The sequence below is a fragment of the Macaca thibetana genome, chromosome 17 (genome assembly GCF_024542745.1).
Source record: "Macaca thibetana thibetana isolate TM-01 chromosome 17, ASM2454274v1, whole genome shotgun sequence".
In the NCBI taxonomy this organism is placed as follows: Eukaryota; Metazoa; Chordata; class Mammalia; order Primates; family Cercopithecidae; genus Macaca; species Macaca thibetana.
The window spans coordinates 83498355-83570443 of NC_065594.1; positions in this window are offsets into that span (position 1 = coordinate 83498355).

The following is a 72089-nucleotide window of genomic DNA, read 5'->3' on the forward strand; positions in this document are numbered from 1 at the left end:
AGAAGATATGCTATTTGAATGAGTTGAATAAGTGTTAAAATAATTATATAATGAGATATTAATTTTATTTCAACATAAATGTTGAACCTTATCATTAATCTTACATTAACAGTGTTTGCATTGCAAGATCACAATGCTGTTTATTATGAGTTTTTGAGTTGCTGTACTGCATTATATTGAATTTTAAAATATTTCAATAAAACAGAAGTACCTATTCAAAATACCAGGTGTCTTTGCTGATAGTTTATATTAAGAGGAACATTTAGCTATCACAGTAATGACATAATAAGTTATCCTCATGGTGGTACTTAGCCAATTGAAAATTGTCAAAGAAGACATTCAGACTACCAAGTTAATGTCATTGAATTAGAGCTATAATCAGTATATTTTAAATATATTGGTTCACCTAATGAAATTAATATGATATTGTAGAGCCTCAATAAATATTAAACAATGGACAGCATTGATACTGCTGTTGACAACTGCTGATTCAGTTAGCTGAAACCGTTTTCACTCTTAGTGTATGGTCTGAGGGAAAGTTTAAACTACTACTCTTTGAATTCCATTTTCCATTTCATATAATTCCTCTATAATAAATGCAAAAAGCATTCTAGAGTCTGAAGTGATAAAAATAAGTTAAAAAAGCATATTGGATTTAAAAATAATTTCTTTGACCATAAGAGTCATTATGCTATAATAGTATTCTCTAAGTACTAGAAGTGACAGCAATGTGAAAATGGCCACATTTACTATAGAAAAGATGCTAGAATGCATTTCATAAACAAAATATATTTCCATTATCTATACTGTATTCTTGAAAAATTCTAAGAAAGTGGATGTTAAGCAGTCTCACCACAAAAATAAAAACTCTGTGAGGTAATGTATATGTGAATTAGCTAGACTTAACCATTTCACAATGTATATATACTTCAAAACATCATTTACACAATACATACGTACAATTATATCTCACAATAAAAAAGTAAAATTAAAAACATAAAATTTCAAGTCTTCTATGTGTTAAGGAAAGAGTTAAGTTGCTATTCAATTATGTCCAATAAATAGCCATTATATTTCAAAAATATATATATATATATTTCTTTTGTCTAAATCACACAATCTATGTTTAGTGAAGTATTTCTCACATTTTTACAATAATGTACCTTTCGAAAATTGTTTTAGAATAGAGTGCATGAGGAGTCATTTCTCTGAGTTGATGTTGGCTTTATTCCTGGTGGGTGATATGGCCAGCAGGGCGGTAGTACACCTAGAACTGTTTATTATAATAGAACAACCCTGCTTCATACAGTCGTTAATTGAACATCAGGGCCATTGACCATGAGTTCATAGTCCAGTCCTAAGCATCTGAGTTCTAGGAATGGTATTTAGCCAGCTAATTCAAGGAGGGATTATATTGAAGTAACCAATTAAATCACATCTAATATAAATAGATTAATTGATAAAATAAATGCTAAAGTATTTACTAACCAATGGAGATCTTACCTTTTAACATACCCAATAATGCTCATTTACATGGTGCAGCCATTTTAAAGGAGCAAAGTTACTTAGGATAAAACTACAGATCAAAATGTATTTGGAGAATTCATAGTTGGAGCAAAGCATGTACGGCCAGTTTATAAAGACAGATTTATCTAGTCTAGTGATATATTTTTGTTTATATAAAGGCTATCACTCACTAGAAGTAGGATTTCACTGAGCTGGCATACAGATTCTTATTCTTTGTTCTTTTTCTGAAGCCCGTCTTCTACAATGTATACAATGTCTCCATTATCTCGCAAAATTAATATAATTTTGATTAAAACATTTTGACATTAATTCCATTTTATCCTATCTGATGAATATATATTGATATTAATTAAAGATCTAAAAGTTATGAATGACAAATTTTAAAATTATGACTGAAAGTAACATAAAAACTGTATCCTTATATGAAACGTATATCCAGCCATGCAGGAAATAAACATGACTGTAGATAAAATTATTATTTTTCTCTCATCTTCTTTCCTAGTCCCTCCCTTGACTACTTCTTTCTCTCTTTATTTAATTTAAACTAAATGCTACAGATTTAGATTTTTAAGAAAATATGTCTAAGAACTTGCCATGTGTCAAATCTTGCTCCTCTTTGTGATACGGTAATAATGAAGACTCTAGCTGCCAAATAAATATAATTATTTTAGCTAGTGCAATTAAATTTTACTTAGGAGATTTCATTCAGAATTTTGAAATGACTAGCTTCATAATATTCATGAGACCTGATTTTTTAAATGATTGTTTTAGAAGTTTGGTGGTTTGCAGAGTTTTAAAAAAACGTATTTACTTGCTGTAGGACTCTAACACTAATGTTATCTATGATTTTGTGTTGTGTTTAATTTGTGAACAATCTTATTGCTAATATACAAATGGAAGGGAAATTAATTCCTCCTACGTGTATTAGGAAACTGCATTTGCGTTAATATCACCAAGAGAGTGTAGCCACAAAACACAAGTAAGTAAATGCCTCTTTTTTACATTAAAAATTCCTTTTAATGCCAGTTTACCATTAAGTTATATACCTTCATTCCCTTGTTCTAGCAAGCAAGATTTTTCATTTGTGAAAATAGTATTTCAGATGTTGCTTGTTTGCTAATCTTGATATATTAAAATGGAACAAAATGTTTTCTCCAGAGCATTCTAAATGGTCTTTCTCTTCTCCTGCCCCTAATAGCACTTAATGCAAGAGTCCTTTTTATTCCCAGTGAATTTAATAAATTAAAATTGCATTTTAGAATTCCACATAGTATTATTATTGTCTGTGCACCAGAAATATTCTTTGGCCTAACCAATCTTGGTTGGACATGTTTTTGGCTTAGGAGAGGTGATGTCATAAGAAGCAAAGACACTTACAATAACAAGAAAGATTATATGGAGGAAATTTAAGCTAATGTTATGGGATATACATTAGGAAAGACACCATGCGCCCCACCCCCCACCCCAGCCACACAAACACACACACACACACACAAACACACACAAACACACAAACACACACACACACACACACACACTCTCTCTCTCAAATAATTTAGACCTGGTTAATATAAACATATTTGTAAGAAAATTAAGACCAACCAAAACACACACACACACACACACACACACACAGAATCTTAATTTTTATCCTTTTCATTGGAAATCCTTGTGCTTTACTGAGAACTCAGTGATTCAGTTGGGAGAATTGCTTTAGTTGGAGCCTTTAATTATCGTACATACCCACCCTCCTGTGAGAGCTGAAGAGACACTTACCTGGCCTGACTGAAGGTGAGGAACACATTGTCAAGGTTATTGGGCATTGCCATTGCTACAAGGGGAAGCGTCATCATATTCTCATTTTATTCCTATGGAAGCACAGGCAATGGTGATCATTTGTTTGAAACTCGTGAGCTTTGAAGCCCAACACACCTGAATATACATCATTTCTCTTTCACTCACTAGCTAATCTACCTTTAACAAGTTACTAAAGTCACATATACATCAATTTTCTTTATATAAAAAATTATATTTTTCCCTGCTTCATATAGTTGTTAATTGAACATCTACTATAAAACTGCCTGTTAATATTATCCCTCCTATATAATACAGTAAATCTTGACTCCAATTATGATTTTGCCTTTTGGTTTTGACATTATAGATGAATTGTCTTGCCTCAAATCAAGCAAATCTCGTTTCTCATTTTATTAATGCTCATAATTACCTATGTCCTAAATAAAAGACATTGGTTCTGTTTGGTCATTATCTTACATGTCTTTTCAAAAGAATTTAATTGGCTCCTTTCACTTCCTTTTGTATATCACTTTTCAGTTTCCTAGTGGAGGTTTAGGCTCTGTTGCAGGCACAATGTGTGTTTGTGAACATTTGTGTATGTACGTTTGTGCATGTGTACTTGTGTGTGTTTATGTCTAGTTTAGGCCTCAAACAGACAAATTTAAAGTTGTTAGAAGAAAATCTTACTGGGGCCAAGCCTCCTTTGATCACTCTGCAAACAAGCAGTCCTACAACGTGAGCTGAATTTATCCTGTATTTACAAGTCCTGCCCCTTTTCTACCATCCTTTGTGGCTACTGTTTTAATTTTTGTTGAATATTCTGCAGGTTTTCACCAGTAAAAAATGAGTTTTTCAGTACTCTGCTATAAGTTTTATTTTACTTCTCAATTAATATTGTTTTCTTGAATGATTGCATTCATCTTCATGGTTTCAAGGGCTCTCAAAGTGTATTTTTAATACAAATCTCTCGAAAGATCTTCCTGTACACATGTTTAAATATTCATTTGGCAGCTATACTTCTCTGACTCTCAGGCATATCGAAGAGCCAACACTGAAATCATAATCTTTGTCCTAAACATGTCTCTGGCACAGTGTTTACATAAAATGTGCTTGTTTTGCCTAGAGTATCATATTTTTTACATAATTCCACGCTTTTCTACAGCTTACTGGACTCAGCCTATAGCTCTTCAAGAAATATCGTAGCAGCAATTATAAATTACATAAAACACTTTTGCTATAATAACTAATCTATGGTTTAAAAAAGTAAATTATTTTAATAACAATTAGCTATTAGTGTCTGCAATTTGCATAATTCATTTTTATATTTGGAATTCATTTAGTGAACCACATCATTCATTCAATATCATTCAGGCAAAGAACAGATATACCACAATAGCAAATCTTTTTTTGTTTGTTTGTTTTTGTTTTGTTTTGTTTTTGAGATGAGTTCTTGCTCTTGTCGCCCAGGCGGGAGTGTAGTAGCACACTCTCAGCTCACTGCAACCTCCGTCTCCCGAGTTCAAGCGATTCTCCTGTCTCAGCCTCCCGAGTAGCTGGGATTACAGGCACCCGCCAACACACCCAGCTAATTTTTGTATTTTTATCAGAGACGGGGCTTCACCATGTTGGCTAGGCTGGTCTTGAACTCCCAACCTCAAGTGATCTACCTGCCTCAGCCTCCCAAAGTGCTGGGATTACAGGCGTGAGCCGCCGCACCCGGCTGCAAATGCTTTAATTGATGTCTATCTAATTAGTTACCCACCTGGACAATGACTATACATGCAGATCAGATACAGTGTGTATTAGGCAGGGTTCTCTTAGAGGGACAGAACTAATAGGATATATGTGTGTGTGTGTATATATATAATATATGTATGAGTATATACATAAATATATACTATTAGAATATGTATCTTATAAATATAATATTATAATCATAAATTATACTACTATATATAATTATAAATTATACTATTATATATAGTATATAAAAATATATACTATTAGGATATATGCATGCTGTTAGAAATAGTATAATTATAAATTATAAATAGTATAAATACATATATATACTATTAGGACATATATATATCCTATTAGTTCTGTCTATATATATCCTACATATATTAGGATATATACATATATATCCTATGTTGATATATATGTTGATAGTGTTGATATATATAGATATAGATATAGATATGTGGTAGTTTATTATGTATTAACTTACACAATCACAAGGTCCCACAATAGGCTGCCTGCAAGCTGAGGAGGAAGGAAGCCAGTCTGAGTCCCAAAACTGAAGAACTTGGAGTTCAATGTTTGAGGGCAGGAAGCATCCAGCACTGGAGAAAGATGTAGGTTGAGAGGCTAGGCCAGTGTCTCCTTTTCACATTTTTCTGCCTGCTTTATATTCACTGGAAGCTGATAGATTGTGCCCACCAGATTAAGAGTGGTCTGCCTTCCCCAGCCCACTGACTCAAATGTTAATCTCTTTTGGCAACACCCACACAGATAACACACAGGATTAATCCACTGTATCCTTCAATCCAATCAAGTTGACATTCAGTATTAACTATCACAAAGTGGAAAATTGGTTCAATTTTATACATTAATAGAATAAAAGTATGTGCTGTAATTACATGATTAGCACACCACTGTCCAGTGTAATCTCTAAAGAATGAAGTCCACACGAATAGGGCTTTTTGACATATTGAGTATATACTTCATGTATTAGTCTGTCCTCATGCTGCTAATAAAGACATACCCAAGAGTGGGTAATTTATAAAGGAAGGAAGTTTAATTGACTCACAGTTCAGCATGACTGGGGAGGCCTCAGGAAACTTAACAATCATGGCAGAAGGGAAGCAAACACATCCTTCTTTACACAACAGCAGCAAGAAGTGCGGAGCAAAGAGGGGGAAAAGCCACTTATAAATCAAACAGATTTTGTGAGAATTCACTCACTATCCAAGAACAGCATGGAGGTAACTGCCCCCATGATTCAATTACTTCTCTCTGGGTCCCTCCCACAGCATGTGGGGATTATGGGAACTAAAGTTCAAGATGAGACTTGGGTGGGGACACAGCAAAACCATATCATTCCACCCCTGGACCCTCCCAAATCTCATGTCCTTATATTTCTAAACACAATCATACCTTCCCAACGGTCCCCCAAAGTCCTAACTCATTCCAGAATTAACCAAAAAGTCCAAGTCTAAAGTCTCATTTGAGACGAGGCAATTCTCTTCTGTCTATGAGCTGGTAAAATTAAAAGCAAGTTAGTTACTTCCTAGATACAATGCGGGTACAGGCATTGGGTAAATACACCTGTTCCAAATGGGAGAAATTGGCCAAAACAAAGTGGTTAATGGCCCCATGCAAGTCCAAAATCCAGTAGGGCAGTCATTAAACGTTAATGTTCCAAAATGATCTCCTTTGACTCCATATCTCACATTCAGGTCACACTGATGCAAGAGGTGGTCTCCAATGACTTTGGACAGCTCCACTGCCATTCCTTTGCAGGGCACAATTCCTGTCCCACCTGCATTCATAGGCTGGTGTTGAGTGTCTGCAGCTTTTCCAGGCACACAGTGCAAGCTGTCAGTGGATCTACCATTCTGCAGGACCATGGCCCTCTTCTCACAACTCAACTAGGCAGTACCCCAGTGGACATTCTGTGTGGGGTCTGTGACCACATATTTCCCTTCTGAACTGCCCTAGCAGAGGTTCTCTATGAGGACTCCACTGCTGCACCAAACTTCTGCCTGGATATACAGGCATTTCCATAAATCCTCCAAAATCTAAGTGGAGATTCCCAGATCACAATTATTGTCTTCTGTGAACCTGCAGGCCCAACAGCATGTAAAATCTGCCAAGGCTTGGGGCTTGCACCCTCTGAAGCCATGGCCTGAGCTGTACCTTGGCCCCTTTTAGTTATGGTTATATCAGCTGGGACCCAGGGCACCAAATCCCGAGGCTCACAGAGCAGGTGAGCCCTGGACCCAGTCCAGGAAACCATTTTTTCCTCCTAGGCCTCTGGAATTGTGATTGGAGCAGCTGCCATGATGGTCTCTGACATGCCCTGGAGACATTTTCCCCATTTTCTTGGTGATTAACATTTGTCTCCTCATTATTTATATAATTTTCTGCATCCTGCTTGAATTTCTCCCCAGGAAACTAGGTTTTATTTTTTATTGCATAGGCAGGCAGCAAAGTTTTTGAACTTCTGTGCCTTGCTTCCTCTTGAATACATTGCCACTTAGAAATTTCTTCTGTCAGATACCCTAAATCATCTCTCTCAAGTTCAAAGTTCCATAGATCTCTATGGCAGAGGCAAAATGCTGCCAGTCTCTTTGCATAGCAAGAGTGACCTTTAATCTAGTTTCCAACAAGTTTCTCATCTCTATCTGAGACCACCTCAGCCTGTACTTAATTGTCCATGTCACCATCAGCATCTTGGTCAAAGTCATTCAATGAGTCTCTAGGAAGTTCCAAACTTTTCCACATCTTCCTGTCTTCTGAGCCCTCCAAGCTGTTCTAACCTGTGCCTGTTACCCGGTTCCAAACTCACTTCCACATCTTGGGGTATCTTTATGGCAGCACCCCAGTCTACTGGTACCAATTTACTATATTAGTTGTTTGTTCTCACACTGCTAATAAAGATGCACTGGAGACTGGGTAATTTATAAAGGTTTAATTGACTCATAGTTCAGTATGGCTGGGGAGGCATCAGGAAACTTACAATCCTGGTGGAAGGAAAAGCAAACATGTCCCTCTTCACATGGCAGCAGCAAGGAGAAGTGCAGAACAAAGAGAGGGAACAGCCTCTTATAAAACCATCAGATCTTGTGAAAACTCACTCACTAACACGAGAATGGCATGGAAGTAACCATCCCCATGATTCAATTATCTCCCATGGGGTCCCTCCCATGACACATGGGGATTATGGGAACTGCAGTTCAAGATGAGATTTGGGTGGGGACACAGCCAAACCATATCACTTCACAAGTCTATTATACTGAAGTCTATACATGGTATATCACAGTGTTTATGCTTTGCCTAACTTTGTGGTATGCTCAGCCTCCACTCTGAGATTACAGTCAGAAATTTTTTAAAAAAGGTAAATGTGCTTAGTTCCACCCAGTCAAATAATTTAATTACAAATTCACTTTTTAAATAAGGCACCCCTGGTGTATGGCCCTGATGAATTTTGGCACGAACTCATGTTTTGTTTGGCAATCCTTAACCTATATTATGTAGAAACTTGAGTTTGGGACTATGTTTTGACCAGCTTCCTGGATTAATTCAACCCAAATAGATCTATTTTCCTTTTCTGTTTATAAGCTGCTAAGTCCTGCCGTGGAAAATGGCAAACGTGTATTAAAGACCCTGCCACAGAAGTATGACTTCTTATGCTGCTCAACAACACATCTCTCACTAGACTCAGCCTCTTCTTCTCATTCCCCAAGTTTTTGTCCTCTGCTTTAGCATTTCCTTCCAGTGGATGTGTGATAGCTGGTATCCATTCCCAAATCAGATTCTTTCAGAGCCTTCAAATAGTGGTGGCAGTTTCTACCTTGGCCAAAATCACTTATCTCCTTTTTGCCTCATTTTCCTCATCTGTTAAATGGGATAAAAGTAGTATTCATATCATAGTGTTGCTTTGGATGAAGATTAAATGATTTATTTAAGAATATAGTGCATATAACATTATGTAGCACATGGTAAGTACTATATAGTAAGTACTACCTGTTGTTCTTCTTATCACTGTCATCATCATCAGTAGGAATAGTAACATTGGTGTTAGGACTGATGACCCTAAACCTTAACTGAGAATATTTACCTTACATTACTTGGAATTTGTTTCCTTGTGTGATGAAGTTCGTATGTATGCTCTTATTTCTAATTGCAAAATAAAATCTCCTAACATCATTACCAAAAATGGAGTTAGAGACAGCTGGAAAGATTCAATGTGCTCTAGGGAGAGAAACATGACCTCTCAAAACTTTAGAAATAGTTCAGACTCCTTGCCCAAGTCCCTGAATAACTTAGGTGTAATATAAAGATAACTGCCTTCAAAAAGCAAACACAGACTTTTTTTTTTTACTCTCTTGGCTACAGGTAAGATACTGGGTGATTCTGAGGTCCTTTCCCAATTGACGTAAGGGAAAGTCCCTTGTGAAATGTTCTAGGGCCACAGACCAGGAACATTCAGGTTACACATAATAGGTATTTTTTTATTATTATTAACAGGTTGTTGCAAAGGACAGATAATATGTGAGATCTTTAACTTTCTTTTATAATTAAACCTAGTAAAACTTGAGGATAGAAGACCAAAATTATCAAAGACTGAATGGAAATGTGATACCACGAATGGTAATTCTGAAAGGAAGGGATGGGGTGAACAAAGAGCTGTATCTTACTGGATGGACAGCCCAGTTTATGTAGACAGTAATGTAGACAGTCTAGGTTATGTAGAAGATGATAGAAAATAAACAGAAGATGTATTTTTCTTCTCTAACAAATACAAGCTTTAAAAGATATTTCCTTAAGGGAGAGTCAATTGCATTAAATGGCAAAGCACCTACCTTGTAATCTAAAACTGCTTCTTGCACTGTTACTTCTTCTGATAGGAATATTATGTAAGACAATGCCTTTACATTTTATTATTTATCATTCTATATTTTAAGAAATGTTATAGTAGCATGTATCAATTTATAATTAAATATATTAATAATATTAATTTTAAAATATATTCAATAAAACATTTAAATATTTAAAACCTGAAATCAAGGTTTTCAAATGTTGAATATTAGAATTTGATTAACTCTGTTACTTTCATTTTCTTTTTATACTTTGCTGTCCAAAAAATGTCCTCAGTTTCCACATATAACTCTCTCTCCCTCTTTCTTTGTCTTTCTATTGCTGCTCTGTCTAGGTAGATACACACACATGCAACACACACACATGCACAAATACACGATTCTTAATCATGTTAAAATGTTGTCAAGAACCTGCACAGTTTGCAGAAAAGGTATTCTATGTCCTAGCTTTCATTTTTAAACATAAAGTATCTAATATACTGTTGCCTGTACATAAATATTTCTAAATAACAAATATAATAGTCTCTTTTCCATACTTCCTATCATGTTTGACCATGGAAACAATACCATTTACCCAAGGAGATTCTCTAGGTGCTGATTTCACACATGTCCTGGGTCCACTCAGTACAAATGAGAATGTGTGCGAATGAAGATAAGGCTGAGCTGCTATAACAAACACGGTTCCAAACGCAGTACTTCAAACAAAATCTAAGGTCATTTTTTCCTAGAGTTGTAATCTAGGCTGGTTGGGGGCCTATTCACAGATGTATTCCAGGAAACTGGACTAATAGGCAGCTCCATGTTCTTCAACATGTAGCTTCTGAGATTACTCCAGTCATCACTATTCACACTCCAGTGGTGAGAACACACAGAACATAGAGTGGCATCCAAATCTAAAAGCAAAGGAGGCTGAGAAACGCAGTTTCTAGCTGGGCATGCAGCTGTTTTTGAGGAAGGCAAAAATGAGTTTGGGGAACAACCTTCGGTCTCTAAAACACACCATGATTAAGTCTTGCAGATGCTTTGGTTTACAAGTCATGCAAATATAGCTGTGTTTATTGCAGATCCCAGAGCATCATGCTCTACCCGGATAAGGGTTTAGAGAGAAGCTGAAAGATAGGCAAAATAAAAAGGGCATGATCTTGGAAATGTTGCTGTAAAAACAAAGCAAAAGAACAAATAGAAACAGGGAGATGAAATGTACTTTTTATCTGCTTGATCATCTTATAACATGTATTGCCTATGTTTGTAATGATTATGTAAAAGATGATAGAAAATAAATAGAAGATATATTTATCTCCTCTAACAAATTCAATGGTCACATTTTGAGAAAACAATGGAACAAGCAGGCCTGCAATAACTAACATCAATATAGGCAGCATCAGTACTTTCTGAAACCACTCGATGATTCACAAACCATCGAGATGTTGATGTCCATCTCGAGTTTGATGGTGGAAATAACAGCAGATTAAGTCCACCGCGTGGTGGTGGAACTGAAGATGGTAGGAGAAAGCGGAAGTCAGGGTACGCCTGTGACCCAGCCATAGTATTTGATGAATCAATGGATAGTGTCAGGATATTTGTTCACCTAATCAGTTTTTCCAAAGACAAAGACTAGATGTTTTTTTATTGTTGTTACTATTTGTGTTCCTTGGATATTATTGTCTTATTTTTTTTTTTGACATTATTGTCTGTCTTTTATTCTTGTGGCCTGTAAAGGAGGGGATAAGAGGTTTTGCACTCACATATTTTTGAGTATTCAAAAGGAAGAAACAGTATGAAAATTCACCATAGAAAACTGTCGGAATTCTGAGCATTAAGTCCTCTCTAGAGTGAGATAAACTTTCAAGAACTTTCCCGTTAGAGATAGACAACTCTTCATTGAGATGATGAACGAAGCACTTCCTGCAAGAGGATAGATAAGAGGGTCTCCAAGTACAAACTCCATTTTGGAATCTAAAATTCACAGTCAGGTTCCTAAAAAATTATGAGCTAGTGATCACAGGCACGGGATGAGAAGGCAACAATTAATCAAGGCTGGTTCATTAGCGCTGTGGGAAAGGCCAGTCACACAATGTGTTCTTCCGATGCTGGAGCAGAGTGGCATTTCTGCTTTTAATTGACCGCATGTCCTTTCTGTGTTCCCTGACAGAACGTTTTCCTTACTGGCTCAACTAATTTTTACTTTTTGTTGTTCTGTAGCTCTATGCCTTTACCTCTGATATTAGAAAGTTTATAATTATTTCACAATTTACATTTTCTAGTGGTGTTAACATCGATATTGACATGTTCCTCCCACTCCCCTTACCCAACCCCTGCCCCATTATTTGCTCTGGACAGACAAACCCATGCTGTAAAAAGACTAACTCCTTCCCCAACATAGTCAATTATGAAGAAAGTGCTTGATGTTAAATATCTCTAACCCCAACTGAAACAGGCAAGAGCCATAAGCACTTTCACCTCCAGACAGCTGCTGTTTTGGCCTTTGGGCTTTGTTTTGGGCCTTGAAGCACAAGGGTGTACAAGCTTTCTAAAATGTCTTAAACATAAACTACTGATGCCATGATTTTTTTTAAGTATCAAAGGCACAGCTGCATCACATCTTTTTGCTTAAAGCATCCTGGGACGTTTCAGTTTTCAATCTGGAATTTCAAGCAAGAGGGACATGACCATAACTCCTCAAGGAGTATGCAGTGTGACCTCTTCATTCCAATGTATTAACACGTGGAATTGATTTGAGAATTAAAATGACATGTGAACAAGGAGCATTGAAATATATAAAAAAATATTTAAATCACAGGATTTCGCATGATTATGCTGAATGACAAGATTTATTATAAAGCCCTTGATTCTCCCCTTTGAGCCCAGGATTCTAGTTGTGTGTCATTTTGGGAATTAAAGGGGAATGTCCTGTGTTTTGATATTCTCCTCATTAACTAGAACTTTAATAATAATAGTAAGTCTATTTCCCTCCCTACTAGAAGTTACAACTTAGTTCAGTTCATTTCACTACCAGTGAGAGTACCTGGCACATGTATGTAGCACAATCCATATTTGTTCAATGAATACATGAATTTGTGGACTCAAGTAATGACTATGGGCATTACAGAATGCACACAAGAATAAAGAGTAACTACTGCTCTCAAATTTCTCCTGTTATCTGTGGGAAAGGCAGGTATTTGCTCAATAAGATGGACAAAGACAAATGCCACGAACAAGTACAAATTGTTGTAAGAGATTGTAGGAACCGGTAACTAGTTGTAAGTGGGGTGAATGTGTTTCACTGAAGTCACCTAGGGAAGGTAACATTGGATTTAGACCTAACTGATGGAGGTTTCTGCAAAGACAAAAAAGGGGGTAGAAAAAGTTGATGAAGAAAAGGTAGTATCAACTTTAAAAGATGATAGTTTTGAGAAGGTAGCTGTTGAGGATATGAGAATGCTTTGCTCCACAATTCAGGACTTTCTATTTGTTTTGTAAAGATTCGGAACGTAGTAAGGAACAAAGCCGTAAGGTGTTGAGTATTGCAGCTTTGCTCATTCAAAGGGATGGGACTTTTCTCTCTCACAGGTAAGTTCCCACTTGTCTGTGAGACGAGCAAGCTGAAGAGGTCTGACTAGGGGATTTGCTGAACAGCTGATAGATCCTGACAGTCTGGTGAAGTGTAAGGTCCCTGAGAGGAGGTTAGTGAAGACTCGGGAGTCTGCAGGTGGACCAGATGTCCAAGTACAGCCACAGAGTTCAAAAGAGTAGTGCTGAGAGAAAGGAGAGAGGTCTTGCAGTTTCTCACTAGGTAAGCCAGGCTGAAGCCTGAGATGCTGAATGTGTGACTCCTATACATCCCTGGAGAATCATTTTATTAGGCTGTTTTCTCTGCGACTTTTTCCCTAAATATGTACATGCCATGTGTCTCACCTGCTGAGTTGGATCGTCTGTTTTCTCTTCTCCCTCAGGTATTTAAAAATGTATTCCATTTCACTAGGGTTATTTAACCTGTCATTTTCTTCCATCAAACCACACATCTTCGAGAGTATTTGCCATGCTTTATTCATCATTGCCTTAAGTCACAAGAAGTTTACAAATACAAAGCAACTAATGGATTCTTAGGAAATGTCTAAATGACAGATTGGAAGAATTCAAGCAGATCCTGGAGCCAGTCTCTAGTATGACTTTGATTTGTGAACCACACTAAGGTCAACATTTAGCTAGACCCGAGGCCATGTTTGAGGTCAATTAAGACCTAAGTGGAGGAGAGGAATGCAGGAGAAAACTGTTGGGTATTCCCTGACTGTGTCCTTGTCGAATGCTTTAATACACACTTGCAGTATATTGAATCCAGGTTTACAATATTAATTAATTATTGAAGCAGTGCTAATACATTATTTAAATAAATTATAGAGAATTTTAGCCTAGCTAGCCATAGTTTAAATTGTGCAATAAGCACTTCCTAGGGTTAGTGTCAATGACAATATAATATTAATTCATATGACATTTCAGAAACACTGTTATTTTTCAACGTAGCTAAACTTAAATGTTTAAATTCAGAGAAAAGTTCTTAACTCTATCTTAACTAGGTTTAACAAATAATTATTATGAATTGAAATGCTGATAACCATTGAAACACTAAAATCTAAAATAGAATAACATATCACATAAACATTACCAAAATTGTGGATTAAATTTCTTAAAATTTGTTTTCGAGTTTGTATTTTACATTAAAATTGACTACATTATAGCAAACATCTCACTCTAATTTATGCTTTTTCTATTTGAATAAAGACATACATTAGTACTTTCCAAAAGACACATTTTAAATAAAGAATATCTATTTTATTTGGGAACAATTATATTTTATTTATGTGTTTTCAAAGTACAGCCTCTAGAAAAGTGTAGAACCAGGATAGAAGATTAACATAGAAACTGTACTTTGAATAAATTGGGAACTTATTTTTTTTAACTGAGGTAAAATTTGTATAACATAAAATTAACTATTTTAAAATGTAAGTACAGTGGCATCAAATATGCTTCAGAATATTGTGTAGAAATCATCTCTATCTAGCTCCAAGGCATTTTCATCACCATAAAATAAAACCTTGTACCCATTAAGCAGTTACTTCCCATTTCCCTTTCCCAGTCCCTGACAACTGCTAGTCAGCTTTCTGTCTTATGGATTGGCCTGTTCTGGAATAATAGAATCATTCAGTGTGTATCCCTTGTGTCTGGCTTCTTTCACTTAGTATAATGCCTTCTAGGTTCCTCCAGATAGTAGCACGTATCACAACTTCACTTCTTTTTTGGTTAGACTGTATTCCGTTGTATGAATATACCACTCTTTATCCGTTCATCCATTGATGGACATTTGGGTTATTTTCAGCTTTTGGCTAGTGTGAATACTTTTCCTACATTTATTTGTGTACAAATGTTTGTTAGAATGCCTGGTTTTAATTATTTCGGATATATTCCTATAAGCGGACTTGCTGCATCATGTAACAATGAAATTACAAAGCTGCTTTCTGTAAAGGCCGCACCATTTTACATTTCACCAACCATATGGGGGTTCTTATTTCTACACATCATCACCAATGCTTGCTCTTTTGTGCTTTTTGCTGTTGTTGTTGTTTAATAAATCACCTTAGTTGGTTCAATTGTTATCTCATTATGGCTTCGATTTGCATTTCCCTAATGACTAATAATGTTGAGTATCTTTTCTTGTATTTGTTGGCAATTTGTATATCTTCTTCAGAGAAAGGTCTATTCAAGACCTTGGCCCATTTTTAACTTAGGTTGTTTAATATTTGTTTTTTGAGCTGAGAGACTTATTTATATGTATTTTAGATACTACATTTTATCAGATAATATGATTTGAAAACATTTCGTCTCATTCTGTAGGTTGTCTTTTCACTGTCTTAATAGTTATCTTGGTTGCAAAAAAAGTTTTTATTTAATTGTAATGAGTCCAATTTATCTATTTTTAATGTGTTTTTCTTACAGTTTTGTGATTTTGTTTTGCTTAATCCAAGAGTTCATTACCAAATCCAAGGTTATACACCTTTGATTGCTTTGAAGTTGTTATATATTTTTAGCTATTTCATTTAGGTCTTTGATCCATTTTAAGTTAATTTATGTATATACTGTCCATTAGGGGTCCAACTTCATTCCCATTATCCCAGCACCAGCTGTAGAAGAGATTATTCTTTCTCCCATCGAATGGTCTTGGCACCCTTGTGAAAAATCAACTGACCGTAGCTGTATGGGTTTATTTCCAGACTCTTTGGTATTTTCTTTGTAAAAGCATTTGAGAAACCCCAAGAACAGCCTGGAAATATTAAACAATATAATTTGAGAAGTACAAATTTTTTTAACGGAAGGTAATTATACAACACTTTCTCCAAGTCAATTCATTGCCTATAATAACATCTTTGACCTATAGTCATAGAGCCTCACCATAAATACCTCTGATAAATGGCAGCCCACCCATTTGTTGTAAGACACCTAATTACATTAATTCATAAATCTAATTTTTAGATAGTTTTATGTATGTGTATAACTTCATATAACTATATATATGACTTTCTAAAAATCACATCTAATTCTGTATGTATATAAAGTTATATCTACATATGTAACATTTTAAAAATTACATCTAATTCTTTTTTTTTTTTTTTTACATTCTAATTAGAAAACTCATGTCTAGGGTTAAAGTCATATCACCCTAGAAAGAGTAGATAATCTATTTAGAGATATAAGCACTGCCTTCAGTAAGAGAGGTAGCTACTGAAAGACATTTTCTCCTTTTATGCTGTATGCAAAGATATTATAGATTCAGTTTCAGATCCACACAATGAAGTCAATAATGCAATAAAGTGAGTCACACATTTTTTTGTTTCCTAGTATATATAATAGTTATGTTAACACTGTACTATAGTCTTTAAGTATGAAACAGCATTATATCTAAAAATATGCATATTTTAATTTAAAAATAACTTATGGCTAAAAAATACTAACAATCATCTGATCCTTCAATGAGTCCTAATCTTTTTGCTGGGGAGGGGCTTACCTGGATGTTCATGGGTGCTAAATGATCAGGGTGGTGGTCACTGAAAGTTGGGATGACTGTGGAAATTTCTTAAAATAAGAAAAAGATGAAATTTTCTCCATCAATGGACTCTTTCTTTCATGAAAGATTTCTCTGTAGCATGTGATGCTGTTTGATAGCGTTTTGCTTACAGTAGAACTTATTTCAAAATTGGAGTCAATCCACTCAAACCTCGCCACTGCTTTACCAACTAAGTTTATGGAATATTCCAAATCCTTTGTTATCATTTCAATAATGTCCGCAGCCTCTCAACAGAGAAGTAGATTCCATCTCACAAAACCATTTTATATTTTTTTCATCCATATGAAGCAATTTCTCTTTCATTAAAGGTTTATCATGAAATTGCGGCAATTCAGTAACATCTTCAGGATTCACTTCTAATTCTAGTTCTTATATTCACCCCATCAGCAGTTACTTCCAAAAGTCTCCTCAAAGTCATACATGATAGTTTGAATCAACTTCTTCCAAACTCCTGCTGATGATATTTTGACCTTCCCCCTTGAATTGTGAATGCTCTTAATGGTTTCTAGAATGGTGAATTATTTCCAGAAGGTTTTCTATTTGCTTTGCTCAGATGCATCAGAGGAATCATTATCTATGGCAGCTATAGCCTTATGAAATGTATTTCTTATACAATAAGACTTGAAAGTCAAAATTACTTTTTTGATCCATGAGCTGCAGAGTGAGTGTTAGGTTAGTAGGCATAGAGGATAACACTAATTTTCCTTTACAGCTCCATCAGATTTCTTGGGTGACTAAGTTCATTGTCAATGAGCAGATATTTTGAAAGGAATATTTTTTTTTTTCTGAGCAGTAGGTCTTAACAGTGGGCTTAAAATATTTATGAACCAACCACTGACAGCTTCACATATTTTTTTTGCAACCTCCTCACCTCTCTCTGCTTTTATAGGATGCACAAGAGTTAGGATCTTGATCTAGATTGCACTTTGGCTTAAGAGAATATTTTTTCTGATTTGATATTCCATCCAAACCACAGAAATTTGCATCAGCAATAAGCCTGTTTTGCTCATCATTTAAACTTAACCATATCTAACTTTTGTTTTAAAGTGAGTGATATTAGACTCTTCCTTTTACTTAAACACTTAGAAGCCACTGTAGGTTATTAATTGGCCTAATTTCAACATTGTACCTTGGGGAATAAGGAGGTCTGAGGAGAGGGAGAAAGACTGGGGACAATAGCTGGTTCATAGAGTAGCCATGGAGTAGAATACACATGTCATTTATTGATTGAGTTTACTGTCTTATATGAGCGTGGTTCATGGCACCAAAACAATTACAGTAGGATCACTGATCACAGACCACCATAACATCAAGGATCACTGATCACAGACCACCAAAATAGGTATAATAATAATGAAAAAGTTTGAAATATTGTGAGAATTAGCAAAATGTAACAGAGAGACATGAAATGAGCACATGGTATTGGAAAAATAGTGCCAGTAGACTTGCTCAATGCAGGGTTACCATAAATCTCCATTTTTAAAAAGCATAATATTTGCCAAGCATGAGAAAGCAAAACAGGATAAAACAAGGTATGCTTATATGTGTTGTGGCATACATTTTACAAATTCTTCTTTCTATAACACGTAAGAGTCTTTTCCTAAACACTGGTAGCATCTCTGTATGATATTTATTAAACTCAATTTGACTAATACTAAATAAAATGTTCGTTATAGCTCTAAAATCATGTGAGTTGTATTATGGTTATTTTATATACATTATTCAACTTTTACTGAGATTATGTCAATGCCAAAGCATTCACTGATTGTGTGCTAGTATTGTCATACATATTTTCTTGAACTTTATACATATATGTTCTTCTGTATTACTCTTTGGTATAAATGAGTGGGTATTGTAACTTGATTTAAAAAGTCACCCTAAATGTGGAAACTGAGCGAAGAGTTTAGCACAAAAGTCATCACCGGCACAGTCATTTCAAAAGTGTGCAATTCTGCCTCATGCTGTGCACCTTATTTCCAACCTCAAACTAAATTTATTTTTTCCTTCATATCTATTTAAACTCTTGTGGTCTGCTTCTCAGTTAATTTAAGTATCACCAACATACTCACCCAAGATATTATTCTCCATAGTATTATCTTGTTATTCTCACCTATTCCCTCTTCTAAATTTTTATGCCTTCAAATATGTCCCCATATGATCACCATATGCTCACCAGTGACCAAGTCATTTCTTCTATACTTTTTATATTTGCTCCTTCATCTCTTTGTCTACTATTTATTGCCTCAGTTCTAATCTGTTTCTACTACTCATGACATATTTCCAGTCTGTATCAACTTACTCTTTGAAAAATTTTGAAATAACTGTTTATACTGAATAAAATTGCATATGAGGATGGTAGTGCCAATGAATAAATGAGAAGAGAGTTTATAGGCAGAAGATGCAAACAGGACATATAATCTATGTGCCAGAAATAGTTATTTTATCTTCCATTTACACTTCAAATTTCAAGAACAGCTGTGAGTGTGTTCTGCAATGGTTTAATATAGAAGTCATAAACATTATACTTTGTTAAGCAACAAGGTCATGGAAGATTTACCTAGTTTGAATTAAATCAATATTATTTTGTTATTCTTTATCCTAAGCCCAAAATACCATATAAAATCAACAAGATATTGATGTAACTAAATCTTCTTCAGTAAGATTTATGAGACACTGATACGAGAATAACGGTTGACGAAGCAGTAACCAGAGATATGAAATCTTCATTTGAGTTTTCAAAGCAGCATTATTTATATGTGTTTTTTTAATTAAACTCAGACACTTGCACCAAAACTATGTAGTATTATTTAATATTATATAGTAAATCATAAATATCTGTATAAAATAAAATTTGCAGTAATTATATATATATCACATATTTGATACTATAACTATAGGTAACATTTTGTCTTTCACTGTAAGCTAAAGTTAATTTTATAGACAAAGAAAAATGCATATATGTAAGATGACTGAGTATACATAAAGCAAAAATGTGAACTTGCATTATTGGAAAATCAATAAAGACAATAAATGGACTAAAGGAGACACTTAGTTGATGAGTATTATTAAAGTTTTACCGTCATAATTTATGTTTGGCACTCCTTTGAACTATAAGGTATACATTAAATATGTGTTTTATATATAATACCATACAGATTTGTTTAGAGTTATGTATTATTTTGTTAGCTGAATTTCCTTTTATTTTCTTTTTTCAGTTTACTTTAATCATTTAATGGAGTTGCAGAATAAAAATAGAAATTATTAATCATCTTAAGGATGTTTAAGGCAGTGCTTTAATATTACCTTTTGTTAATCAAAGTGCATTTTGTTGTTGTTGTTGTTCCAAGACTTTACCATTTGCCTCCAATTAGCAGGAACTGGCTTTATTATTTGATGTTTGTTTATTTTGGTATTTATTTATTTTGAACAAGATTAGGGAGCCCAATAACTACCATCTCATCAATCTTGAGTTGACTATCCTTTGAAAAGTCTTGTGGTAAACATTAGGCGGGAGCCCCAAATTTGATGCAGGGGAGTAATTATACTATAATCATCACTTAACACACTGCAGGCAAAAGGCTAAGTGACAAGGAAAGACGTGATTGTTGCCTAGGATTCCATGTTTTTGGGTAATTTTATTAAATGCAAATTCAGAGATTTGTACATATGTCTCTTTCAGTAGTTATGCCATTAATTCGTTTTCAGTTTCGGCTTGAGCCAAAAAGCACTTTATGTTTCAACCATAACCCTGTTGTATTGGTTATAAGAAGAATGAACACATAATTTAACTTCAAACAGGGACATTTGTGAAAGTGAAAATAGTTGATAATAGTAAATTGGTGGAACCTGTAATTCTAAACCAGGGCTTTCCCAAGCTGACCAGAACATACGATCATTCTAGTTGTAAGATATACTTCAGAAAAGAAGCAAAATTGTTGATAACTGTGCTAGTCTCCAGGGTTCTATTTTTTTTATCCACCTTTTTCTTTTTGTAAGATGTGTTACAAAACCTTTTTTCTAGATTTGATCTCCCTGTCAGTACATATTGTTTTAGTTCTCAAAAAAAGATAAATAATCACGTGCTCCCCGGCTCCTTTTAATTTCTAGTTTTGCAAAAACAGCTCCAACATGTTGCAAAATGATTCAAATATTTTGGAAATCTTGTAAGATATCTTTATATCTTTATTTGGCTGTAGAATGCATTACTATTTTCCTTCTTTAAAGCAAATACTAATAAATAATAAGTTATTATCCCTAGATGGAAATCAAACATGTAGAGCTTCAAGCTACTTTAATACTTCAAAGACATGATTAAAGGAAGGTTTAAATTATACCAGTCATATTCTAATTTCTTCATGTCTATGGAAACTAACAATATATTTAATATTATTTAAACATATAAACTATGTTCTATGTTATGGGTTCAGGTGCAAATTTATGCACTAATATTATGAATAGTCATGGCATCCTAGAGTATTCGATAAGTAATTGTGGAATAAATAAATAATTGAATTTGCAAGATATATTTATATAACTTAAACTCCTAAGTTTAAACATTATTTTAATCTAAATGTAACACTAAGTTATTTTATTATTACCCATGAGCTAAAACATAATTTGTTGCAACACCAAAATGCTGAGATGGGTTCTTGCTGAGCTACAGATAGATGCTTGTACATTTAAAAAAAAAAAAAAAAAAAAAAAAAAGGCTGTCTCTAAAAATGTCAGTTGTACCCTATGAATAAGAATATATTACTCAGACATAATTTATATAGTAGTGTTTATAGATTTGTATTAATCCATTTTCATGCTGCTGATAAAGACATATCTGAGATTGGGCAGTTTACAAAAGAAAGAGGTTTAATTGGACCTAGAGTTCCATGTGATTGGGGAAACCTTACAATCATGGTGAAAGGCAAGGAGGAGCAAGTCATGTCTTACATGGATAGCAGCAGGCAAAAGAGAGCTTGCACAGGAAAACTCCTTTTGTTTTTAACCATCAGATCTGATGAGACTTATTCACTCTCATGAGACTACCATGAGAAAGACCTGCCCCCACGATTCATTTACCTCCCACTGGGTCCCTTCCACAACACATGAGAATTGTGGGAGATACAATTCAAGTTGAGATTTGGCTGAGGACACAGCCAAATCATATCAAGGTTATTTTCATATTTATTGTAAATATCTACATATATCTCACAATTAAGAAAAAAGATAGAAATGTATAATTTTATCTGCATTGAATATGATACAAAAGAGGTTTCATCAAAAGAACACAAAATTTTGTTTCTTTAGAAGTGGAAGTATGATGTGAAAACAATCCAAAAATTAGAAAATAAAACCATTAACAAATATGAAAATACATTATTGGAAATGGATCTTAGAACAATGGTTACATCAATTTTAAAATATATGTGTAAGAGATAAAACCCACTGCTCACAAAGCTCTAAGATATGTTACTACAGTTAGTTTGGGCTATCTCATGAGAAAAAGACCCAGATAAATGCATATATATATATATTTTTTCAAAAGATATAATGCACCCACAATTTTATGCTTTGTAATGTATTGGTCAATAACTTTTGTACACAAAGATATTCATTGCAGCATTAATTATGTAAGGCAATGCTCATAAACATAAATGTAAAACATTAGATACACGGTTAAATAAAAAACTATAGGTCGTTATTTATTTGAATATATGTATATTTGTACCAACCACCCAAAATCAATAGATTACATTATCATTGTCAATAATACTGTAGGGAATGGCATTTTTCAAATAGCTATGATGATTTCTTCTGAGAATAAAGCCTAAAAAATATTCTTTGATAATGAAAAATCATGCTCTACAGCAGTTCTGCAAGATCACAGTACTGCCTTAACAGAGTGGGAATAAATCAACACAGAGGGAAACTAGAAAACAGTTCAGGCTTACTATTTATCTCAGAGTTTTATTTATTTGAAGAAATCCCTGTAGTTCTGCTTCATACATTTTGCCAGGCAAAGTTACCAAAGGCAGGATACAGATCTTTCCCCCACCCACTGTGGCTCTATTCCCTGTGGTACACTCACTCCTTTGGTGGTTTTACCTACTCTCTTAGCTTTATATACCACTGATACGCTGATGACTCCCACACTTATAACTTCAGAATAGACTCACTATTGAACTATGCACTCACATAGCAATTATATGAAAATATATTTTGGATGTCTATGTAAGGACCTAAAGCTCAAATGCCCAGAATGAATTCAACTTATTTCCCCTAATATCATATTCACCAGCAACACTGTACATTCAATGAAAGGATTTTATTCCAGTTATTGAGAAGTCAAACCTTGGATTAACTGGCTAGATAATTTGTGGCACTCAGTGTAGAGTGAAAATGCAGAAAAGGGCCCTTGTTCACAAATTATTAACAATTCCAAGATGGTGACAACAGAGCATTGAGCCACATGCTGGACGCTTCTGCACACAGGGTGCCTTGTGAAGGCACAGGTAACACACCCCAGATACAGGAAAGATTAATCCTTGGCTTTTTTGCCCATTACATAGATCATATATATAGCCACTTGGAGACAAACAAGCAAACAATAACCAAAAAAACCCACACACAATAAACAATGTGTGATGGCTCAGTGTGACTATTGATCCAGAACTTGCCACTTACCACAACAGTCACAGAAGACATCTGGTGCTAATCATCATCAGCTTTCATCTCGGTTAAGACTATGGCTTCCTACGTGGTCTTTGGTTTTTGACCCTTTCTTGGGTGACCCTTTGGAATTAGATCTCATCACTTCACTCTGCTCAAAGTCTCCCAATATCTTTCTAGTTCTTTTGGAGAAACAGCTGAAGACCTGTGCAGACCGTCATGTCATGTTCTCTCTCTGCTCTCCCTTGCCTCATAACTCAAGAGACTTCATCTTCCACCACTGCCTCCTGCTCCTCCCACCGCGCTGACTGCGGGTCTCATAAATCAGCACATGGGACTCACTCCTGGCTCCCAGGATTTGGTTGGCTGCACTCTCTACTCAGCATGCTCTGCCTTAACGTCCCCATGGTGACCCTCTGTATTAGTCCATTCTCACACTGCTATGAAGAAACACCCAAGACTGGATAATTTATAAAGAAAAGAGTTTTCATTGACTCACATATCCGCATGGCTGGGAAAGCCTCAGATACTTACAATCATGATGGAAAGCATCTCTTCACAGGGTGGCAGGAGAGAGAAGAATGAGAGTTGAGTGAAGGGGGAAGCCCCATATAAAACCACCAGATCTCATGAGAACTTATTAACTATCACAAGAATAGCATGGGGAAAACTGTCCCCATGATTCATTTACCTCCCACCAGGTCCCTCTCACCACACATGAGGTTTATGGAAACTATAATTCAAAATGAGATTTGGGTGGGGATACAGCCGAGCTATATCATTCTTTCCCCCAACCCCCAATATCATATCCTTACATACATTTCAAAACACAATTATGCCTTCACAGCAGTCCCACAAAGTCTTAGCTCATTTCAGCATTAGTTCAAAAGTTGAAGTCCAAAGTCTCATCTGAGACAAGGTAATTTCTTTCTGCCTGTGAGCCTGTAAAATCAAAAGCAAGTTAGTTACTTCCTAGGTACAATGAAGGTACAGACATTGTGTAAATACACTCATTCCAAGTGGGACAAATTAGCCAAAACAAAGGGGCTACAGGCCCCACACACGTCCGAAATCCGATGAGGAAGTAATTAAATCTTAAAGCTCTGAAATATTCTCCTTTGACTCCATGTCTCACACTGAGGTCATGCTGATCCAAAAGCTGAGCTCCCACGGCCTTGGGCAGCCCTGTCCCTGTGGCTTTGTGGGATACAGCCCCTCACCAGGCTGCTTTAATTGGTTGACGTTGAGTGCCTCTGGCTTTTCCAGGCTCATAGGTGCAAGCTGTTGGTGGATTTGCCATTCTGGGGTCTGGAGGCTGGTGACCATCTTCTCACAGCTCCACTAGTCAGTGCCCCAGTGTGGACTCTGTGTGGGTGCACCGAGCCCACATTTCCCTTCTGCACTGCCCTAACAGAGGTTCTCCATGAGGGTTGGTTACATTCCTGCAGCAAATTTCTGCCTGGACATTCAGCCATTTCCATACATCGTCTGAACTCTAGGCAAGGGTTCCCAAACCTCAGTTCTTGACTTCTGTGCACCTGCAGGCTCAACACCATGTGGAAGCTGCCGCAAGCTGCACCATGGCCCACTTTAGCCATGGCTAGAGGGACTGGGATGCAGGGCACCAAGTCCCTAGGCTGCACACAACAGGGGAGCCCTGGAAAACATTTTTTTTCCTCATAGGCCTCCAGGCCTGTGGTGGGAAGAGCTTCTGTGAAGGTCTCTGACATGCCCTGGAGACATTTTCAATTCTTGTCTTCTGTGCACCAATAGGCCCAACACCACATGTAATCCCCCAAGGGTTGGGGCTTGCACCCTCTGAAGCAACAGCCTGAGCTGTACGTTGGCCCTGTTTAGCCATGCCTGGAATGGTTGAGATGCAGGGTATCAACTTCCAAGGCTGCACAGAGCAGCAAGGCCCTGAGCCTGACTCATGAAACCATTTTTTCCTCCTAGACCTCCCAGCTTGTGATGGGAGGGTCTGCTGTGAAGACCTCTGATATGCCCTGGAGACATTTTCCCCATCGTCATGATGAATAACATTTGTCTCCTTGTTACTTATGAAAATTTCTGTAGCAGGCTTTAACTTCTCCCCAGAAAATGGGTTTTTCTTTTCTATTGCATTGTCGGGATGCAAATTTTCCAAACTTTTATGCTCTGCTTCCTCCTGAATGCTTTGCTGTTTAGAAATTTCTTCCTCAAGATACCCTAAATCATCACCCTCAAGTTCAAAGTTCCACAGATATCCAGGGCAGGGGCAAAATACCGCTGGTCACTTTGCTAAAGCATAACAAGGGTCATCTTTGCTCCAGTTCCCAACAAGTTCCTCATCTCCATCTGAGACCACCTCAGCTTGGACTTCATGGTCCATATCACTATTGGCACGTTGGCCAAAGCCATTCAACAAGTCTCTAGTAAGTCCCAAACTTTCCCACATCTTTCTGTCTTCTGAGCTCTCCAAACTGTTCCATCCTCTGTTACTGAGTTCCAACGTTGCTTCTACATTTTCAGGTATCCTTATAATAGCACTCCACACTACAGGTACCAATTTTCTGTATTAGTCAGTTCTCATGCTGCTACGAAGAAATACCCAAGACTGGGTAATTTATAAAGAAAAGAGGTTTAATTGACTCACAGTTCCAGATGGCTGGGGCAGCCTCAGGAAACTTACAATCATGGCAGAAGACAGCACTTCACAGGTCAGCAGGAGAGGGAAGAATTAGAGACAAGCGAAGGGAGAAGCCTTTTATAAAACCACCAAATTTCATGAGAACTCAAATCACGAGAATAGCAAGGGGGAAACCATACCCATGATCCAATTTCTTCCTACCAGGCCTCTTCCAAGACATGTGGGAATTATGGGAACTGCAATTCAAGATGAAATTTTGATATGGACAAAGTCAAACCATATCATCCCCTGATCTCCAAGTTTGAAGGCAGTGTTTTACTTCCGAATGAATTCATCCCAAAACCCTATTTAATATTTGAATCACCCTCCTCACCCTTTTTGTGGCTTTATCTCATTCTGGCTTTTCTTCTCCTGATTACTGGCCTGTGTTTGTGGATCAGTCCTTCTGTGTCCCCTGAGCAAGGTGCCTCAGACTCAGCACTGACAGCTTTGCAAAACTTCAATGTCAAACTGGCATGCTGCTCCATGACCCACTACTCCACAGCGCCACCAGGTGGCCTCTGGGGCTTCTTCATGGAAGTTGTGAATAAAACTATTTACTTCATCTGGCAAATAGTTTGGCTATTATACCAAAATAGAGGATTTATTGCGGCTTACATAACTCGTGTCTTATTTCATGCTGTTCTGTCAAACACACAGAGAAGTCACACTTCCCAGTGGCAGTGTAGCAACCTCAGGCTGATTGTTGAAAACTGTGGAAGAGGCCCCCTAGTGAGATGGCAGAGATGCATAATCTAAATTACCTGGGCTTTTCAGTCTCTACCTAAAGGCTGATGTCTTGGAGAATATCCAAATCCACAGCTGATTTTTCATGATCAAGGATGTGAGCTTGCTGTGATAAGCCACTGAGATATTTGTGTTTCTCACCTCAGCATAGCCTTTTCTGCCTAATACAGTGATACATAGTTAACATTTTACATGATATTCTGATCAATAATTAACATGAATGTTATGTAATTTAATTATATATCATTATATACAGCATATAAAAATCTGTATCTTATCTGTCTATCTATCTCTGTCTATACCCATCAACTTTAGTATAGCTATGTTCCTTTAGCACTTTTCTTTTAAAAAATAGAAAAAAGATATAAAGATAAAAGCTTCTAAGTAAAAATGGAATTGCCATTATTGTTTCAGTGGACACTTCGAGACTTTTAAGTGACCATTTTCCACATAATTTTTAAATTTTAATTTTAAATGCAGTGAATATTAAAATAATACAATTTTTATTTAAACTCAAATATGTTCAAAAACAGTTGTAATTGTTTACATTTATTTTTGCAGACATTTAAAAATTTTATTTCTCTATTGAAGCACCTTCTAAAATGTTTGTCTTAATGTCTGTGGTATCAGAAAGCATTTTCTATATCTCTCACTTTCCTCTGTCACTTTATTCCTTTCTCTGTTACACATTCACTTTTCCCAAATGAAAAAAATAGCTGAGAGTGAAAGTTTTTGGTAACGTCCATTTAGGGATTAATTGAAAAGACTGAAATGATTGAGGGGTGTTCAGGTGGTCAGAAGAGGCAGAATAAAGTCAATTTTCTTATGAAGTGAAGGAAAAGGACAAGAGAAAAGGAGGGAGAGGGTAAGAAGGGTGAAGCCCTGCAGTACCTGTCCTTGGTCATCCACTGAACACCAGGCAAGAGTAAGAGGAGAAGACTTCATGAAGCAGACAGCCATGATTCCATTTGTTGCAGAAGGCAGCCAGCCCTCTACAAAAATAAGACTCTCTACTTAGCAGAGCAGCACGGGTTCTATTCCCAGAAAACTATCATACATTGATGAGGATGTTGATTCCTGAGGTGTAGATTTTAGTTTTGATTTTTATCTCTTCAGTATTGTAAAATTATTTTTATTAATGAAATACCTTAGCATTAGTCCTTTTAACCTTTATTCTGGATTTTTTATAATGTAAAGCTCCAAAATTTTTGTAGATGGCAGTTGTATAGTCATTCTGTGTTTCCTCTGTGAATTATGGTTAATTCACCATATCTCAGCAAAGAATCAAAACACATTCATCAACATAATTATGTGAGTCAATAAATATAGATCTGGAGGGACTAAATAATCTACCCAAAGTCACCCAGCAGCTATCGATGTCAGAGGCTGGAGGTCAGCTAAGAACACTGACACCAGACAGTTGTTAGTTTCCCTGCTGTGTGACCCGTCCACCTCTTTATTCTTAGCTGATTTGAGAAATACTGTTGATCACACTAAATATTTTATCTGGCGAGAAGCAGCATGACATATCAAGCTCATCCTATTTCCTCTTGTAGATATCCATTTTTCTATTATCAGTCCATCAGAAAACAACCTGTTTTATATCTGTCATTTTTAATATTCCGATGACTTTTCACTTGAGTGTATTCTATGCTATTTCTCAGCCTAGGACTGGGTTTTTATTAGACTTTAATAAAGTTATATTTAGCGTGAACTCAAGAGATTTTAAGTTAATGCAATGTTTCCATCAATAAGAAAAAATAATAGGGTTCTAAATAATATGTAGCCCACATTTCCCACTCTGGGAAATTTACAGTAATACTCATTTAGAAGTCTACATTATACAAGTCTAAATCAGTTTATGGAATCAGCAAGAGTCTAGGGAGAGTCCCTAGCATAAACGTTTTGTATAAAATCTCAGGGGAGTGCAGGTGGTCCACAGGGTGACCCAACACGGAGTGGCTGTGGCCCAGATTGCATGTTTATAAATAGTGTGTAGATTGTTGATTAGAATTCTCAGCATTTACAGTGAAATTCAGAAGGGAGAAATTCAGTAATTCAACTTCATAGAAGATGAGAAGAATAAAATCATTTCACACATTTTAGATGAATTTATAGAGACTATAACAGTGATAACATAAAATTCCTATACAAAATTAGGCAATTGTTCAGGAAAAAGTTTTCTTTTTGCCATCTGTGACTCTTATGGTATAAATTCCAAGAAAACATACATATAATATTATGAAAATATAAATAAGTTATAATATGTAAATATAAATAGCATATATTTTTATATAAGATATCTCACAAATTTTTAGTTATTGAATTTACTATTTTGTGTATTTGCAGAAATATCTCCTTTTATTATGATAAAGGTAAGTCTACCTTTATCATATTATATGTAAAGCCTTCTTCATTTTTACCTTCCCAACAGTAATAAGGCCAAATGCTTTAAAATATTGATTTTAGATAAATATATTAATATTTAATGAATCATTAAATTTTACATAGCTAGGGACCAAAGTTTCAATGCAGGTTACCTAAGTTAACACTGACAGAAAGTTGTGAGGATGTTTTTAAGGTAACAAAAGTTTCCAAAAAATGAACAAATCTTGTATTTTTATGGAGGAAAATAAAATATCTTACTTTTCAAATGCACACATTTGTAATGTAAATGATTCAATCTGGACATTTTTTGAGCCACAGAGATACCAAGAATGTATGTCACCATGTAGCTGCTTGTTAGTGATTGTGGTTATAGGATAATGATTATTTCTAATTGAAAAAGAAGATATAGGTATATTGGTCTGTTTTCACACTACTGATAAAGACATAATCAAGACCGGGAAAAAAAAAAAGGTTTAATTGGACTTACAGTTCCACATGGCTGAGGAGACCTCAGAATCATGGCAGGAAGTAAAAGGCACTTCTTACCTGATGGCAGCAAGAGAAAATGAGAAAGAAATAAAAGCAGAAACCCCTGATAAACCCATCACATCTCGTGAGACTTAGTCACTACCACGAGAATAGGACAGGAAAGACTGGCCCCATGATTCAATGATCTCCCCGTGGGTCTCTCTCACAATACATGGGAATTCTGAGAGATACAATTCAAGTTGAGATTTGGATGGGGCACAGCAAAATCTATCTTTCTGCCCTTACACCTCCAAGTGTCATGTCCTCACATTTCAAAACCAATTATGCCTTCCCGACAGTCCCCCAAAGTCTTAACTAATTTCAGCATTAACCCAAAAGTTCATAGTCAAAAATCTCATCTGAAACAAGACAAGTCCCTTCTACCTCTGAGCCAGTAAAATCAAAAGCAAGTTAGTTACTTCCTAGATACAATGGGGGTACAGGTATTCCATAAATACAGCTGTTCCAAATAAGAGGAATTGGCCAAAACAAAGGGGCTACGAGGGCCCATGCAGGTCCAAATCCAGTGGGGCAGTCAAATTTTAAAGTTCCAAAATGATATCCTTTTATTCCGGGTCGCATACCCAGGTCATGCTGATGCAAGAGGTGGGTTCCCAAGGTCATGTTGATGCAAAAGATGGGTTCCCATGGTCTTGGGCAGCTCTGCCCCTGGGGCTTTGCAAGGGAGAGCCTCCCTCCCAGCTGCTTTCACGGCTGGCATTGAGTGTCTGTGGCTTTTCCAGGTGTGCAGTGCAAGCTGTCAGTCAGAATGGATCTACCATTCTAGGGTGGAGGGTGGTGGCCCTCTTCCCACAGTTCCACTAGGCAGTACCCCAGTAGGGACTCGCTATGGGGTGTCTGACTCTACATTTCCCTTCTGCACTGCCCTAGCAGAGATTCTCCATGAGGGACCTCTCTTGCAGAAAACTTTTGCCAGAGGCATGCAGGTGTTTGCATACATCTTCTGAAATCTAGGCAGAGGTTGCCAACCTCAGTTCTTGACTTTTGTACACCCGCAGGCTCAACACCATGTGGAAGCTACCAAGGCTTGAGTCTTCTAACCTCTGAAGTCACAGCCTCAGCTGTGGCCCCTTTCAGCCACAGCTGGAGCAGCTAGGACACAGGGCACCAAGTCCCTAGGCTGCACACAGCACAGAGACCCTGGGCCTAGCCCACTAAACCACTTTTTCCTCCTGGGCCTCCAGGCCTGTGATTGGAGTGACTGCCATGAAGGTCTCTGACATGGCCTGGAGACATTTTCCCCATGGTCTTGGGGAATAACATTAGGCTCCTTGCTATTTATGCAGATTTCTAAAGCTGGCTTGAATTTCTCTCCAGAAAATGGATTTTTCTTTTCTATCACATAGTCAGATTACAAATTTTCCAAACTTTTGTGCTCTACTTCTCTTATAAAACTGAATGTCTTTAACAGTACCCAAGTCACCTCTTGAATGCTTTGCAGCTTAGAAATTTCTTCCACTAGATAACCTAAATAGACTGTCTCAAGTTCAAAGTTCCATAATCTCTATCACAATCACAAAATGCCACCAGTATCTTTGCTAAAACAAGAGTCACCTTTGCTCCAGTTTCCCACAAGTTCCACTTCTCCATCTGAGACCATGTTAGCTTGGACCTTATTGTCAGTATTGCTATCAGCATTTTGGGCAAAGCCCTTCAACGAGTCTTTAGGAAGTTCCAAACATTCCCACATTTTGCTGTCATCTTCTGAGCCCTTCACACTGTTCCAATCCCTGTCTGTTACCCAGTTCCAAAGTTGCTTCCACATTTTCAGGTTTCTTATCAGCAATGCCACACTCTACTGGTACCAATTTACTATATTTGTCCATTTTCATGCTGCTGATAAGGACATACCCAAGACTGAGAAGAAAAAGAGGTTTATTTGGACTTACAGTTCCACATGGCTTGGGGAGGCCTCAGAATCATGGCAGGAGGTGAAAGGCACTTCTTACATGGCAGCAGCAAGAAAAAAATGAGAGCATGAAATAAATGAGAAGATCTAAAGATAAATTTCAAAGATCACAAAAGGGAAACCCCTGGTAAACCCATCAGATCCCCTGAGACTTTTTCCCTACCATGAGAATAGGACAGGAAAGACCAGCCCCCTTGATTCAATTACCTACCCCTGGGTCCCTCCCAAAACGTGGTAATTCTGGGAGCTACAATTCAAGTTGAGCTTTGGGTGGGGACACAGCAAAACCCTGTCAATAGGTTTTAGTATTTACTCCCTAGTGCTATTCTGCAGTTCCTGCTCCCCTCCCCAGAAATGCCAAGGTCAAGGAGCAGTTGGGAATTATTTTATTATTTTACTTACACATGACTTTCACTCAAAACAGCAAGACAAATAACATTTCTTACTATGTCAATGAGAAACAACACTGTGTTTGCTGACGGTAGTCTGCCTCCAAGTTTCTTGCAAGGTGAACTGAGACAGGCAGCATCATGATCAAGCTCTGAGATTTAATTCAGGGCATCTGTTGACATTACGAACAACAAAAACACATTAAGACTAGTGTATGGGCCAGAGGTAATCATTGGGTTTGAATTACAGCAACATCACTCTTATATTATAGAACATGGTTTGTCAGTTTCAACACAGCTAAGTTGATTGTTACATGAAACCTTATCAGTATGCTTTGAGAGTGTAAAACCATTTACTCTACAGAGTAGGAGATATTTATAGCACATGAAAGGCGATGGCAGAAAGGAAATGAGATGGAATGCATGTCTATACGATGGAGAGCCACTTCAACTATTTTTCTTAGTACAGCAGAAGTTATCTTTAACCACATTGAAATCACGGCATTGTGGTGCATAGAATGGGAGGAAAGACAATTGTGGGCTAAATTAACAACAGTTGAATTTGGCTACCATGAATGAGCTGGCATACAGTCAAGATCCTTGAAAAGCCACTTTGGAAACTGCACCACGCATCTTGTTGTTATCAACAAGATATTGATGTGAATGAAGTGGACAAAAGACTTGGCTTGCTGCAAGATTCAGTTCTCCCCATGCCTTGCTCCTGCCCTGCTCCATCTGTTAGAAGCAGGGATGTTCATTTGCTCACACAAATATTTCATCTCCTGAAAAAACACATGCCTCAGATGCATTTAGTAAAGATAGGAAGAGATGTAGCCTAAATAATTTTAGCTTATGCAAAGTTAACACTAAGCCCGATGACAAATGGGCTAAGGGTCATTTTTGTATATCAGTTATGATCACATCCACCACCAGTGAGAGAAATCCTGACTTGCAGTAGGTTAAACTACATGTGATTATTTTCATGCCTAGGCCTGGATGAAGCAGTCCAACAAATGTTCGGCTGATGAGGGATAACATCCAGAAGCCAGAGTGCTGCTCTCTTCCTGTTCTTTGTGCTTCCTGACAAAATTCCAGGGTCATCTCTGAGTTCCTGACAGAGAGGGTTTGGATGGCTTGGAAGTCCTGCCCTCCACTGAACTTTCTATTTGGAAAGGGACACTCCTCTCAGAAAACTTGCATTAATAAATTACTGGATGAAATTTAATCAAATGGCCCTCCATGCCTAGAGAGTGGCTAGAAGTCCTGTGTATTTAGCTTTCTAGATGTTAAGTAGGGAAAGGTAAGAAATAATGCATTTGAGAACAGATATTGTGTAAGGAAAATTGCAGTATTTGCCACTCTGAATATGATTTTAAAAGCTAGACAAAATTAATAACTTTTTGAAAACTATTTTGGGATGCTATCCATTAATTCAAAATATAAGCCAAAGGGTAAAAAAGTTAGCTATGAGATAAATAAGTTCTGGAGAACAAATATACAGCCTGATGACTATAGTAAAAATAATGTATTGTATACTTGAAATTTCAGAGAGCAGATCTGTGTTCTTCCCACACACAAGAACATAGTAGCTATGTGAGATGATGGATATGTTGATTAGTGTGATTATAATAATCACTTCACAATCTATACACACATCAAAAATATCACGTTGTACACCATAAATATATGCAATTATAGGCGTTTTTTTTTTCAGAAGATATTATGGTAAAAATATACTAATGCATGTTAAAATCCTTGATTTCAAAGTTATTTTTTGGATCTTTTGAAAGCTGTGTTTCAAACTGTCTTTCTATGTGACCTCTCTCGCAATAGCAGAGGTTACTTATATAGTTGGTCCACATAAATTAGAAAAAAAATTTGACATGGAAATAATAAATGAAAAAATAATGGTGGATTTGGACTTGGAAAGCAAAAGTTGTAGTGCAGATTAGCAAAGAAATGATAAGAATAAAGAGTAGCAATTTATATTCTTAAATGTGATTAGTTGTAAAATGTAGCTGTTACCCAAACCCAAACTGATTAAAAGTCTTTAGGTTTTAGAACAAGTATGCATTAACAGTCTATTCAGCCAAGTAAATGCATAAATGTAATGTATCTATCACAAAAATTATATATATAAGATATAAAAAAAATCTCATATCCATCTATGTATCTATGTATCTATCTATGTATCTATGTGTGTATGTATGTATGTATGTATGTATCTATCTATCTATCTATCTACCTGTCTATAAATCTGTAATAGTGGTTCCATAGAAATGTTTAAATATGTTTGCTGTAAATTGAATTATTTATTAGCACTAAGAGAATAAACAGAGCCTCACAGATTTGCCATGACTGGCAAGATGGTCAGGTCCCTTGGTCAGTGCTCTTTTTTCCCTTCAGTTGTTTATAGAGCTCACATAGAGATTAGAAACAGATGTTCCATCCAGCTGTGATCTGCAGAGGTTATCATTGCTTTTGGACTCTATGATCACAAGCTCAGATAAGGCAGACATACATGGGCAGTGCCAAGTCCTGGTCTGACGACCCAGCTCTTCTTAACAGAGTATAAGTCATGAACAATACACCAATATTCATCCATTTTATTAGAAAAAGATGTTTAGACTAAGATATTCATCTGTTGGTTTGAAGGTATGTCATAGCTGGAATGCCTGCATCACCAGCTGAGAGTTATGGAGTAAAGTTCTAGTTCTTGATTATTAAATTTGATACTGTTTTCAGTTTTTTTATGCCAAGCTGGTCCGTTATTTCCTGGGCCTCTTAATGGATGTCTTTTTTATGCATGTCCAAAGTCATCTAGAATCGCTTACAGATTCAAAGGGTTAAAGCACACTATTGATATCAGACAACTTGTTAATCCACCACAGAGCTCTTTTCTCCACCAGGCAGTCTGGACAGTTCCTGCTCACTACTGATATTGCTGAACAGAGCATTACCTAAGGCTACTAAATGAAGGCATTTCCTACCATTGTCCATTCATCATGGTCCCCCAAACTTCCTGCTCTACCATCTGACTCCAAGCAGGAACATAGCCCTTTTCATTATCTACTCCAAAGCTTGACTGAGATATATTTTAGCACCAAAAAAAGAAAATACCTTTAATATCTTTCTATTCCATCCAAAAGCCTCAGTGAAAAACACATGAGTCTAGGATAAATTTCTCTTTTTGAAATCATTTACCTTTCTTCAAAAACAAAACCAAGGCTTGGTGTGCTGGCTCACATCTGTAATCTCAGCAATTTGGAAGGCTGGGGACTCGAGGAGGATCCTTTGATCCCAGGAATTTGAGACCAGCCTGGGCAACATTGTGAGACCCCGTCTCTACAAAAAATACACAAATAAAGAAAAGCTGGGTGTGGTAGCCTGCACGCTACTTGAGAGGCGGAGGTGGGAGTATTGCTTGAGCCGGGGAGATTGACACTGCAGTGAGCCATGTCGGAGCCACTGCACTCCAGCCTGGGCAGCAAAACTAGGCACTGCATCAAACAAACAAAACAAAAACAAAAACAAGTTAAATGCATACCACTTTCTATTACTAAACAGAACACTTAATATTTTTGTATAACTACCTCTTATTATAATAATCTTCAAAAACAGTGTGTACCTGCCTTATACTTAAGATAAGAGCATATCTTTAATACATTCACGCGCACCCAGAGAGAGGCATACACACATATAATTTATACTTCACTGATAAAAATTTTACTGCCAGAAAGTACTATGTATGACCGTTCACTGTGAAATACCCAAACATGGCTCTCTGTATACCAGCTGATCTGCCCCCAGCACTCTGACCTCGCCTGTGAGTACTGTTCAGGCAGCCTCCCTGCCATGCAGTGAACAGGCCAGACACACCCCGGTTAATGCCTTTGTAGGCCCGGTCTCTGACTAGAATGCAATCCTTGAGATTCCTGTGTGACTCCGTTCCTCAGCTCCACGGCTTTGCCTGTTGCCCCTATCCCCATAGACCACCTGGTGACCTTATTTAATACTGCAGCTCATGCCCTCTCATTGCACTCCTGAGGCCACCATCTTACCCTCCTCTAACTTTCCATAGCACTCATCGTCTTATCAATGAATACATAATTGATTGATTAGGCTTATTATTTCTCATTTGCCTTTCATCTCACCTGAACATAAGCTATTCTCTTTGTTTTGTCCTCTGATGTACCACAGTGCCCTAAATAGTGACTGGCCTATCGTTAAGTCTTTATCAAATACTCGTAATGAATGAATGAAAGAAAAAAAGTCCTCACAGTCCGTTTTCACTGTAGTCTATTTCAGAAGTTTTCATCAAGATCATTCACTACAAAAACAAGAAGCCCATCATTGCATTGCATGTGTTTTCATCTGCTGATGCTGTGCGTGACGGTGATGAGGTTTATCTGATGTAGGTGACTTAGTGTAGGTCAGGTCCTAGAACAATTTGCCTGGTATTAGACCTATCCAAGGAAGGTTACTGGGCTCACCAGCTTTCAAACTAGCCATGGAATAAGGTATAAAATCCAACCGACTCACCTTCCAAGCAATGCTCAGAGCGAGAAGCAGGCAGCAGTGGCCAGTGCAACGCAGGGACTCTCAGCACAACTGGAACAAGTGAGTGGGATAGCGTATTTCTCAGGGAGCACCATTTGCAGGGAACTCAACATTGTGCAGGGCACATCCTGCTTAACCACACCCACCTCGGAGCCACACTTCACCACTTTCCAACCATCGGGTCCTTGGGCAATATTTACATCTTCTAAGCCTCAAATATCTTTCCTATAAAATGTATCACTAATTTTTAAGTCACTTTGAACATAGTGTCAGCCTGGAACAAGTAAAATACTCAGTCAATGTAAATGCCAAGCATACTGATAATGTTTTTGCAACAGAAACGAAAGTGAGATTGTTACTTTTAAGAAAGCAGTTCTATACAGAAGTTGGAAAACGACTACTTTTCAGATAGAAAAAGGCCAACGTGAAACTTAGCTTTCATAATGTACTTCAGCATTTAAAATGGAGTTCTTAAGTCAAAATGGGGGTTTAATTATTTCAGCACTCAGAATAATGCATTTCCTGGCCCGTCTGCAGTGTCGTTTTGTTTTAGAATCTAAAGTAATTTAGGAAACTATTATGTCGTTGTCAAATCATTTATTTTTCTTTTATCATCGTCGGATTAGGTTGAGTTGCTCTTTGTGAAGAAGACTGGTTTATCATCACTAAATCCATCCAGTTGTTCACAGGTCACAGATCACGTGAGGAGAGTGGAGGTAGAAGAGACTCTTTTGTAAAAGGCACACTTCGCAGTGCTGGGGGTAGGCGTCCCAGTGACAGGGATGTTAGTTTGGCAGGACTGCGAGTCCTGTAACTGTGTGCACATGTACCAGTTACAGTTCTCATCTAGGAAACAACAGAAAACATAAGGAGGCGTTGCAGATGAATTTACAGCAGAAGAGGAAACAGCTTCTTATTGTATCGCACTTATTGTAAACGAGTTCTCATACATGACCTGACCTATATTGTACTCTTGTAAGATATAAGATAAAACGATTACAGAAATCATTAGAGGAAGGTAAACCCAATTTTAGAACTTCATATTGAATTAATTTTAGCTGTATACTTTTAAAGTTTTATTGTACAAATTATTTCAAACACATGGAAAAGCAGAAAGAATATTGTAACAGATGCCAATACAGTTTGAACTCAGATAAAAATAAAGGTAAAACCGTGTGGCAATTACCTCAGCTTTTTAAATGCAATGAAATCCTTGTAATTTCATTTTTTTCTACTTCCTTCCCTTCTTTTTTAGAGGTAACTTCTATTCTTAAGTTGATTTTTATTTTTCTCTTTATTGGTTGTTGAAATCCAGAAAATGTGTAGTATTTTTACCTTTTTAAAACACAAACACTGTTGTAATGTAAGTATCTTCTTGCAGCTTGCTTCTGTAATCAATCTTGCTTTCAAAATTTATTCGTTTGGGTACATAAAGATCAAGTTCACTCATTTTAGCTGCTTTTCTTCGTCACAATTTATGGCAAATCATTTATTCACTCTCCTAATTTCCAAGTTGGCATTAATGCAAATCATACCCTAAGAATAACACTTAGATACACCTCTCTTTCTGCATATGGAGGATTACTTTTATGGCATGGAATTCTAAAAGTGAAATTGTTGAACCTGCAACTTTTCCAAATATTGCCAAATTTCTCTCCAAAATGGCTTTAGCGAATTATACTTGCACTAGCAACATATGAGTTTCCATATCTCTGCAACTCCATCCAGTCTTGAAATTATCACACTTAATATTCTACCTATTAGCTGGTGTCACAATGCTGTTTTAATTCACACTTTTCCGATCGAAAGTGAGATTGGCATCGTGTTTTACATCTGTATTTCTTAGCCCCATACTTTGTGGAAAAATACAGTTGTGTGTATGTCTTGCATACAAAGGTATTGAGAGCTTTAAAACTCCAATGTGTGTTACCTTGATTAAGAAGTCACCTTACATGTGGATAACCGTATGTATAGATTCAATATACTTGGAAATAAAATACATTTCCTATTGCTAAGGAAGTGAAAGTGCCCATTATATTACGACACTCAATATTATCTAGATAGGTTAACGTATTTTTATCCTTACATGCATTGCTATGTTGAGGTCATATTATTTTTATTTTTTGCTTACATATTATAGGTGTTATAATGTTATTTAAATGGTTCTTAAGCACTACATAATGGGTATGTAAGATTCCATTAAGACAATATGAGGTAATTCTCAACCATTCATCTATTGTTGAAAGAGGGTGAATCCATGTTTGATATTAAAGGCTTTTTCTGACAGGTAAAATTATGATTATTTTTACCTTACATTTTTTAAAGGGAGAAAAAAAAAGAACAGAAAATAAATACAGAGGGTAATTTGTATTTCAAAATTAAGTTTTGGCTATTTATTTTACTACGTGTGTGTGGAGGGGGTAGGTTGCAGGGCAGGGCTAGTCTTTATTTTTCATAATTCCTAAATAATAAAATTCAGCAGCAATGGTTTTGGTTTTTCTCCGCTTAGTTATTACTAATAATGAAAACACTAGCCTGGTTGATTGCCCTGTTTCATAAAACGGAAGCATTAAATGTATGCTTTTTTTCCATCATTGAGGCCAAGGTAGAAAAATAGATAATAGTAACATGTGATGCTTCTTAATCCCCATAATTTACATGAGTTCAAATTTGAGGAACTGTGAAGTCCCAAAGTCTTTATTGCTTAGACTAAGGTCCCCCACATAAGGAGAGGAGAGGAAAGCGCCAAAGAGAAGCAGCAAGGTTACATACATTAAGTCTTACTAAATGATGGCCACTGGTTTTCCTTTCTCTGCAAGGATAAGTAAGAGAAGTCAGAGAGTCTCCGAGTGGTTGTGAAATTCTGTTCTGCTTACATGGGGCTGCATTAAGTGACCCGTCTCACTGCTGCACTACGGTGAATCTCAGCTATTGACAATGTCATTTCTGTCTGATGCTCCTTTTGTCGTTTCAGGCATCTCTGTAGTCAGTATGTTGGTTGAGAACTGGGCTCCTTTCCAGAACAAAATGAACATTAGGCATTTTGTCCTTTGATTTTTCATCGTGACTTTTAATGGCATGTAAAGGGCATATTACCAGTACAAATAATATCTGGCCTATAGCTTGGCTTATAAAATACATGTTCCGTTTTTAGCATAGAGAGAAACATTACAAAATATCTTGTCTTCTCTAAAGATATTTCTGTTTTTGCATATGATTGACACAGTAAAAGTATTCTTTTTGGTGGGATCTATAACTTGGAGAAATCTGCCTGACTATGATTCAGATTAGAATGTTTGAAGTCTTATCTAGACTGTATTACTTGGTCATCCGTTTTCTTGATAGTTTTTATTTTTTTAATTTATAAACAATGCAAACAATTGATGTAATAGTTTACATGCACATAAAGAAAGATGGAATGCTCACAGTTTAAGATCTAACCCACTAATGAAGGCCATCACATTTGGAGGAGCTGAGGGAACTACAGATAAATATTCTAGGCCAAAGGCCCTACCATACTGAAAAGGAGGTTTTTTTTTTTTTTTTCTGCATTTTAAGTCCAAAGTGATGAACTCCAGTGGTACCTTTTGCCTTAGAGAGGTGTCCTCTTGAGACAACCAGCCGAAACACAGCTGATTGCTAGTTCTGACTGAGAGACAAGCAAATGTTTTCATAGCAAGTAATTCTGCCTAAAAACTGAAAATACTCTTCAGCATTTGGTCCTCCAAGAGGGAATGCTGGTCTCTTTAAACAATTCCACTTGTCAATTCTGCCCCTACAACCACTCTGAAAACGATTCTGCAAGCTCAATATAGCTCTGGCAAGGGAGCCCCATTAAAAGCCTTATATCTCCTTAAAACAAGGAGAAACAACTGTTTTACCTACTCAGATTCTAAGTTCCCTTGCATCTTGGTTTTAGATTGCATCCATTATCACTTCCAGTGTTTACATGGGTGAGGGCTGCCAATGTTACTAAAAGATTATCTCTTCATATTTTATAAACTTAAGTAAGAAGTGCTTACGAACAGTACATGGCTGGGGTTTGAGAGCAATAGTCACGCCATGCATTGTTCACTTATTTTTTATGCCCTTCACACTCAAGGAACCAGCAAACAATGTTATAATAAGTTACTTTTGCAGGAGTCAATAATGTATTTGACTCTGCATCAGGCTGCTAAATCCTCTCTTATTACGAGTATCTTAAAGTGCTTTAAATTTGGTTTGGAAATTTTCTATTTGTATTTTGTTCCCAGTTCTGAAACACCATTTTTCAATCTGTGGGTCCTGTCCTTTGGGGGGTGGTGATATGAATTTGATGGGTAGTGATCAGCTTTCCTTCAAAGTGAGAAACCAGAACAGAATACCAGCTGGAGTGCCTACCACATGGGAAGATCAATATTATTTCAAGAAACTTTTGTTTAACAGATATATATAGATTTCTGTACTGATATCCTGAGTCTTGTTGCAAAATGTATATTTGTTATGAATAACAAGAAGAGAAAGTTTGTAATCCACTGCTCTAGGGCATTTTATCTTCTATATTTAAATAAATAACTTTTATTCACATGAACACATTTATTTTTAGCTGAACTCTAATAACATGGTACATTTTGTTTGACAGCTTGATATTCCTTTGTGTTCTCCCCATGGATATTTTTCACAATTCAAAAAAAATTCAATAGCAATTATTCAACATCAAAATGTCATTATCACTGCTCATCCTTCTAATTTTGTTTGAAGAGTCCTCTCTTTCATAGTATTTGCATTCCATTGGCTCTTTCTTCCAGTTCCCTGCATTTCCCTTTCTAAGTGTCATTTCTGCCTACCGTTTAAGAATGGGTCAACTTTGGAATGAAGGGAGTTTATTTAGGATTCATTCTAATTGACAATAAGTAGCCTGGGGATTTAGCTGCCACAGCTGTCCCTTATTAGATCATAGTTCAGGTCATCAAATTAAAATAAGCTGTCCTAAATTCTGCACTGTACAAGGGAAGAAAGAGAAAGCATTAAGCCCTCTGCAAAAGCCCTTTAGAGTGAATTATGTTGATGGTTTGTGTAGAGAATGGGCCAGATGACAGCTAAGTTAGAACAGCCTGTCACTGCAGCTAATACTCACGTGTCATGTGTTAGACTGGGGCACCACTGAGGCTCGCAGTTGACTGGCTGTCAGCTTTGGTTCGGAAGGTCAAGGTGCACAGGGTGAAGCCCTCTCCATGCTTTCAGCATGCTGCTCTGAGCCTTCAGTTCCCAAAGTCTGGGATTTCTAAATTATGGAATGTTATGGGTCTGTGTGTAGAGTTTTAAATCACTGTCTGGTTTGGAAGCTGTTTTATTTTTACCCACATTTTTATAGATGACTTACTTGGGAGAAAGATACACCTAAAAATAATTGATATTGAGAAATGCTCCTGGGCAATGGCATATAATGTTGCATGCTAATGGGGAACACCAATTTCTTTGCTGCCATGTTCCCTAATCATTTTACAATTGTTTATAAAAGTATAAAAGCACTGCAGATTGACACTATTGATATAGGCATTTTACATCAACTAAATGTGCTCCCCTTCTCCTGTTTCTAATCCCAACTGAAAATTAAAGGCATGAACAAGATCTTAAAGAAATAGACTATGGTGGGATGGGGCAGTGGGGAGGCAAGCTTAAAAGCATGCTATATATTTTTTTCTCTTTAGTATGACAAAAAATAAATGATAACAGATAAAAGATCATTGAGATTTACTCAAGCAACTCTCAAAGTTCACAAAAACAGTTCTCTCCAGCACATTTACCACTGCCTCTGATGTGCTGGGTGCAGGTTAGAATACTCAGATGATCTGGAACAAATTGAAGTTATGCAGTGAGATAGACTGAGTGTTCTCCTGACCATTCTCCAACTTTCTCATCAAATGTAGCACATTAGAAAACATCCTTCTCTTTTGGAAGACCTGACTATAGCCTACTACAATAAATGAGATAGAATAGTATCACCTCATAACCTGAAAATGGTTTATAACCCGAAACCCTATCATGCAAAACTAATCTTCCTTTGCTCAATAAGAGATCGGCCATTATTAATGAAGAACTATGGGGCCATGTGAAATATCAACACTTCCATTGGTATAAAGCTTCCATTTTCTCAGATATTTAGAAAATCATAGATAAAACTATCATTTTTCAGCATAGAAGGTGAAAATAAACTAATCTTTGTAGACTACATACTATGCATGGCCATTTTGATTGCTAAATGAAAATGTGCTATTTCATTTGACTCAGAAAATTAATAGTATTTAGTACATTTTGAATATTTCAATACAGTGCTCAAAGTTACACTCTTGAAAATCATGAACATAAGAATCTTTTTTTATCTCTATTTACTCAATACAACACTGGTCATGAGATACATGTGTATAAATTAAGTTTATTGAGTTTTACCAAGTTTTTAATCCAGTTTCTGAGATATTTGTTAGGCTAATTGTCTTCTATCCTTTAATATGTCTTTCCATATCAAATCCACTTAATGTAAGAGAAAAATAACAGGGAAAAAACATTTCCAGTTTGGCAAAATATGCTTCTATAGATATTAAAGTAAATAAATCTTTATCTCCTCACCTGCTGGTAACTTCAGCACAATATCCCTTTAGTAATCTTTACTTGAAATATACATTTAGATAGATAGTTGTTTATTTAAGATAAAAGATAAAATTAACACGAAAGGAATAAGTTTCACAAAACAGTTATTTTTGAGTAAATCACATCTATGCCTGTGGGCTCAATTCATGAGAACAAATCAAAAATGTAATTTCATACTGAATCATTCCTATTATTTTCTAAGACCACCAAATATAATGCAAAATCAAAACATATCAATTATTAATCGGCCATGTTTGAAGGTGATTTATGGCCATTGGATTTGAGTTCAGGAATGTAACTTGACTGTTAATTTGCTTAAAGCTTTATGAGAGTCTGAAGAGAATTTCCATTTGTATAATAGAAACAAGGCATGGATTGGCATATTACAAACAATAAAGCGATGAACATGGACCCATATCAGAGAATTTCGTGAAGTGTAATTGACATAATTATATTTGAACCAGTTTGACTGAATTTATTACAACCTTCATATCCCCTGAAATGTTACACTCAATCTTTCAAATAATTGTTATACACACAATATTTTTAGTTTCTATTTCACAGGTACTGATTCCCCTACCCCCCAAAATATAAAAGACCTTCTCTTTACCCTTACTTTTAATCGGGGAAGTGGGTGGGGCTGGCCTGAGTTTGAACTCTAAATAATCCCCTTCCTCCACATTTCCATGAGGTGCCACTAACATGTCGTCGGCGTAGACTTCAGCTTTATCTCCACTTGTGAAAATACTTGCTAGTCTGCAGCAAAGTACAGCTAAAAGTACAGAGCAAGGCATATTAATCTAAGGATCTAAAAAGCTTCTGTCTCAGGAAATGGCTACTGACTTTTTATCTGATACAAACTGCCATCCGTTTAAAGGGCACCTGATCGTAGAGAAAAGCCATTGTAAGAATTTTAAAGAGTGAGAACAAATGCTTCATTATTGACATCGTGAAAAGTGTATGCCCCTTTAATTCACAATACTAAGATGACCTAATAGCAGACCCCAAACAATTTCAAGGTCTATACTTGTCACTTTTATTTTAAGGTATTTTCATATAATCAATAACCATTCCTCATAACTCTGGTGTATTTTAAATTACTGAAATGTTTGCAGTAGCAGGGGTTATTTTTAATTGCTGTGATTGTAAAATCTGTCTCCCCTCTACCCCTTTTTATCATAAGCAGTTAATGGAGAACTTAGCATCACCAGAATGTAATGGTAAGCCATTTGGGTGCCGATCACGTGTGTGAGCACAGAGCTACCTCTGCAATATTTTTCTACGGTTTTTTTTTTTTGTACTTTAAGTCTCAGTGGTGGAATTAATTTTTCCCCAAAAAACTGAGTGCAAAAGCAGAATAAAATTTTTATAAAAATCGTATAGTTCAGCAGCAGTTATGATATCTTATTCTGAGGCTGGTAGTTTCACCAATTAAATTTATATCTACTCAGAAAAATATTGGCATCTAATTTTACATGTCAAAATAAAAGAATAGGAACCATCAATGTCTATAGTTTCATCTGAAGGGGAAAAACAATAATTATGCTTAATAATAGGTTTTATTTACTACTCACTTCAGAAATATGCATTTTAGATAGTTTATTTCATTTAGTTTGTGCAAAAACCTTGAGATATGGATAGTCTCATACTAATTTTAAAATTGAAAAAACTGATCCTTAAAATGTTTTAATTTTAATTAAATTAATTGCCCAATTCAAAGAGATAATAAGTGTCAGAAATGGATCTGGAATGGAGATTGGTCTAAGGTCTAAATAAAAAGCTAACGTTAATTATGATGCAATGACCATCTAGAATATTAGCTCAATTTGAGATTGAAAAATAGATAATGCTGAAGTATTTAATATTTAATGAAGTACTTTGACTATAAAGAATCAAACATGTTTGAATAATCATATTGGGAAAGTATTGTTTTCTTTTTTTTAAATAATAATTTAGTTGATGAGATGGTTTGGCTATGTCTCCATGCAAATCACATCTTGAATTGTAGTTCTAATAATCCCCACCTGTCTTGGGTGGGACCTGATGGGAGGTAATTAAATCATGTGGGCGGTTACCCTCATGCTGCATTTCTCATGATAATGAGAGAGTTGTCTGAAGATCTGATGGTTTTATTGCAAGCTTCCCCCTTCACTGGGCACTCATTCTGTTTCTTTCCGCCCTGTGAAGAGGTGCCTTTGCCATGATTGTAAGTTTCCTGAGGCCTCCTCAGCCACGCAAAACTGTGAGTCAATCAAACGTCTTTTCTTTATAAATTACCCAGACTCGGGCAGTTCTTTCTGGCAGTGTCAGCATGGACTAATACAGTAAACTGGTACTGCAGAGAGTGGGATGCTCTTAAATAGATACCTGACAATGTGGAATCAAATTTGAAACCGGGAAATAGACAGAGGTTGGGTCAGTTTGGAAGACTCAGAAGAAGATAGTGGGAATGTTTGGAACTTCCTAGAGACTTGGAGGGCTCAGAAAACAGGAAGATGTGGGAAGGTTTGGAACTCCCTAGAGACTTGCTGAATGGCTTTGACTAAAATGCTGGTGGTTATATGGACAATCACAATGAAGTCCAGGCTGAAGTGGTCTCATACAGAGATGAGAAACTTTGGGACTGAAGTAAAGGTCACTCTTGCTGTGCAAAGAGACTGGTGACATTTTACCCTGCCCTAGAAGTCTGTGGAACTTCGAACTTGAGAGAGATGATTCAGGGTATCTGGTGGAAGAAATTTCGGGGTTTTTTTTGTTTTGTTTTTGGAGATAGACTTTCATTTTTGTCACCCTGGCTGGAGTGCAATGGTGTGACCTCAGCTCACTGCAGTCTCTGCCTCCCAGGTTCAAGCGATTTTCCTGCCTCAGCCTCCTGAGTACCTGGGGTTACAGGCACATGCCACCACACCTGGCTAATTTTTGCATTTTTAGTAGAGATGGGGTTTCACCATGTTGGTTAGGTGGCGGAAGAAATTTCTAAGCAGCAAATCATTTTAGGGAAGCAAAACATAAAAGTTTGGAAAATTGACAGGCTGCCAGTGCGGTAGAAAAGAAAACTCCATTTTCTGGGGAGAAATGCCAATCAGCTGCAGAACTTTGCATAAGTAACAAGGAGTCAAATATTAATGGCCAAGAAAATGGGGACAATGTCCCCAGGGAATATCAAAAATCTTCACAGCAGCCCCTCCCATCACACCCTGGGAGGCCTAGGAGGAAAAACCGGTTTTGTGGGTCAGGCTCAGGGTCTTGCTGCTTTGTGCAGCCTTGGAAGTTGGTGCCCTGCATTTCAGCCATTCCAGGTATGGCTAAAAGGGGCCAAGGCAGAGCTCAGGCTGTTGCTTCAGAGGGTGCACTCCCCAACCTTTGGCGGGTTAAATGTGTTGCCAGGCCTATTGGTGTACAGAAGACAAGAATTGAGGTTTGGGAACCTCCACCTAGATTTCAGAGGATGTATGCAAATGCCTGGATATCCAGGCAGAGGTGTGCTGCAGGGGTGTAGCACTCATGGAGAATCTCTGCTAGGGCAGTGCAGAAGGGAAATGTGCAGTGTGAGTTCCCACACAGATTCTCTACTGGGGCACTGCCTAGTGGAGCTGTGAGAAAAGGGTCACAGATCTCCAGACCCCAGAATGGTAGATCAACTTACAACTTGTACTGCATGCCTAGAAAATCTGCAGACACTCAACACCAGCCCATGAAAGCAGTAAAAACATCAAAAAAAGCTTAAAATCAAGATAAACCTTGCAAACTCTTGGTATCCCATATGAGAGAGCAGGGCTTTTATCTCTATTTTGTGAAGCATTCTTATAAATCAAAAGGAAAAAAAAACTATCAGAGAAACCCCAAATGTTATGAACATACATTCATGCATACATAAAACAAACAACAGCCCAGGTTTCTCATCTATATTCCCAAATAAGAATCTGTAAGTACCTAAATAAAAGAGAGATTTACTTGCAGTTAACAGTATTTTTAAAGAAGAGACTAGACTGGGTTGCTTCAAAATTTTTATTAAAAATAATATTTGGTGCCTTTAACAGTACATCAATGAATTAATAAAATAATGTTTTGTTTTGCTGTTATATAATTATGAAGACATTATCATTATAATTGATTTTTATTAATTTTCAAAAATATTCTAAAAGTTCAAAAGTTCCTACTGTAGAAAAAACAGTGGGTCACAATATTGATGAGAATAAATAAACCACAGGACCTTCCTGCCAAGAACTGAAAACTTACTAGAAGTTGCTATCATATTTACATAACTGTAATGGAAGTTTCATTTGGGTGTTTTAAATGCCTGTCAGCAGAAGGTGAGGGAATATAAGGATGAATACGTTAAATTATGGTATTAAAACAACAACTGCGAACACACCGTGGAATTCCATACCATATAAAGATGAAACAGAATTGGATATTTTTCTTTGTGAACTCTCTGAAGCTGAGTAACAATGTATACAAAATTAATGTATACATTAATCTCATGTAAAAAGAACAGCATCCTTTGTAAAAGTTTTTCCATTTATTTACTTTATAGAAAAGATTTTCCAATCCATGTTATAAAAATATTCTTTATGATTCTATTATCTGTATTAGAACTAAGCCTAATTTGGATTGGGAGATTTGGAAATGCATCAAAGAAGAAGCACATCCTCCCAGGGATGGGCAAGACTTTGGAAGGCCGACTTTGAGAGTGCAAGGCAATTTGTAACAGAGTCCCAACAGCCATTTACTCAAAACTTAAAATTCTTTTATTAAGATTCTGCATCACTCAGGGTTTGCACAGGAAAACTGAAACAACTCTGGTTATTTCAGGTGAAACTATGTTTAATTCTGAAAATTATGTGTTTACAAGACTGCTGGAAGGAGCGAACCTCAGAGAAGGCCACGGACAACTAATTTTAAGCACTGTCTCGAAGAGAATTTGGAAACTACTCTGTAATCACTCCTGCTTGCTGCGTCAAGGTGAGAGTCTCACAGTAAAATGCCCAGAAGCTGCTGCAAAACCTCAGGTCAGCTGAGGACCATGTGTTCTACAAAAACAGAGACAGATGCAGAGACCAAGTGGAGAGTCGGGAAGGAATTTCTGAATGCCACATCCATTTGTTCTGGAGGCCTTGTGCCCTTTGAAGTATTTTACGATTCAATAAATGCAGCCTTTTGCCGAAAGCATCCCCGATTTAATGTGTGTTAAATGCAACCAGAAGAATCCTGATTATGCAAGCCTCCTACCTCTCATGACATTTTTGTTACTGTTGTTGTCAACACAGGCTTTTCCAGAAAAAGTTGGCCTAGTTCTCAAATGTTTGCAGTTTTCTCCTCAATAGAGAGTGATAGGACCTCCTCTCCATCAGATACGGAGAATCCTAGCCATAGGATGAGAATATGGAGAAGGTAAGAGATTTTATTCAGGTTCGTTCTCAAATCTTGTGTTTCTTGGAGATCCCACATTTCCCTAATTTGCTTCAGGGGCAGTGCTATTCGATGATTAAGGCCAGGGACCCTGGAGTCAGCACCTCGGTCTTGCAGACCGGCAGTGGGCAGGGTTGTTGACTGCCCTAGCTAACAGTCCTCGTGTTAAACGGAAGTGATCGTACTTCTAATGTCTAAGCCTATTGCAAAGATTGGATGGAACCCTGGGTGTGAGGAGCAGGGCCTACTAACTGCACGGAGGAAATGCACTGGATACATTTCACTACTTTGTCCAGATTCTTGGGGCAGCAGTTGGGAGGTGGGAACAGTGTGAAGCCTTAATTATATGAGCACTGTGGATAGTACCAGAACATAGCCCTTCCTTCCTTTAAAGTATTCCAGGATGTACTCATTCTTTTTGTTTTACTGGATGCATAATGTCTAAGTTGAGCTGCTATTACAGAAGGTTTGCTCTTTGAAGAGATAATAATAAGTTGAACTCAATTTACTGAGTAAATCTGGATCAAGCCTTTCATGTTATTTTATTGCCTCAATCTGCCATTATAAAACCATCCTATAAAGAAATGTGATGTAGATTACTAATAATGGTATTTTCATTTTAATCTAACTAACTGAGAAATAAAATGTTGGTTTCCACTTAAACTGTTATTTGAGGAAACCAGTGAGAGGAAAGTCATTCTCAGAGTATGTAACCTCTAATAACATAACACTTGGACTGTATTTTATTCTTACTATATGATTAACCCTTCATCTTGCAGATACATTTCTCAAAACGAGTACACTCAGGATTGTACAAAATTAGTACACATGATTATACAAGACAACCAAAGGCTCTTTTAGGATTACATAACCACATAGGATTATACGAGAGACCCTTTGGTTCTCTCGTATAATCCTATGGGTCTCTCGTATAATCCTATAAGCATACTTAATCAGGAATAATGGACACTATATTGTTTAATACAAGCTAAAATAATGTTTCTGATCAAGATAATATATTATCATGTATTTTAAAAAAGCATTTCACAGGCATTCAGATTTCCTTCCTTTACTGCAGCCCATGTATTTCTAGGTTCTGAAATAGATTAATAAAATATAAAATAAATATAAACCTATGTTTGAACATAATTATACTTTAATTACATATCTCTATATCTGTCCATCTAAACTTGCAGACCTTAAACATTATGAATTATGGATATTTATAACTTTCTTTAGTTCCTGTTATTGGTCATTATTTTGAAAGCTGAAAATGGGTATAAAAAACAAAGAAGACATCAGCTTGGCAATATAGAGAGACCTCATCTCTACGAGAACATTAACAAATTATCCTGACATGGTGGTGCACACCAGTGGTCCCGGCTATGGGAGGCTGAGGCAAGGGCATCTCTCCAGCCCAGGAGTTGGAGGATGCTGTAAGCTGTGATCTTGCCACTGCACTCCAGCCTGGGCAATAGAGTTGAGACTCTGTCTCTACAAAAAATAAAAAAAGAAGAGAGAGATAGAAAGAAACCGGAGGAAAATGGGCAGAGTGGCCAACTGGAGTCACAGTATAGTGTTCCTGGTTCCTGTCACCTGCTCGCTCTGAGGTGGGTTAACTCTAGAAGTCCTCACCATTTCCACTGCTCTTTGATTTACCTTTCTTGGTACCCCAAGAGATTCCTTGCCTCCCTTCCCAAGAAAGCCTGGATGCCAATGTGGAGATGCGGCAAGATCTAAAGTGATTAAAGCTTTCTCTGTCTACCTCTCTGTCCCTCACCTTTTCCCAGAGAAATTAGTAACTGCCCCTGTTACTGATTTCTTCTTGTCTAGAGGACAGTTCACCAATGACTCATATGTTACAATTTGTGTCCTGTAAAAACTGATTTTTTTGTGATTTTTTTTTTTTAAATATATGAACCGAAAACTTGAAACACAGCCACAAAATAAGCCATTTTACACAGTTGAGTAATGATTATTTTTTTGGTCCAGTTACACAGGAAACTTATTTTCTCCTTATTCTCATAAATCAGAGAATATGAATTCTGATATCGTTAAACCTCAATTAGCAAAATGGAAAGAAGGTCAGAGACTTAATTTGGATAATGAGGACTTCAGATAAGGATGGGAAGTTCTTAACGTAAATGATGCATGTACAGAAACATGGCCTAATTCAGATAACAGAGCTTTTTAGATAAGAGGTTCACATAATTGACTTTTCTGAGAGTTGAATTAAAATGTAGACAAAAATGCATTAAAAAACAGTTAAAGATAGATTAGTAAAATACATGTATAAGACATAGAGGCAGACTCAACTAGACACACCCAGCAGCATATATATTTCTTTTGTTGAACAAACCTTTCATTCTCTTTACCTACTTACATTTTATTTGAAAAAGAAAGCCCATGTGCTATTATAATATGAGGGGTTTTCTCCTGGGCACAGCCATTAAGAAATACAAGCAACTTTGTATCAAAATGTGTTCTTACAATAAATACTGAGACACATTCTTCCTTTCTGCTCCTTCGGGAGCTTAGTTAAGTTATTCTTGGTGCTCTTCCAAACCCTTTCCAATATCCTCCATTCCATTCAACTCTATGTTTGTGTCCATTTGTTTCCAAAATTAGCTGTTCCGTTTAGTCAATTCAGTTTTTAAAAATCCATTCTGGAAAACAAACAAAAGAAGTAGTAATTGAGTCAGCCATTTCTTTATTATTTTTTTTACCATGTAATCATCTGTTTTGAAAAAGAATTAATGATTTTATAGGTACATTGTATTTATTGAAGAAAAGTTTAATGGTTAAAAAAAAATTCAGCATATCTTACAAATTCTCTGAATTGGGCCCTAAACATCCCTTCCTATCTTTGTAATTGGCAAATTATTTAGACCTATATTCCATTTGAAAATATATCTTTATAATAATGAAATTAAACTAAATTTATTAAATAATTTTGCAGCAACTGTTATTCTGTAAAATATATGGCAGTGTCAAGAAAATAGATTTTACATAAATATTAGTTTTGTCATCACACAAGTATGCATATATACATCTATGTGTTTTTGTACTTTAATTTTGTTGCAACCCTTACATATCTAACTCTATAATACATTGACTATTTTTTTTGGGGGGGGGCTTGAATTTACACTAGTATGTGCTTTCTTAGGAATGGAAAGTTTAATTCCAAGACAATCTCAAGTATATTGGCTTATGTTTATCTGTTTGTGGCCAGACAATTAGCTAACCAGTTCAAAATAAAGTCTTGATGTCATGTTTCAACACATAAGCCAGAGAATTGTTTTCTTTCATTCTCTCAGTAAAATTGTGGTAAGAAACATAGAAAGGTTCGCCATAGCTTTCATTCTTTTTTTTTTTTTTTTTTTTTTTTTTTAATATACTTTAAGTTCTAGGGTACATGTGCATAACGTGCAGGTTTGTTACATATGTATACTTGTGCCATGTTGCTGTGCTGCACCCATCAACTCGTCAGCACCCATCAACTCATCATTTACATCAGGTATAACTCCCAATGCAAACCCTCCCCCCTCCCCCCTCCCCATGATAGGCCCCGGTGTGTGATGTCCCCCTTCCCGAGTCCAAGTGATCTCATTGTTCAGTTCCCACCTATGAGTGAGAACATGCGGTGTTTGGTTTTCTGTTCTTGTGATAGTTTGCTAAGAATGATGGTTTCCAGCTGCATCCATGTCCCTACAAAGGACACAAACTCATCCTTTTTGATGGCTGCATAGTATTCCATGGTGTATATGTGCCACATTTTCTTAATCCAGTCTGTCACTGATGGACATTTGGGTTGATTCCAAGTCTTTGCTATTGTGAATAGTGCCGCAATAAACATACGTGTGCATGTGTCTTTATAGCAGCATGATTTACAATCCTTTGGGTATATACCCAGTAATGGGATGGCTGGGTCATATGGTACATCTAGTTCTAGATCCTTGAGGAATCGCCATACTGTTTTCCATAATGGTTGAACCAGTTTACAATCCCACCAACAGTGTAAAAGTGTTCCTATTTCTCCACATCCTCTCCAGCACCTGTTGTTTCCTGACTTTAATGATTGCCATTCTAACTGGTGTGAGATGGTATCTCATTGCGGTTTTGATTTGCATTTCTCTGATGGCCAGTGATGGTGAGCATTTTTTCATGTGTCTGTTGGCTGTATGAATGTCTTCTTTTGAGAAATGTCTGTTCATATCCTTTGCCCACTTTTTGATGGGGTTGTTTTTTCTTGTAAATTTGTCTGAGTTCTTTGTAGGTTCTAGATATTAGCCCTTTGTCAGATGAGTAGATTGCAAAATTTTCTCCCATTCTGTAGGTTGCCTGTTCACTCTGATGGTAGTTTCTTTTGCTGTGCAGAAGCTTTTTAGTTTAATGAGATCCCATTTGTCAATTTTGGCTTTTGCTGCCGTTGCTTTTGGTGTTTTAGACATGAAGTCTTTGCCCATGCCTATGTCCTGAATGGTACTACCTAGGTTTTCCTCTAGGATTTTTATGGTATTAGGTCAAGTCTCTAATCCATCTTGAATTAATTTTCGTATAAGGAGTAAGGAAAGGATCCAGTTTCAGCTTTCTACTTATGGCTAGCCAATTTTCTCAGCACCATTTATGAAATAGGGAATCCTTTCCCCATTTCTTGTTTCTCTCAGGTTTGTCAAAGATCAGATGGCTGTAGATGTGTGGTATTATTTCTGAGGACTCTGTTCTGTTCCATTGGTCTATTCTTACTGTCTTCTCTTTTAGGGTATTTTCCTTACAATGACAGCCTAGACAAGAAATCTTGTGTGAGTCATTATTTATTCAGAATGTGTTCTCTGGAGAAAGAATGAAAGAGTAAGGCACAGAAAAATATCTAAGCAAGAATGTGGTCTAAGGTGCAGTCTAGATTCAACCCGATTCCACAGGAAACTATGTAGAAAAAATTGCATTCCCGAGGTGCCCTCCCATTGGGTTAAGGGGTCAGGTGGCTCATTGTACCAATCTACTGGTCAGTCATTGGCTGAGAGCTCAGTGTGAGGTGAGATGGGGTGCTGGGGAGATCTGTCACATAATCCCTCATTCAGCAGGGTGGCTTTGGTTCACTGAGGGCAACTTGTACAGCCAGTACTCACAGCAGCTGGTGAATTTACAGCCATCCAGTAAATCTGAAGACATATCATCAAAAGTGTTTCCACAACTTCTTTTCTGCTTTCCATTAGACTAACTAGATTTAGTTACCTTTGTTTAGAGCTTCCTCTCGATGTCCTAACTATATTCTAGAACAAAGGTCAGAAACTTTTCCTGAAGAGGGTCGATAGTAAATATTTTTGACTTTGGGAACCACATATGGTCTCTGTCGCAGATTCTTCCATGTTCTAAAATCTCCTAGAGTTGTTGAGCATTAAAAAATATGATACAACTTATTAATACTCAAAAATTGTTTTTATAAAGAAAATGATAAGGTTAGTGTTTTAAAATATGAAGCCTGTCAGACTTGAGAAGTCAAGCAATGATGAGAACATGGGATGGAAGAAGTCAGGGGGAATGTGATGCAAAGAACAGTCCAGATGTAGCCCATCAGAACTAAGGCCATGAAAGGTATTCTAGAAAAATCCAGAATCTTCTTGCTGTTCTTTAATATTTTTCTTGGACGGCATGTGTGCTTTGAAGGGAGTAGACCTATTTACTTAATTACAAAACTCCAGACTAATGAGGACTACAATACACACCTAATACAAGAAAGCATATTGTACTCTCTTACTCCATCACCATGAGGCCCAAAGAGAAACATCCCTTCCACGTGAGTTACAGAAGACTTGTGAAATCAAGCCAAGCTGAGCTCAGAGTAGTCAGTGCTGACCAGAAATCATAATGTATCATCAGCAGTGTGTCCGGAATTGGTGGGTTCTTGGTCTCACTGACTTCAAGAATGAAGCCGCGGACCCTCGCGATGAGTGTTACAGTTCTTAAAGATCGTGTGTCTGGAGTTTGTTCCTTCTGATGCTTGGACGTGTTTGGAGTTTTTTCCTTCTGGTGGGTTCGTGGTCTTGCTGGCTTCAGGAGTGAAGCTGCAGCCCTTCGTGGAGAGTGTTACAGCTCTTAAGGTGGTGTGTCTGGAGTTGTGTGTTCCTCCCGTCCGGAGTTGTTCATTTCTCCTGGTGGGTTCGTGTCTTCTTGGCCTCAGGAGTGAAGCTGCAGACTTTCAGGGTGAGTGTTACAGCTCACAAAGGCGGCACGGACCCAAAGAATGAGCAGCAGCCAGACTTACTGCAAAGAGCAAAAGAACAAAGCTTCCACAGTGGGGAAGAGAACCCCAACAGGTTGCCACTGCTAGCTTGGGCAGTCTGCTTTTATTCCCTTATCTGATCCCACCCATGTCCTGCTGATTGGTCCACTTTACAGAGAGCTGATTGGTCCACTTTATAGAGAGCTGATTGGTCCATTTTGACAGAGAGCTGATTGGTCCATTTTGACAGAGTGCTGATTGGTGCGTTTACAACCCCTGAGCTAGATACAGAGTGCTGATTGGTGCGTTTACAATCCTTTAGCTAGACACAGAGTGCTAGACGGAAAAGTTCTCCAAGTCCCCACCAGGACAGCTAGACACAGAGTACCGATTGGTGCATTCACAAACCTTGAGTTAGACACAGGGTTCTGATTGGTGTATTTACAACCCCTTAACTAGACATAAAGGTTCTCCAAGTCCCTACTAGACTCAGGAGCCCAACTGGCTTCACCTAGGAGATCCCACACCAGGGCGGCAAGCTGAGCTGCCCGCCAGTCCCGTGCCTTATGCCGGCACTCCTCAGTCCTTGGGTGGTCAATGGGACTGGTGCTGTGGCCCAGGGGGCGGTGCTCGTCAGGGAGGCTCGGGCCATGCAGGAACCTGCAGCCAGGGGAGGGGGAGGGGAAGGATCAGGCATGGCAGGCTGCAGGTCCCAAGCACTGCCCCACGGGGAGGCAGCTGAGGCCCAGCGAGAATTCAAGTACAGCGCCAGCGGGCTGGCACTGCTGGGGGACCCAGTGCACTCTCTGCAGCTGCTGGCCCGGGTGCTAAGCCCCTCACTGCTCAGGCCTGTGGCACCAGCTGGCTGCTCCGAGTGCAAGTGCGGGGCCTGCCGAGCCCACACCCACCCAGAACTCGTGCTGGCCCACGAGCGCCATGCACAACCTGAGTTCCAGTCCAGGCGTTTCTCTCCACACCTCTGGGCAAGCAGAAGGAGCAGGCTGCGGCCTCGGCCAGCCCAGAGAGGGGCTCCCACAGTGCCTGGAGGGCTGAAGGGTCTTCAAGCGCACCCAGAGTGGACTCCGAGGCTGAGGAGGCACCGAGAGCAAGGGTTGCTAGCACATTATCTATCACCTCTCAGCAGGAAATAGAAGTTGTTCTCATAAGCCACTGAAGCATTTTGGTTAGTTGTTACTGCTGTGAAAGCTGACTAATACAGAAAAGCTGACATACTCACTTCTGAACGAGTTTGCCTCATTAGCATTTTGGAATGAAGTAAAGAAATAACAAGTTAGGAATTAATCATTCTGTAAGAAAAATGAACATTTATGTATGCAGATACTTCTTAAAATTTTTAACATCAGTTAACTTGTTTAATTCTCATTAAAGCAGTCCTGAGTCACAGGTTAAATAGTTTGCTGAATTTTCAGTGGCAAAGCTGAGATTTGAATACAGGCATTCTACCTCTAAAGAGTATATACAGGTAAGATTTACACCACCCAGATGCTATAGTGAAATGTGTGTGTTCATATAAACTCAGGATCTGGGCGTTTCATTTTTGTGGCTGTTTTTAGACAAAGAAAAGTTTCAAATAAATAGAGAATTTCTGGCATTTTGAAGAAGACAAAGGGAACAGAAATACAGAGACCTGTAGAATTGAGTAGTATTGTGCCATGAAAAAGACAGATAATGCCAAATTCCTTTCCTCTTATTGAAGGCTTTGTATATTTCATTTTACTAGGAAATGTGGCATATCCATTTATTCATATCATGGGTCTTGATTTTTGCCTAAGTAAGGTTGAATTTCTCGCTGTTCTAGCAAACAGACGATGCCTAACTAAGCCAGATGGCCCAATAATGTTGGAAAGACATTTTATGTGGTGACAGATGTTGAAATGAACCATACTGGCTACACAGTAAATGCTTGAAGAGTTTTCTTTAAACCGATTAATCAGAGGAATGAAAAAATCAACGAAAACTATGAATAAGGGCAAAGAGAGATGACTAAATTTTATTTGAAGATTGAATTTTAGTAAAATGAATGGTTGGGGAAAACCCCAGGAATCATGAAACAAATACATGAAGAATCAAGTACAATTAATGATGAAGAATCAACTGAAAATTTCATACCTTTATGTTATTTATTTATTTGATAAGACAGGGTCTTGCTCTGCTGCCCAGCTTGGTCTCAAACTCTGGGCCTCAAGTGATCCTCCCATCTTGGCCTCCCAAAATGTTGTAATTATAGGCATGAGAAATTTCAGTATCTTTAATTGTGTTTTTAAGAAATGTCAAAACAGCCTGAGAGAAATTTGTTGTAGCACTTAAAACAATCAATAGTCATTATTTGCATGTAGCTCCTAGAAAAATAAAAATAAATGTATTTTGACAAAGGATGTGAATAGACAATCTATAGGAAAACATACAGATTGTCAATACATGAGTGAAAATATACCCAACTTCATGGCTAATCAGGGGAATGCAACTTATAACATTAAGATACTATTTCTTCCCTGTTGGAAGAGTTGACAAAATGTATTACTAGTATAATTAAGAAAAAACATTATCATGTAATACCAATTTTAATATAAAATGCTAGTTTTTCCAAGTAAGTGGACAGTATCTGTTCATGTTTGAAGTATACATACTGTGATTCAGAAATCCAAATTCTAAGCATCTGTCTTGAAGAATAAAAATCAGATATGCTTTGAAATTGGAGATAGAATAAAAGTAATAATATATAATTACGATTAATAATATACATAAAATAATAATACAGTCATAGGTAATAATATAGAATTATGAAAGAGGTAGATTTTCCCATCTCTTCTCATTTCCAAATTTCAGGGAAGTGCTTTTATTTTTGGAATTTCTTGTCTAGCATAGAGGGCAGGGACTTGGGAAATGCACTTTCCCAGAGTGAGTGTAATAAGGCAGAGACTGTGGAAAGGGGTGGCAATGGTGCCAAATCAACCACAGAGAACAGGACCCAGCACAGTCTACTTCTTTGTCAATAAACACACACACACACACACACACACACACACACTTTGTTTCAGTTAGTTCTTGCTAACTCCGTGACTTGACAATGACTTATTATTTCTTAGGATTCTGTGGTGTGGTTGGATGGGTTCTCTGTTTCTCTCCTAGTTTCACCTGGGTTTACTGATGCAGCTACATCCAAGTGGAAGGTACAGGTAGGCTCACTCACATTTCTGGCAGTTGGTACCTGCACGTGACAGAGGACACTGAGTCCTCCACCCGAGCTCACAGGCACAGAAGGCTTAGACTAACTTCCTTTCAGACCAGCAATCCAAAGAGTGAAACTGGAGGCTGCATGTTCTCTCAACGCCTAGTCTCAGAAGTTATGGAGCAGTGATCAGTTACATTTTGTTAAGTCACTGAGCCAGCTGAGATTCAAGATTCTATATATTACTTGGAGGAGAGACAAAGTCCCATTGAACAGAGGTATGCAATCTGGGATGGTAGAAATGTGTGAAACTATTCGTAATCTTCCACACACTCTTACTCAAAGCTAAATGTTCATGCCCTAAAAAGAACAGCATTGTCATCCAGAGTGATAAACCTATGCTTCATACAAGCTAAGATATGCTCCTCCCTACCCCAAAAGGGAGAGATGCAAAATGGGGATACACATGCCCTATACTCCTTTAGTCCTTTTCTTGGTGATTACATTGTTGGGATAGTGTAGAGGAGAAATTAGATAGTAATTGTTATGTTTATACTTATGCATGAAAGGGTATATGCACAACTATAATGTCTTCATTTCTGCAGCCGGTCATGAGTACATAGTTAGTGTTTGTAATTTCCAGCTTCCATTCTTCACTCTATATTACCCTTGCATTCAGTCAGCAGGAGTTTGTTGAAGTCCTAGAGGCACTGAATTAACCAACTCTACCTAAATCTCTGCTTCATGGTGTTGTGACAGTTTGGGTCCAGTCATGACCTACATGGTTACTTAAATAGGAGAGGTTTAATCTAAATAATTACCGTAGTATAAGAAAAAATAATGGTACGATATGCTACCCTACACCTTAGAGAGCATATCCAAAGATGAACAATTTTGGAATGGACCCTCTCCACCAAGGCTGGGGCTCTGATTTCTTCCGAATTGTATTTGCAGGCCAGTGAATGGCAGATAACTTTTCTGGTTTGCACAGAGCAGAGCTGGTGTGCAGCTGCTGGGCAAGTGAGAAGCAGTTTCTGGGGCACTGCTGAGCCTTGTCTACATGCACCATTGTGCAGAAGGGAAAGGAGCCAGTGGGGAGGGGAGAGGAGGTATGTAGCGGGCAGTGTTCTCTTTAGGATAGGCTGCAGGGGATAAACCCGGAGAGAGAGCTGTGCAGTCAGAGGGTGTGGGGCACCAGTTTAGGCAGGAGACCAGGAGCACACAGTGCAGGAGGTCTGGGACATATGATGTCTGCATCAAGTGTGTATTAGTCTGATCTCATGCTGCTAATAAATACCTGAGACTGGGTAATTTATAAAGGAAATGTTTAATGGACTCACAGTTCCACATGCCTAGGGAGGCCTCACAATCATGGTGGAAGGCTAATGAGGAGAAAAGTCATGTCTTATATGGTGGCAGGCAAGAGCTTGTGTAGGGGAACTCTTCTTTATAAAACCATCAGGTCTTATGAGACTTACTCACTATCACGAGAACAGCATGGGAAATTCCTGCATCCATGATTCAATTACCTACTACCAGGTCCCTCCCACAACACTTGGGAATTATGGGAGGTACAATTCAAGATGAGATTTGGGTGAGGACACAGCCACACCATATCAAAGTGCAAAGGCGATTGCCATGTTGTTCTGCAAAGCTGTTGCTCTCCAGGCACTCTGGGCATCTCTCTGTGACAGAGTACCAGCTGATGACCCTCCTAGCCACACTTGCTGGAGGTACAGCCACCAGAGCTGGGAGAAAGAACCTCCTCCTTCCACAGGGTACCTCCAATGTCTTTCAGCTGATAAAGTTTATGAGGGTGCCCAGTATAAAAGAGAAATGTTTAAGAAAAATTATCTATTATTGTGAAGCTGGTACAAAGAGGGTGAGTTTGGACATGAGAATCAACAAATGAATAATTGCACGGTGACGTCAGGAAAATACACTCCTTTTTAGTTAAACCATTAATAGTTAAGTCTCTGTTCATTGCAACATTATTTGTAACAGTCAAGACATGGAATTAAATGAAGTGTCCATCAACAGATAAATACATGGTGTCTTAGTCTGTTTTGCGGTACAATAAAGGAAGACCTGAGACTGGATAATTTATAAAGAAAAGAGGTTTATTTGGATCATGGTTCTTCACCAGCATCTGCTTGGCTTCTGGTGAGGCCTTAGGAAGTTCTTACTTATGTAAGAAGGTGAAGGGGGAGCAGGTGTGTCACATGGTGAGAGAGGGAGCAAGAAAGATGCCCGGCTCTTTTAAGCAACCAACCTTCACATGAACTAATAGAGTGAGAACTCACTTATTATTGCAAGGACAACACCAAGCCTATTCATGAGGGATCTGCCCCCATGACCAAAACACCTTCCACTAGGCCCACCTCCAACTTTAGAGGTCACATTTCAACATGAGATTTGGAGGGGACAAACATTGAAACCATATAAAATGAATAAAGAAAATATGCTATAGATACAAAACAGAATACTAGTCAGCCTTTAAAAAGAAGGAAATCCTATCATTTTTGACAGTATGAATGAATCTGGAGGACATTATGTCAAGTGAAATAAGCCAGGTACAGAAAAACAAATACTGCATTATCTCAATGCATATGGAATCTAACAAAGTTGAACTAATTGAAATAGAGAGTTAAATGGTGATTACCAGGGACTTGGGGGAGGAGTTTGGAAGATGTTAGTCAGATTATAAAATTTCACCTAGGAGTAATAAGTTCTAGAGATCTATTGTACAACATGGTGTTACCTTAAAAATCAATGAGGGCGAGACTCTGTCTCAAAAAAAAAAATCAATAAGAGGGATTTTAGGTGTTCTCACCACAAAAATGGTAAGTATGTGAAATAATATATACATATTAATTAATTTGATTTATTCGGCCCTCAACATGTAAATATTTCAGAACATTGTATTGTATATGATAAATATATACAATTTCTATTTAATTATAATAAGTGTATTAATTTTTAAAATCTGATTTATTTTGTTCATCAAATATAATACATACTCATAATTGGCTGGGCATGGTGGCTCGCGCCTGTAATCCTAGCACTTTGGGAGGCTGAGGCAGGTGGATCATGACGTCAGGATATTGAGACCATCCTGGCTAACACAGTGAAACCCTGTCTCTACTGAAAATACAAAAATTAGCTGTGGTGGTGGGCACCTGTAGTCCCAGCTACTCGAGAGGCTGAGACAGGAGAATGGCGTGAACCCAGAAGGCAAAGCTTGCAGTGAGCCAAGATGGCGCCAGTGCACTCCAGCCTAGGAGACAGAGCAAGACTCCGTCTCAGAAAAAAAACAAACCCATAGTTGTAAAATTAACTATTAGATGAATATTTGGTTTAGAAAGTGGGAGAAATATTTAAATAAAGTGCTGCATTTATATACTTTTTGTTTTATTTATATTTTTGTCTAAGAATTTAAATGGTTGTTTTATTATGCAAAGAAATGAAAAAGATAAGTTGAAGTATAAATTTAAAACCATGAGGTGATTATTAGAGAACAGTATCTAGCTGTAACAAATGATTTTTATCATCATTTAAAAATTTCAAAATTTTCGATTCAATTGTTGTCACATGTGTATGTAAATTATAATTTTATCATCATTGTCTATAATTATTTTCATGATGAAACTTCACTCTTTGTCTCTCTTTTTTTTCTTTTTGAGACAGAATCTTGCTCTGTCATCAAGTCTAGAGTGCAGTGGTATGATCACAGCTCACTGCAGCCTCAACCTGCCAGGCTCAAGTCAATTCTCCCACCTCAGCCTTCTGAGGAGCTGGGACTACAGGCACATGCCATGATGCCTGGCTAATTTTTTTATATTTTGCAGAGATAGAGTCTCACAATGTTGCCTGGGCTGATTTCTCCTGGGCTCAAGCAATCCCCCGACTTTGGTCTCCCAAAGTGCTGGGATTACAAGTGTGAGACACTGCACCTGGCCTTGTCTCTTATTTTTGCTATTGTTTATTATATTCTTTTGTCACAAGACCAAGTGGCACAAAAATATCTTGAACAATAATATCTCAAAATCAAAGCTTTGAGACAATAAATGCTTCCTTCACAATATATTAAGATGTTAGATATTGATAAATTTATCAAAACTACCATGTGTTTAATCATTTTGAAGGTCCCCCTAACAAAAATATGCTGACTTTCTCTTTTGTTAGATTATCAGAAATATTCAATAGAATTTGATAAGACTGAGCCCCAAATTTTGTAGTAGCAAGAAGTCACAATAAGAACTCAACTCACATATCTCATATCATTGCAAACAGGAACAATGAAATTTTCTTAGAGAAAAAATGGGTATCATGTTTCACTTCGACAATCATGATAGAAATATGAGCAATAATATTTCAATGAATGAAGCGTCAGAGAGTTCAAGTATCCCTTGAAAATATCAAATTTCTGAAACTGCTATTCACAGTTGGTAAAGAAAATGTGATATCAGCATCAGTGCTGAACTTAGGAATAATATATCTCAAATGTGATTCTGTGCGTTTAGGGAACATAATGGTGTTATTTTATGCTTCATCACTTCGTGTTTTAAGAATATTCTCTATTTGAAGTCTAGCATGAGTATCAAATAGAATATGATTTTTTTGTCAGTTTAATGTATGTGCAAAATGAACGCATGATTTAAACGAGACATGAAATTATATTTCCAGTTATAGCTCTACATAAAGATTTCTAATGACAAAAAAATGAGGAACATGAAACTTTCAAAATAATATAGCTCATCCGTGAGCTCCCTTATCCAATACTCTTAAGATTTGTAGTTTTACCCCAAAATAAATTTATGATACCATAATTTTTATTCATTATCAGGATATCCTTGCAATGATATATTTTCTTTACTATGTGTGACATTCTCATGCTTACATATTTAGGCAAGGTTAATTTTCATTTAAAAAAAAGAAGAAAGTGAAAACTGAACATGTAAATAAGATAGTTAAACCTACTTTAAGTTTGTTTCTTTTATTCTTATTTACATTCCATTTTGTTTCATATTATGGCTATCAGAGTCCACACGCCTTCAAAATATTATGCCATACAGCAACATGACTCCATTCACTCTTAGATACATCTCTAACAAAGTTCACGATTTGACTAAAGAGTACATTACGAAGACCTTCTCTTGAAAATTATTTTCTGAAGAATACATTTATAAAGATATTGTGGGCAGGTGTTTGTTTCAATGAATGAATAATTACCTTATTATATTCAACCCTATATAAGGAATAGCACATTTGGATGGTGTTTATGATTTTTACCTTCATCTTTGTAACTACTTTCCTTGATCGATAAAGTCTATTAGTCCACAAAATTCCATCGTCATCTTTCTGTCATCTGTGGTTCGTGGCTGTTGCAACATTTCACAAAGCATAAGCAATGTCAGCACTGCACCCAGCTTCATTTCAGCTGCCACATCCCTGACTGACACTTTTGACAGTGACTTAAAGCTTTTCCTTAATTACCAATACAAAAATCCTCTGACTTGTGTGGAAGGATTTGGTTTGCAAAAATGGACAATAGAAAGTCATTCTAAATCTATAAGTAGAGGAATGACATAAAGTCTGTGCCAAGCCCAGGATGCTATATCAAGGGATGTGGGATGGAGGCTGTCAAGTGATAAACCCCAACGAGGGCAATCATGGCTCAAGAATATAGATTGTGAATGGGATTATGAAACAGGTGCAGAAGCTGCTGTCATATGATCAAGAGCACACTCAAGATTCGAGTTCAAGCCTTCCAATTCTAGACTGTGTGTTCTTAATCTCTAGAACTAAAAATGATTTTGCCCATTTAACCTGTGTTTAATAGTACTTTTGTATAATTTATGTAAGCTAGTATTCATGGATGTACATATTCCTCATTGATGTTCTGGCTGGTCTGTCAAACCCTGAAGATCTGAGAGAAGAACAGAGGTTACTCTGGAGAAGAGATGTGAGTTTTATTTTGGGTGAAACCAAAACTAAGCTAGTTTAAAAGAATAAACAACAAACAAACATAAAAACGAGTTGTGTGAACCTTAATGTGTGAATGTACTAGGCTTTATTTTGGTTAGTCATTAAGTAATAACCAAATTTGTTAAATAGTTAAAGTGTTCAATGAAATAATAAACAGTGAAATATGTGAAAGGGAGTTCACAGGATGCAGGAGCACAGAAGTTTCGTGAAGGGTTCATAGTAAATGTTCCACATTTTCTTTTGTATATGATTCAGGGAGTCTTAGAAAGCCCTCCACACCCCCAAGTATGGAAATACAAGCTAATCAGAACATTTTAAAGATGTATAAATTGTGCTGGAAGGTCAACATACTACCTACAGAATCCACAGAAACAATGCTTAGCAGGGAAAGCTTATTTTAAATGATTAGTGCAACAAATGAAAAGTGGCATAGTAAAGAGTGGCATGGTACTTGCCAACTTTCTCTCTTGTAAAATGGCTAACATACAAGTTTATTATGGAATCTAAATAGCCTTGGGAGTCTTAAAAAATGAGAAGAAAATAAGAACAATTACAATATTTCTCTCTAGGGTTATTGTGTGTCGTACAATTATTTAAAGGTTTTTCATGTAAAAAGTTTGAATGATTGCAGGAGAGTGTATATAATACAGGTATGACATGGTTTCGCTGTGACCCCACCCAAATGTCATCTTGAATTGTAGTTCCCATAAACCTCATGTCATGGAAGGGGCCCAGTGGGAGGTAATTGAATCATGGGAGCAGCGTATTAGTCTGTTTTTTATGCTGCTGATAAACACATACCTGAAACTGGACAATTTACAAAAGAAAGAGTTTTAATGGACTTACAGTCCCACATGACTGAGGAGGCCTCACAATCATGGTGGAAGGCAAGAAGGAGCAAGTCACATTTTATGGGAATGGCGGCAGGCAAAACGAGAGCTTGTGCACAGAAACTTCCGTTTTTATTTTATTTTATTGTTAGTATTATTATTTATACTTTAAGTTCTGGCTACATGTGCAGAACGTGCAGTTTTGTTACATAGGTGTACACGTGCCATGGTGGTTTGCTGCCCCCATCAACCCGTCACCTACATTAGGTGTTTCTCCTAATGTTATCCCTCCCCTAGTCCCCCAACCCCCTACAGACCCTGGTGTGTGATGTTCCCCTCCATAGGTCCATGTGTTCTCATTTTCAGCTCCCACTTACGAGTGAGAATATGTGCTGTTTGGCTTTCTGTTACCGTGATAGTTTGCTGAGCAAGATGGTTTCCAGTTTCATTCATGTCCTTCCAAAGGACATGAACTCATCATTTTTATGGCTGCATAGTATTCCATGGTGTATATGTGCCACATTTTCTTTATCCAGTCTATTATTGATAGACATTTGGGTTGATTCCAATTCTTTGCTATTGTGAATGGTGCTGCAATAATACATTCTTTGTAGATTCTGGATATTAGCCCTTTGTCAGGTGGATAGATTGCAAAAATTTTCTCCCATTTTGTAGGTTGCCTGTTCACTCTGGTGATAGTTTCTTTTGCTGTGCAGAAGCTCTTTAGTTTACTTAGATCCCATTTGTCAATTTTGGCTTTTGTTGTCACTGCTTTTGGTGTTTTAGACATGAAGTCTTTGACCATGCCTGTGTTCTGAATGATATTGCCCAGGTTTTCTTCTAGGATTTTTATAGTCCTAGGTCTTAGGTTTAAGTCGTTGATCCATCTTGAGTTGATTTTTGTATAAAGTGTAAGGAAGGGGTCCAGTTTTAGTTTTCTGCATATGGCTAGCCAGTTTTCCCAATATAATTTATCAAATAAGGAATCTTTTCCCCATTGCTTGTTTGTGTCAGGTTTGTTAAAGATCAGATAATTGTAGATGTGTGGTGCTGTTTCTGAGGCCTCTGTTCTGTTCCATTGTTCTATATATCTGTTTTGGTACCAGTACCATGCTGTTTTGGTTACTGTAGCCTTGTAGTATAGTTTGAAGTCAGGTAGCGTGATGCCTCCAGCTTTGTTCTTCTTGCCCAGGATTGTCTTGGCTATGGGGGCTCTTTTGGTTCCATATGAAGTTTAAAGTAGTTTTTTCCAATTTTGTGAAGAAAGTCAGTGATATCTTGATGGGGATAGCATTGAATCTATACATTATTTTGGGCAGTATGGCCATTTTCATAGAACTCGGCTATTGAAACTTGTATATGTTTCATGAAGTTCTTGTGCTGTGTTTTTCAGCTTCTTCAGGTCATTTATTTTCTTCTCTATACTGGTTATTCTAGTTAGCGATTTGTCTAACCTTTTTTCAAGGTTCTTAGCTTCCTTGCATTGGGTTAGAACATGCTCCTTTAGCTCAGAAGAGTTTGTTATTACCCACCTTCTGAAGCCTACTTCTGGCAGTTTGTCAAACTCATTCACTGTCCAGTTTTGTTCCTGTGCTGGCAAGGAGTTGTCATCCTTTTGGGGAGAAGAGTCGTTCTGGTTTTTGGAATTTTCAGCCTTTTTGCGCTGGTTTCTCCTCAACTTTATGGATTTATCTACTGTCAGTTTTGATATTGGTGACCTTTGGATGTGGTCTTTGAGTGTATGTACTATTCCTTTCTGTTTGTTAGTTTTCCTTCTAACAGTCAGGCACCTCTGCTGCCAGTCTGCTGCAGTTTGCTGGAGGTCCACTCCAGACCCTCTTTGCCTGGGTATCACCAGCGGAGGCTGCAGAACAGCAAAGATTGCTGCCTGATTTTTCTTCTGGAAGCTTCGTCCCAGAGGGGCACCTGCCAGATGCGAGCCAGAGATCTCCTGTATGAGGTACCTGTTGGCCCCTCCTGAGAGGTGTCTCCCAGTCAGGATACACAAGGGTTAGGGACCCACTTGAGGAGAGAGTCTGACCCTTAGCAGAGCTTGAACACTGTTCTGGGAGGTCCGCTGCTCTCTTCATAGCTGTCAGGCAGTGATGTTTATGTCAGGTGAAGCTGTGCCCACAGCCACCCCTTCCCCCAGGTACTCTGTCCCAGGGAGATGGGGGTTTTATCTATTACATGCCTGAGTGGGACTGCTGCCTTTTTTCAGAGATGCACTGCCCAGAGGAGAGAAATCTAGCAGTCTGGCCACAGCAGCCTTGCTGAGCTGCAGTGGACTGCACCCAGTTTGAACTTCCCAGTGACTTTGTTTACACTTTGAGCTTAAAACCACCTAGTCAAGCCTCAGCAATGGCAGACGTCCATCCCCCAGTCAAGCTCGAACATCCTGGGTTCATGTCAGATTGCTGTTTTGCTGGCAGCAAGAATTTCAAGCCAGTGGATCTTGGTTTGCTGGGCTCCCTGGGGGTGGGACCCGCCGAGCCAGACCACTTAGCTGCCTGGCTTCAGCACCCCTTTCCAGGTGAGTGAATGGTTGTTTTGCTGGCGTTCCAGGAGCCACTGGGGTATGGAAAAAAAGAACTCCTGCAGGTAGTTTGGTGTCTGCCTAAATGGCTGCTGAGTTTTGTGCTTGAAACCCAGGACCTGATAGGGTAGGCACTGGAGAGAATCTCTTGGTTTGCAGGTTGCCAGACTGTGGGACAAGCAGAGTATCTGTGCCAGAGTTCCTCAGGCTAAGTCCCTCCCAGCTTCCCTTGGGCAGAGGAGAAAATTCCCCAACCCCTTGTGCTTCCTGGGTGAGGTGACACTCCACCCTGATTCGGCTTGACCCCCTATGGACTGTATCCACTGTCCAACCAGTCCCAATGAGAAGAACCAAGTACCTCAGTTTGAAATGCAAAAATCACCTGCCTTCTGTGTCGATATTGCTAGAAGCTGCAGACTAAAGCTGTTCCTATTCAGCAAGTGCCATGCTTTGGCAGCTTTCTTGTGGTGTTGAGTCTGTGCGTGGATGGCAGTCAAGAATTGAGGTTTGGTAACCTCTGCCTAGATTTCAGAGACTGTATGGAAATGCCTGAATGTCCAGGCAGAGGTGTGCTGCAGGGGTGGAGCCCTCATGGGAAACTCTGTTAGGGTAGTGCAGAACAGAAAAAACTCACACAGTTTTCCCACTGGGGCACTGCCTAGTGGAGCTGTGAGAAGATGACCACAGTCCTCCAGACCTCAGAATGGTAGACTCACTGACAGCTTGCACCATGTTCTTGGAAAAGCCCACAGACACTCAATGGCAGCCTATGGAGGAATCTGAGAGTGGGGCTGTACCCTGCAAAGCCACAGGGGTGGAGCTGCCCAAGGCTGTGGGAACCCACCTCTTGCGTTGGTGTGACCTGGATGTAAGACATGGAGTCAAAGTAGTTCATTTTGGAGCTTACTTTAAGATTTGACTGTGCTGCTGGATTTTTGGACCCACATGGAGGCTGTAGCCTCTTTATTTTAGCTCCTTGCTCCCATTTGGAATGGCTGTATTTACTCAATGCCTGTATCCCCATTGTATCTAGGAAGTAACTAACTTGCTTTTGATTTTACAGACTCATAGGCAGAAGGGACTTTTCTTGTCTCAGATGAGACTTTGGACTTGGACTTTTAGGTTAACACTGAAATGAGTTAAGATTTTTGGGTACTGTTGGGAAGGCATGATTGATTTTGAAATGTGAAGACCTTAGATTTGGGGGAGACCAAGGTGGAATTATATGGTTTGACCCAAATCTCATCTTGAGTTGTAGTTTCCATAATCCCCATGTGTCATGGGATGGACCCAGCAGGAGGTAATTGAATCATGGGGTGCGATTACCTCCATGCTGCTGTTCTTGTAATAATAGTGAGTGAGTTATCACAAGATCTGATGGTTTTGTAAGGGGCTTTTCCTCATTTTACTTGGCACTTCTCCTTCCTGCCATGGTGTAAATAAGGACATGTTTGCTTCCCCTTCTGCCATAATTGTAAGTTTCCTGAGGTCTCCACAGCCATGCAAATCTGTGATTAAATTAAACTTCTATCTTTGTAAATTACCCAGTTTCAGGCAGTCCTTTAATGCAGTGTGACAATGGACTAATACAGGTGGTTTTCCAGGTTTATGAGTTTTTTTTTAATAAGTTATGCAATTATCTTCCTTACAGACTCCAGGACTGTAAACATTATAAAATATTTTTAACATATATAAAGATACATGCTATGGAGATTAAAAGGAACTTAATTTCCAGATTATCTTGTTAAAGTTAATATATCTTGGAGTTATTTAAGATGAATATCTTATCCTAATGATTCTCCAACTAACCAGAAAGTAAAATAGAATAAATTCAGCTTTTAATTACTAATATTATATTTGTAGATTATTGTGCAGTTGAAAAGACACTTTCATTTTGTCATGTATTCACAACAATATCTTTCACAATAAATGAATTGATGGCATCATCATTATCATCATCATCATCATTATCATTATCATGACCATCATCTCCATTTACAAAAGTATGGGGTAATCAGTAAGAAATCATTAAAGATGCCTTTGAACTTAATAATAAAGGTGTTGTTATTAATACAAAGTACAGATAAGAAGGTTCAGAAATAAACTGATGAGATTTTTATATTTTTCTCTTTTCTATCATTACATTTTTTTCTAATTCTAATTTGGCAGTTATAAATTAGAATAACATTACAATTTTGTCTTCAGAATTCTGGGTTGCCCCATAAGGTATTAAAGATTTTTCATGCTGTTTCAATCATAAAATTAAAAGCAATTCTAGAAATGAGCTACTGCTAAATCACGTAGCGATTATTATAATTAAAACTGTAGTGGAGACTAAAAGTATATTGTAGTTGTAGACTCTAAGTAAAATAATATATGCAAATAACAATAAATAACAATACTGATAACTACAAGTGTGCATTTCCATAATCATTTTTGATTTATAAAACTTTTACCAATACAAATTTAAATCCAAGATTTGCAAGTATATCCTATTCATTTCTTCTTTTTAAAAAAGGAAACACTGTCTCTATACATAATTCTTAATTCATTTCTTTTATAATCAAGTCTTCATTTATTTTACAATAATTTAAAATGAAATTTTATTATACCAAACTTTATATTATAAATCGTTTTATTATCACACCTTGCTTCTTCCAATCACACTTTTTAACTTCAGCATTTATTCAATTGTTCAATCTAAAATGATTGAAGGAGCAGAAGATATACACTATGAGGCAGAGGAATAAAGACAAATGTCCACAAAACATCACTTTGCATCAACATGCTTAAACGTGGATAGCTTCAAACGGAATCTGACCAAACTCCAAACATGTAATAAATGTCTTAAAATGTATTTCTCTATAAGATGATATATAGAAAAGACTTTTAAAAGTTGTGAGAATTAAATGAGATCCTTGGTTCAATGAGTGTATGGGAATCTTGCTGGGATGCAAAGCCCTGGTATGCAACTGGAGTCATCTTGTAACGAAAGGGGTCATTCCTATACGGTAACTCAGGGAATTGCTCACTCAAACAGTAGATAATGGTATTTCCTGTCCTTCCTGTGAGTTGGAAGATTCTAAACAACTGTATTGTAAGAGTCTAGGTGAGGCCAACGTGATTATTTCACTAAGGATTACACTATTTCTCTAGTGAGTGAAGCTCCCTTTTTTGTTTGAGAAAATACAGCAGAAGAGTCCGCCTTATACAGTTTTCTCTTGCAACACTGAAAAGGCTATTAGTATTTACTGTTTACTGAGGTGAACATTGTTTAAATTTGCATTAGACAATCCATTTAAGAAACAACTAAATGCTGATGATTACAATGTCTGCATTATGTTAAAACTGTTAATTTGTGGCAGTAATAATTTAGGATTTTAATTATAAGCCTGAAAAGCAGATTTAGAAATGCAGTTGGCACGACTAATGTTAATTTGTCCTTTAGTGTTTATTGAAAGCAATATATCCAATGTAATTATAGTGCATGTCAAATAACCCACTATTTTATTTTTTAAATGTGTGATTCCTTAATTTGCTTGATTAAGATGACTTGCCATCTGTTAAAATTTTTGTTGTGTCGTTTTTGGTGGGTTTTACATACTTATCAGCAATGACTTTATCTACAACATTTTTTATTGATTCAATGATCATTTTCCTGATGCTTATCCATTAAGTCTCTCACTGTGTTGTTCATCATCATTTTCTCTATACTTATTACATCAAGGGTCATGTAATGTCTACTTCACTAAATGCTGCAAACGTTGTTGGGAATCAGATGTGTGCTATCATAACAGACATGAAATTAATGGCAAGTATACAGTCCTTGGGTTCTTTTTCATTGAAACTAGTACAATGTACTAAGAAATTTTACCTCTGTGATAAGATGACTGGTTCTAGCCATATTAGCCTTGTATAAATCTTTCACTGTTTTCATTTCTTCTTCATAATATTCTAAAAACATTGTTAACGCAATGTGTATTCAACTTTATGAGAGTGCATTTTTAATATCTTTGGCTGGAGATTCAATAGAATCTATGGATATAATTGAACATTTATGGATATAATTGAACTGAAAATCTCATTAAAACCTAAATATGTCTTTCATACAACTTGTATGAACCCTTTCATTCTAATTTTCACTGATTACATTTTAGAATAACTGACAAGATTATAAATATAGTCTCTTCTTTATTTCAACCACAATGTGAACATATCCTAACAAATTTAAAAGAATAAGCTTTAAAGAGTATCAAAGGCATTTATGAAATACGTGCTTTCCAATTTTATTTGTTTTCACTCACAAAGTTTTTATTGACAGTAATTCTTATTAAAAATTTCAGTGTCAAACAGTTTTCATGGTTACGCCT